Source organism: Mytilus trossulus, chromosome 14, assembly GCF_036588685.1.
Source record: "Mytilus trossulus isolate FHL-02 chromosome 14, PNRI_Mtr1.1.1.hap1, whole genome shotgun sequence".
In the NCBI taxonomy this organism is placed as follows: Eukaryota; Metazoa; Mollusca; class Bivalvia; order Mytilida; family Mytilidae; genus Mytilus; species Mytilus trossulus.
Genome location: NC_086386.1, coordinates 7557381 through 7619652, shown reverse-complemented (window position 1 = coordinate 7619652; position 62272 = coordinate 7557381). Strand labels below are relative to the sequence as shown.

General features: G+C 32.3%; 1 protein-coding gene across 1 annotated transcript; it reads left to right on the top strand.

The window, feature by feature from the left end:
- Nucleotides 1-11797: 11797 nt before the first annotated feature.
- Nucleotides 11798-21867, top strand: LOC134696973 (sterile alpha motif domain-containing protein 9-like). The gene is made up of 3 exons (XM_063558941.1): nt 11798-11813; nt 12979-18890; nt 20680-21867. Exons 1-3 carry the CDS (start codon nt 11798-11800, stop codon nt 20752-20754), a joined length of 6003 nt encoding a protein of 2000 aa, XP_063415011.1. The 3' UTR covers nt 20755-21867.
- Nucleotides 21868-62272: the final 40405 nt, after the last annotated feature.

The window sequence follows — 62272 nt, the reverse complement described above, 5'->3', positions numbered from 1 at the left end:
ATATGTTGTCTGTATGTATTATATAGTTGATTGTGTATTACTAGAATGTCATAAATGCCTGACTAGGGTGTTACAAGGGCATGCCATGGATGTTAGATAGGACATTATACATGTAGGTGTGATAGATACAGTAGAACAATTATTACAAAGATATGTTGTCTGTATGTATTATAAAGTTGATTGTGTATGACTAGGATGTCACAAATGCCAGACTAGGGTGTTACAAGGGCATGACTAGGGTGTTAGATAAAGACATCATAAATGAAGGTGTGATAGATACAATAGAACAATTATTACAAAGATATGATGTGTTAGATGTAGACCTTATATATGTAGGTGTGATAGATACAATAGAACAATTATTACAAAGATATGATGTTTGTATGTATTATACAGTTGATTGTGTATGACTAGAATGTCATAAATGCCTGACTAGGGTGTTACAAGGGCATGACATGGGTGTTAGATAAACATTATATATAAAGGTGTGATAGATACAATAGAGCATTTATTATAAAGATATGATGTCTGTACGTATTATAAAGTTGATTGTGTATGACTAGGATGTCACAAATGCCAGACTAGGGTGTTACAAGGGCATGACTGAGGTGTTAGATGAAGACATTATAAATTAAGGTGTGATAGATACAATAGAACAATTATTACAAAGATATGATGTCTGTATGTATTATAAAGTTGATTGTGTATGGCTGGGATGTCAGAAATGCCAGACAAGGGGTTACAAGGGCATGAATGGGGTGTTAGATGAAGACATTATAAATGAAGGTGTGATAGATACAGAAGAACAATTATTACAAAGATATGATGTATGTATGTATTATATAGTTGATTGTGTATGACAAATAGGGTGCTATGAGGGCATGACTGGGGTGTTAGATGTAGACCTTATATATGTAGGTGTGATAGATACAATAGAACACTTATTACAAAGATATGATGTCTGTATGAATTATAAAGTTGATTGTGTATGACTAGGATGTCACAGATGCCAGACTAGGATGTTACAAGGGCATGACTGGGGTGTTAGATGAAGGTGTGATAGATACAATAGAACAATTATTACAAAGATATGTTGTCTCTATGCATGCTATGTATTGTATAGTTGATTGTGTATGACTAAGATGTCCAAACTGCCTGACTAGGGTGCTATGAGGGCATGAATGGGGTGTTAGATGTAGACCTTATACATGTAGGTGTGATAGATACAGTAGAACAATTATTACAAAGATATGTTGTCTGTTAGTATTATATAGTTGATGGTGTATGACTAGAATGTCATAAATGCCAGACTGGGGTGTTTCAAGGGCATGACATGGGTGTTAGATAGGACATTATAAATGAAGGTGTGATAGATACAATAAAACAATTATTACAAAGATATGATGTCTGTATGTATTATATAGTTGATAGTGTATGGCTAGGATGTCACAAATGCCAGACAAGGGGGTTACAAGGGCATGAATGGGGTGTTAGATGAAGACATTATAAATGAAGGTGTGATAGATAAAGAAGAACAATTATTACAAAGATATGTTGTCTGTATGTATTATATAGTTGATTGTGTATGACAAATAGGGTGCTATGAGGGCATGACTGGGGTGTTAGATGTAGACCTTATATATGTAGGTGTGATAGATACAATAGAACACTTATTACAAAGATATGATGTCTGTATGAATTATAAAGTTGATTGTGTATGACTAGGATGTCACAGATGCCAGACTAGGATGTTACAAGGGCATGACTGGGGTGTTAGATGAAGGTGTGATAGATACAATAGAACAATTATTACAAAGATATGTTGTCTCTATGCATGCTATGTATTGTATAGTTGATTGTGTATGACTAAGATGTCCAAACTGCCTGACTAGGGTGCTATGAGGGCATGACTGGGGTGTTAGATGTAGACCTTATACATGTAGGTGTGATAGATACAGTAGAACAATTATTACAAAGATATGTTGTCTGTTAGTATTATATAGTTGATGGTGTATGACTAGAATGTCATAAATGCCAGACTGGGGTGTTTCAAGGGCATGACATGGGTGTTAGATAGGACATTATAAATGAAGGTGTGATAGATACAATAAAACAATTATTACAAAGATATGATGTCTGTATGTATTATATAGTTGATAGTGTATGGCTAGGATGTCACAAATGCCAGACAAGGGGGTTACAAGGGCATGAATGGGGTGTTAGATGAAGACATTATAAATGAAGGTGTGATAGATAAAGAAGAACAATTATTACAAAGATATGTTGTCTGTTTGTGTTATATAGTTGATTGTGTATGACTAGAATGTCACAAATGCCTGACTAGGGTGTTACAAGGACATGACATGGGTGTTAGATATGACATTATATATAAAGGTGTGATAGATACAATAGAGCATTTATTATAAAGATATGATGTCTGTACGTATTATAAAGTTTATTGTGTATGACTAGGATGTCACAAATGCCAGACTAGGGTGTTACAAGGGCATGACTAGGATGTTAGATGAAGACATTATAAATGAAGGTGTGATAGATACAATAGAGCAATTATTACAAAGATATGATGTGTGTATGTATTATAAAGTTGATTGTGTACGACTAGGATGTCACAAATGCCAGACTAGGATGTTACAAGGGCATGACTGGGGTGTTAGATGAAGACATTATACATGAAGGTGTGATAGATACAATAGAACAATTATTACAAAGATATGATGTCTGTACGTATGGTATAGTTGACTGTGTATGACTAGGATGTCCCAACTGCTTGACTAGGGTGCTATGAGGGCATGACTGGGGTTTTAGATGTAGACCTTATACATGTAGGTGTGATAGATACAGTAGAACAATTATTACAAAGATATGATGTCTGCAGGAATTATAAAGTTGATTGTGTATGACTAGGATGTCACAAATGCCAGACTAGGGTGTTAATAGGGCATGACATGAGTGTTAGATAGGACATTATATATAAAGGTGTGATAGATACAATAGAGCATTTATTATAAAGATATGATGTCTGTACGTATTATAAAGTTGATTGTCTAGACTAGGATGTCACAAATGCCAGACTAGGGTGTTACAAGGGCATCACTGGGGTGTTAGATGAAGACATTAAAATGGAGGTGTGATAGATACAATAGAACAATTATTACAAAGATATGATGTCTGTATGTATTGTATAGTTCATTGTGTATGACTAGGATGTCCCAAATGCCTAACTAGGGTGCTATGAGGGCATGACTGGGGTGTTAGATGTAGACCTTATACATGTAGGTGTGATAGATACAGTAGAACAATTATTACAAAGATATGATGTCTGTATGTATTATAAAGTTGATTGTGTATGGCTAAGATGTCACAAATGCCAGACAAGGGTGTTACAAGGGCATGACTGGGGTGTTAGATGAAGACATTATAAATGAAGGTGTGATAGATACAATAGAACAATTATTACAAAGATATGTTGTCTGTACGTATGGCATAAATGATTGTGTATGACTAGGATGTCCCAACTGCCTGACTAGGGTGCTATGAGGGCATGACTGGGGTGTTAGATGTAGACCTTATACATGTAGGTGTGATAGATACAGTAGAACAATTATAACAAAGATATGTTGTCTGTATGTATTATATAGTTGATTGTGTATGACTAGAATGTCATAAATGCCTGACTAGGGTGTTACAAGGGCATGAGGTGTGTGTTAGATACTGTGACCTATAGACATGGTGTCAGAGTCAATATATCACAGTCAGATTATTTATCCCGTAACAATAATGATACTGTGATCTATAGACATGGTGTCAGAGTCAATCTATCACAGTCAGATGATTTATTCTTTAACAATAATGATACCTTGACCAATAGAAATGGCGTCACAGTAAATCTATCACAGTCAGATGATTTATCCTGTACCACTAGTGGTACTGTGGCCAACAGACATAGTATCAGAGTCAATCTATCGCAGTCAGATGATTTATCCTGTAACAATAATGATACTGTCACCTATAGACATGATGTCAGAGTCAATCTATCACAGTCAGATGATTTTTCCTGTAACTATAATGATACTGTGACCTATAGACATAGTGTCAGAATCAATCTATCACAGTCCGATGATTTATCCTGTAACAGATAATGATACTGTCACCTATAGACATGATGTCAGAGTCAATCTATCACAGTCATATGATTTATCCTGTAACAATAATGATACTTTGACCTATAGACATAGTGTCAGAGTCAATCTATCACAGTCAGATGATTTATCCCGTAACAATAATGATACTGTGACCTATAGACATGGTGTCATAATCAATCTATCACAGTCCGATGATTTATTTTGTAGCAATAATGGTACTCTGGCCTATAGACATGGTGTCAGAGTCAATTTATCACAGTCAGATGATTTATCCCGTAATAATAATGATACTGTGACCTATAGACATGGTGTAAGAGTCAATCTATCACAGTCAGATGATTTATCCCGTAACAATAATGATACTGTGACCTATAGACATGGTGTCAGGGTCAATCTATCACAGTCCGATGATTTATCCTGTAACAATAATGATATCTCGACCAAAACAAATGGCGTCAGAGTACACAAATCATAGTCAGATGATTTATCCTGTACCACCAGTGCTACTGTGGCCAATAGACATAGTGTCAGAGTCAATCTATCACAGTCAGATGATATATCCTGTAACAATAATGGTTCTGTGACCTATAGACATGATGTCAGAGTCAATCTATTACAGTCAGATGATATATCCTGTTACAATAATGATACTCTGACCTATAGACATGATGTCAGAGTTAATCTATCACAGACATATGATTTATCCCGTAACAATAATGATACCTTGACCAATAGAAATGGCGTCAGACTAAATCTATCACAGTCAGATGATTTATCCTGTACCACTAGTGGTACTGTGGCCAATAGACATTGTGTCAGAGTCAATCTATCACAGTCAGATGATTTATCCTGTAACAATAATGATACTGTCACATATAGACATGATGTCAGAGTCAATCTATCAAATTCATATGATTTATCCTGTAACAATAATGATACTGTGACCTATAGACATGGTGTCAGAGACAATCTATCACAGTCCAATGATTTATCCTATAACAATAATGATACTGTGACCTATAGACATGGTGTTAGAGTCAATCTATCACAGTCAGATGATTTATCCTGTAACAATAATGATACCTTGACCAAAAGAAATGGCGTCAGAGTAAATATATCACAGTCAGATGATTTATCCTGTACCACTAGTGGTACTGTGGCCAATAGACATAGTGTCAGAATCAATCTATCACCGTCCGATGATTTATCCTGTAACAGTAATGATACCTTGACCAGTAGAAATGGTGTCAGAGTCAATCTATCACAGTCAGATGATTTATCCCGTAATAATAATGATACTGTGACTTATAGACATGGTGTCAGAGTCAATCTATCACAGTCAGATTATTTATCCCGTAACAATAATGATACTGTGACCTATAGACATGGTGTCAGAGTCAATCTATCACAGTCAGATGATTTATCCTATAACAATAATGATACCTTGACCAATAGAAATGGCGTCAGAGTAAATCTGTTACAGTCAGATGATTTATCCTGTACTAGTGGTACTTTGGCCAATAGACATAGTGTCAGAGTCAATCTATCACAGTCAGATGATTTATCCTGTAACAATAATTACATAATAATTAATTATGTAATAATTATGTCATAATGAAATTATCACAATTTGAAAGACTAATCTTTCTTCTTTCTTTTGGTACCTCATTGTTTCATTGCATACACCATCTAACATCATAGTACTATCTTTCTACACAATAAAAACCAATTATACCAAGCATGTTTCATTAGATAGACCATCTAACATCATAGTACTATCTTTCTACACAATAAAAACCAATTATACCAAGCATGTTTCATTAGATAGACCATCTAACATCATAGTACTATCTTTCTACACAATAAAAACCAATTATACCATGCATGTTTCATTAGATAGACCATCTAACATCATAGTACTATCTTTCTACACAATAAAAACCAATTATACCAAGCATGTTTCATTAGATAGACCATCTAACATCATAGTACTATCTTTCTACACAATAAAAACCAATTATACCAAGCATCTTTCATTAGTTAGACCATCTAACATCATAGTACTATCTTTCTACACAATAAAAACCAATTATACCATGCATGTTTCATTAGATAGACCATCTAACATCATAGTACTATCCTTCTACACAATGAAAACCAATTATACCAAGCATGTTTCATTAGATAGACCATCTAACATCATAGTACTATCTTTCTACACAATAAAAACCAATTATACCAATCATGTTTCATTAGATAGATCATCTAACATCATAGTACTATTTTTCTACACAATAAAAACCAATTATACCAAGCATGTTTTTAATTAGATAGACAATCTAACATCATAGTACTATCTTTTGTCGCAATAAAAACCAATTATACCAAGCATGTTTCATTAGATAGACCATCTAACATCATAGTACTATCTTTCTACACAATAAAAACCAATTATACCAAGCATGTTTCATTAGATAGACCATCTAACATCATAGTACTATCTTTCTACACAATAAAAACCAATTATACCAAGCACAATAAAAACCAATTATACCAAGCATGTTTCATTAGATAGACCATCTAACATCATAGTACTATCTTTCTACACAATAAAAACCAATTATACCAAGCATGTTTCATTAGATAGACATTTATCTATTGAGAACTTACCTTACTATCCTTATATATCTATCTATAATCAGCTTGCATGTTAAATAGTCTAGAGCTGTTCCATTGAATTCGTCTTCTTTTTCTGTTTCTTGAGGAAGTTAAATCAACCTGTTCAGTCACTATAAAGTGTTACAATTCATATTTAGACGCAACACATAAATAGTGACCAAAAAGGTACCGCAATCTCAGGATGAACGCTTAAATAAAAAAAAAAATATGAACACACCTCTTATGTCACACCCCGCAACATTCTGTATGTTCCTGTCCCTAGTCCGGAGTCGGTCATTCAGTGGTTGTCCTTTGTTTATGTGTTACATATTTGTTTTTGATAGATTGGACTGTTAGATCTCTCGTTTGAATTGTTTTACAATGTCATTTCGGGGCCTTTTATAGCTGACTATACGGTATGGGCTTTGCTAATTGTTGATGGCCATACTGTGCCCTATAGTTGTTAACTTCTGTGTCATTTGATCTCTTGTGGAGAGTAGTCTCATTGGCAATCATACCACATCTTCTCTTTGACATAAAATATTTTAACCTTCGTTTTAAAAAACACATGTCCAAAACTGGAATATGATTTGATTGCGTTAAAGATCTGAACACAGACAGAACAACTAACATGACTAAATCCATATATTTTTGTTCAAGCATAATTGATTTGAAGTCATACTCTCCTCGTACATACTTGAATTTAACACGAGATGGATTGTATGAATAAATGATATCATTATTTTGAAACTTTCGGATGCACAATTAAATTTCCTAATGGTGCACATGCGCAGAAGCGTAACCAATTTGATTAAGATTAATCCGAATAATCCAGTTGTTTCATTAGGATTATTCCAATTATTAATGTATCAAAGGCAATTATAACAACAATCAGTGAGAATTATTATTATGACCTATTAATGCTCCAAAATAAGCCATTAACTTTTAATTATTTTCATGTGTTTTCGTGAATTTCGAGAATTTATACCATTTAAATATCTGAAAAGGTTTATTTAACTTAAATACCCATAATATTAATATTTTAGTATTATGCGTCCTTGATAAAAGTAAGGAGAACGAACCCAGGGCCTTACTGCTGATTAATGTTGATGTTTGAGTTTTTTTATATACGTTATAATATGAATATACCCAATAATCTAGAAAACTTGAAATAAAAACATAATCAACCTAGTTGTTTTATACTCATCTGAAATAGATATTTTTCAAAGGTCTTTTTTTATTTTTTTACCGTACACCTTTTACATTTATTGACATTATAATAAAAATCATAAACATTTATGAATTACAATTAATATATATCTTTATTTTTATTTCTTATAAACATGATAAATATATTTTTTATTGGGGCCGGACCGATTTTACATATGGAATGGATCGACGTTGGGCCGGATCGACTTGGACCGGATCTACGTGGGGCCAGATCGACCCAAAAGCTTATTCTTGCTGTGACACTTTCCTGTCGCAGAAAGGGATCAAGGCAAGAAATAAAATAGCCTTTCAGGACTTCACAAAAATAACATATTTTATATTTTTCCAGCACCAGCAATAATTTTATCCCTCTATACAGGTATAAACACCATATATAGGGTTTGTTCCCAACCGGATAAATAAAACTTAGATATGATGTCTTCTCCTTGTACATTTTTTGTACTTAGCTACAAAAGGACAGCAGGAGTCTACATGTCAGTTTGTAGAATTTGAAGCGTTTTACGTTTTTGTGGTTTTATCATAGAGTATTGACCCTTTGACTGCCATGGCATTGGAAAACGTTTTACCTTTGACTGCTAAGAATCGGCCCGGCTTCGAACTTTATCAAACAGCGCCATGGCAACCCTGACAACAATTGATAACGTCACGCTATTCTGCATGGTACCTGTATATGATTGCTCGTTTGATGACACCACAGTATGTCTGCTTCGTTCATTTATCACTCTCAAGTGTCGAATGTTTTTACTGTATTTGTGTTTTTTTTTTATATTTTGATCAGTCTTTTAATTGGTGTTAATTGCAATTTATTAGTATTTGTAAAAAAACTGATAGCCTCATTGACTTTAATGGTATTCAGAAGATCTGTGCCACATGGCCAATATTTTGGCCTTAATGTTATTTCTCAAAAATGCCACGGCCCATTTTAAATCGTTTGTGTTGTATGAAATAAACCATAATTAGTTATGGTGACAACACCAGTGCTTAGTTTAAAATATTTAACGGTTTTACTTCGATTGACATCAGAAGAAGTGTGACGTCTTTTGCATCCCTTTTAAATTCACGACAGGCTCCCGTTCTAGAACAAACTCTATGTGTAATATGCTTTATTAAACTCAAATGTTCGGATTTGTGTATCAAATTCCATTGTCAAACTTTTGAAGAAGAAAAATAAAAGCAATAAAAAAACTTCGGGCTTTTCTGATTTTGTTCTAGATGCCTTTAGTTTGTATAATATCAAACATCGTCACAGCAAATAGGTATTTCGTCGATTTCGGTAAATGATAGAGCGAGAATATAAATTTATTTGTGAAAATTGCCACTGTGTGAAATTAAGTTCCTACAATTACAGACAGGCAAATTTTCTTTGTCTTGTTTTACTTTTTAGTTGATGATAAAATTGAAAATGGAAATGGGGAATATGTCAAAGAGACAAGAACCCGACCAAATATGTTAAAGGATATTTCTTAAAGTCAAGTGGCTGCATATTTAAGGACGTGAACATGTCACTTCTTCATGTATCAAGACCTAATTCTGATTTTTTGAAAAGAACATTTAAATATTCTGGTCTTATTACCTGGAATAATTTACCAAATAATATTAAAGAAATAGATAATTTAGATACATTTAAGACCAACTGTTCAAACTATTTTCTAACTGAACAGAATAAAGATGCATGAAACTAATGTATTTCTTTTTCTTCTTCTACTGAATGCATATGTGCTTACTTAACTGTATTATGTATTTTATATTGTATGTATTTTTGTACGTTTTTTATTTGTATTGATAGTTTTTGAAGATTAACATGTAATTGTTAAATGTGTTACCTTCGTTAAATAAAGAATTTTATTATTATTATGTAAACAATCGCCATATTGCTTTGTGACGTATTGGAATTTCCACAATAATATATATATTTTCGAATAACAGCCACTTTAACTCGCTTTGTAACTACGATGTACACCTTATCTACTAATATATATAAATAACGTCACATAATCTGTATATCTGTGTGGACCTAATCTACCATGTACCTATCTGATCACGTGACATGAATATTAATACACAAATTCTTGTTCAAATGTATAATTCCATAATATTTAAATAAACACAATTTCTTTTATGGTTGTGAAAATATTGAAATTTTAAATATTAAATTCATGCAACACACATTATTTACATTTACCACAATTGATATTCTTTATAAAACAAAATCGAATTATACTGAATTCTTTTATACTGAATAAAATATCTGATATATAGATTCACTTACGTTTGCATGCATTTTATTCACATTCGAGAGATATTTTCCTTTTCGTGTTTCAACACATCATCTCATTGTCAACTCATTGTCAACAATGATGTAAACAATCGCCATATTGCTTTGTGACGTATTGGAATTTCCACAATAATATATATATATATATTTCGATTCACAGCCACTTTAACTCGCTTTGTAACTACGATGTACACCTTATCTACCAATATATTTAAATGACGTCACATAATCTGTATATCTGTGTGCATCTTATCTACTATCGTGCCTATCTTATCACGTGACATGAATATTAATACACAAATTCTTGTTCAGATGTTAGATTCCACAATATTTAAATAAACACAATTTCTTTTATGGTTGTGAAAATATTGAAATTTCAAATATTAAATTCATGCAACACACATTATTTATATTTACCACAATTGATATTCTTTATAAAACAAAATCGAATAATACTGCATTCTTTTATATCAAATAAAATATCTGATATATAGATTCACTTACGTTTGCATGCATTTTATTCACATTCGAGAGATATTTTCCTTTTCGTGTTTCAACACATCATCTCATTGTCAACTCATTGTCAACATTGATGTAAACAATCGCCATATTGCTTTGTGACGTATTGGAATTTCCACAATAATATATATATATATTTCGATTCACAGCCACTTTAACTCGCTTTGTAACTACGATGTACACCTTATCTACCAATATATTTAAATGACGTCACATAATCTGTATATCTGTGTGCATCTTATCTACTATCGTGCCTATCTTATCACGTGACATGAATATTAATACACAAATTCTTGTTCAGATGTTAGATTCCACAATATATAAATAAACACACTTTCTTTTATGGTTGTGAAAATATTGAAATTTTAAATATTAAATTCATGCAACACACATTATTTATATTTACCACAATTGATATTCTTTATAAAACAAAATCGAATAATACTGCATTCTTTTATACTAAATAAAATATCTGATATATAGATTCACTTACGTTTGCATGCAGTTTATTCACTATCGAGAGCTATTTTCCTTTTCGTCAACTCATTGTCAACATTGATGTAAACAATCGCCATATTGCTTTGTGACGTATTGGGATTTCCACAATAATATATATATTTCGAATAACAGCCACTTTAACTCGCTTTGTAACTACGATGTACACCTTATCTACCAATATTTTTTAATGACGTCACATAATCTGTATATCTGTGTGCACCTTATCTACTATCGTACCTATCTGATCACGTGACAACAATCCACTTTATGTGCCAGTTGTAGGTTCGCTAAAGCATTCTAGTAAAGTGGCTTTCTAAATTCAGGTCAAAGTTAAAGTGGCTTTTTGATAATACCAAATAAGGATTCAGAAACCTATCTCTCCCAAAAAAAAATTATTTAGAAAAATTTTTCTAACATTCGATTCTTACAATGAATTTACCGAAAAATACTTAATATGGATTGCCTATCTGGTCCACACACCCAAAAAATTTAGTTTTCAAAAAGTCCACTTAATCTAGGTTTGTACCACCGTACAGCTAATGTCCCAATTGGGGGTATATATATATATATATATATATATATATACAACTCGTCTAAACATCAACCCAACAATGTTAGATCTGTAAATTTGCTTTCGCAAATTTTTGGTTCTTCCCTCGCCGGGATTCGAACCCATGCTACTGTGATATCGTGACACCAAATCGCCTGCACTGCAGCCGTCCCGCTAGACCACACGACATATATATTCTAATTGATGCGACTATTACGGTGTCTATACTTGATTTCATCCATTTTATTTGAACTGTGTTGAACGTTAGAGACAACAATAAAGAAGATACATAAGGAATGGATCATTCCTAACTGTAGGCTGACGAAAAATAAATATACAAAAATTATGATAGAGCAACAAGAGTCCTCCTAAAACGAGGTGAATTCAGAAGTACAAGAAGAATACTTGTGTCATGCTATCGTGTTCGTGAATATCATAACTGTCTTGCTAAGTTGTCTCGGGCGTCTTCCTCCATCTTGGATTTTGAAGAAGCAGATAACTTTGGCCTAAATATTTGATGAAATGTGCAAATTTTGAGAGTTGTATGTAATTTATGTTAAAGCCTTTTGATATAAATATAGAAAGTTGTGTGCTTTCTAATAAATACAGCTGTAATTTCTCAAAAACACCGTGTTTGTGTTTGATTAGATTTTTGACTTAAAGTTCTGATAGAACGTTTTCTTTTTGTCACACAAAATATGTTTTTCCATGCATAATCTATACAAAATCTGACAATTTTGCAATGTGCAATTTTGCACAATCTGTAGCGTTAAAAAAAGTCTAGTGACCCATATCTTTTAATATATTTTTAATATATTTTTGAAAAAAGCATGATCAAAATTTCATTTTGACAAGTTATCGACTCCCTAGCCACCTTAAGCATTTATTCATTTTTTTTTATTGTATGCAGGTGTTATAAGATCTATGCTGCATGTTTTTGTATTGTCACTCGGAATCGACATAATTTAAGTAGACCGAATACTATTTTTGTGTGTGTATGTGTGTGTGTATGTAAAAATGGTAAAGTAACTTTGACACTTTTAAACATCAGCACAATACATGTATAGCTAAACTTTTTTTTTTAGCTGCGCCATTTTATGTACAAAATGATAGCTCATTTGAAGAAATACAAGATTGGCTGATTAACACAGTAAACATTACAGAACAAGATATAGAGAAAAGTCCAGGAATAGGACTTCTCGATGGAGAAACATTATATAATTATTCTATTGAAGATGTTGTTTCTTTCAAGGAGTTTCTCAATGTGCCTGTAGGTCTTGCTAGAAGAATTTTATTATTCAAAGATAAAAAACAGTATGTAGATATCATAAGTTTAGAGGCATCTTCATGGACACCAGAAATTGTTTCAAAATTTTTAGAAAACAACTTTCCAGCACAGAATGTCATTAAAGAAATTTGTAAATTTATTGAAGAACACAAAATTGATGGCTTTTGTTTCATGTCATACAAAAGTCCAGAAGAAATGAAGGAAGAATTTCCGGTCGAACTTAAAAAGATAGGAATTCTTTTTCATCAAATAATAAAAAAACGCAACGAGAAAATAACTAAAAACGAGTGCATCAAGGAAAATTTTAATATTAAAGTTGAAACATTCTCAGCGGAAGAAAGTGAAATTATTAGTTTTTTAGAAACGAAAACTTGTTTACAACATTCTTACATGAAGGTTTCAAAACAATGCCAACTGCAAATAATTCATAGCAACTGGGGAAAAGGAAATGAACTAGATAAACGAATGTTATTTCTTATTCTTTGCAATGAAAATGACTATGAAGATAAAAAGTCACATAATGGTTTTTGGGATAAAATTCGGAATAATGTGCATAATTGGAGAACAGCTTGTACACAAGCCTTTCAGGAAACCTTCTCAGAGTCACCGAAGGATACAACTTTGTATTGTAAAAATTCAAAACAGCCGGTTTCACTCACTCAAAGACCAGTGAAAATGCGATACGTTATGGAGAAGAAAATAGGTGAGCTGAACAGTTTTGAAAATGTTTTTTTACTTATTAGCAATGACCTTTTAGATTTTGAAAAACAAGTTTATGGTTTCAAATTCCAAAAACCAGTAGAAAATAAAGTTAAAAGAACATTTTTTTCGTTTTCAATTAACAACAGTAAACAAATTTGGATATTTCATCCTGATGATTATTCTAAAGGATTTATTTGTAGTAAATATGACGCGAAAGACAAATCAAAAACGGACGAAGAAACAAATGCTCATGACATTGATAACACAATGATCGTGAAATCAACAGGGTTGCATTCAGACAAAATTCAAAAGCATGCAGATGTTGAATCTTTTAACAAACAATCAACAATGGATGATACAAAATTGATATCAAAACCATCAAGTACAATTCAATCTGAAGTAAAAGAAAACGCAGATACATTCACAGAAATGCAATTGCCTGACAAAAATGACACTGTAGTAAACACTACCGATTCGGATACCACGAAACTAAATATTGATACAAACATAGTCCAAGAAAGTTTAGTAGAACAAAGTGATAAACAAAGTTTAAATATTGCATCGGACATCCAGAAGCCCAGACCTTTTCGTGAATCTGAGTCTGCATTCCTATATCACAAACATCTTGTTATGGAGACTGGTGAGCATGATGGTGCAGTAGGATATCGGTGTTTTGAATTTAAATATTTTGCGTCAAAAGAATTACAAAGAGAAGCTAGTGCAATTAATAAATTTTTGTTAGAAACCTTACGATTTGCATGTGGTTGTCTCAATGCAAGAAAGAATGGTACAATTATGTTTGGTATTGCTGACAGTGTCGACCAGGAACTTCAGTTCCGACACGGAGAGGTTATCGGTTTTAACTTACCAACTAAAACATTTAAACAAAATGCAACAGACTTATTGATAAAATTTCAGAAATTATGTTTCGATGAACGGACAGAAATGATTGTCAAGTACTGTATTGGAAATCCAGTATTTATTCCAGTTCTTTGTAAAAATACCGATGTATCGCTTTACGTAATGGAGGTTGACGTCGAACCGGCTTCTTATCGTTGTTCCAATAACTTCTTTCTTTTAAATAGAAGCAAAATACAAGGTATAAATGCGAAGAAGGTTGAAAAAGAATTTACACTTTTTGTCAGAGAGGGATCCTCCACCGTATCCAAACATAAATTGGAAAAGACTCTTTTTATTGAAACAATTTTAAAACAGAACATAACAGAAAGAGAAAAATATGAGTCGTTGGAACTCAGTTATCATATTAAGTCAGTTGAATTACCGATGGCGAAATTACGACTTCTGCTATGCAAAGGAACTGACAGGCTGAATAAATCTATGTGGCCACTACTGGTACTTAATAAACCAACTCAAAATCAAAAACAAGATCCTCATTTTACCAAAAATTTAAGGTTTTTGCGTCACATACATTTTCATGCTGTCTTTGATTTTGACGACAGAACTGATGAAAATGGAATATCAAAACTATATAGAAACGTTGAAAAATCTGCACTGTACACTGATGAAGTATTCAAGGATAATGCAGGAAAACAGGCTGATCTGGAAAAAATACTAGGAATACCTATCGCAATGAAAACTATCTGGATTTTTGCAAATGGAAGGCATGACATGCATGAACCAATGCCTCATTTAAATCGAATTGACTGGTCTGAAACATATAGCACTGGAATAAAGGATGCTGTTACTTTTTTCGGAAATTTAATTTCAAATGGACGGTTATTAGTCGTTTTCATGGTGTTCTCGAATGACTTCAGTGGGATTATAGAAACCTTTTACGAGTGTACAACTCGGTTTGGTTGGAAACAATTAGTTGTTATATCAGCCGATGAGGAAATTATTAATAACTTCAGGCAACTTATTGTGACTGAACAGAAGGGAACTGAAGACAATATAAACATGTGCAGTGTTGCGGGAGAGGGAACAACATGGGAACACGTGTGTTGTACATTTCTAGAGGTTACGAACAATGATGATGTAGCTAATATCTCCTTGCCAACAAGGAGTGGTGCATACGTTGAAGTGGATCCCTTCATTATTCAGAATATGTCCGATTTAAAAATATTAAGCGCAAAGCAGTGTGAAAGTAAATCTCACTCTAAACTGGTTTTACAGCAGATGAGAATAAAGTATGAAGAGGATTTTTATAAAGGCAATAGAGTTCATTGGTACAACTTTTACTTTGAAAATCAAGTATTGAAAAGACATTGCTTGGAAAATGTGCTTGACATAATCAATGAACTACTAACCTCAACGGACAAAGGTGGCAAAAAAGTTGCCGTTGTTACTATAAAACATGAGCCAGGTTCCGGAGGTACAACTTTAGCGCATAACATATTATGGCTAAATCGAAAAAAGTATCGCTGTGCAACTATTGTACAAATTACGGAAAGGACCACCCAAAATATAATGACTCTTTTGAAATATGAGGAAAAGGATAAACCGAAACCACTATTATTACTAATAGACGACATAGCTCAATCTGATTGTATTTATGAAGATTTAATTTGGAATATAAATAAAGAGTTTCGCACAACTCCGAGTAAAGATGGCATTGTGTGCTGTCTCTTGGTATGCCAAAGAGAGACTGGAATTACCAAAACCGATCAGCATCCAGCAAACTCATTTAAGGAGATTAATGAATACGGGTTTCAACTGTGTCAACAACTGACAAAGGAAGAACAGCTATGGATGGAGAGTAAATACAAAGACATTGAACAAAGGGATCCTAATGGACATCCAGAACATTTGATATCATTTATGATCTTACGAAATGGTTTCAATGAAAACTATATTACAGAAACAATAACTCAGTTTCTTAAATTGATCGATAGCAAGTCAAATGAATTTGAATTACTTGAATATGCATCACTTATATCAGCCTATGCACCAACATCACTTAGGGGACCAACGGTATTTATTCCAGTTGAATGCTGCGACCAACTTTTAGGTAAATCATTTAAAAAGACGAACTTATGGTATATATGGGAAAAATTATTATCTCATTACCTGAAGATTTTCCTCGTGATTAGTGAGAGGGAAGAAACTTCTGGCATGGAAATTCGTATGTCTCATCCTTTGCTAGCCGTACCAGTTTTATCTAAAATTTTGGAAGTCAGAGGAGAAAAACTGAGCAAGCTTATAATACGATTTTTAAAATCCTCTTTATTCACATGTCCTGCTTACGGCAAGAATATATTAATCCAACTGTCGAAAGAAATGTTAACGAGACGTCTCAAGGAAGAATATAACGATAATAAAAATACGTATTTTTCTCCCTTAATCGTACGAGTAGAAGAAGACGAAGGATGGCGAGCAGCTGCAAATGTTTTGGAAATCGGAATACAAATATTTCAAGATTGTTACATGTGTCAAACTTTAGCACGTTTATTTTCTAAAAAAATTGAACATGACAAGGCCGAGGAGTGGTCAAGGTATGCTGAACAATTCATATCCAATGCGATGGAAAAAGGATCTTGGCATCATAATTTGGGCTCTATTTTACGTGACAAATTTCTTTCTGTATTAAGTTCTACAATTCCTCATGATTCAGATACAGATACAATGATAAGCATGATACTCGAAGCTATTCAACATTTTGTATTTGCTAGAGAGATGCTTGGTAAAAGCAGTGAGATTCGACTGTTGTATACAAGCCAGGACGTGATACAAACAATAAACCTTTGTGCAAAGTTTGTTACCGAAAATACCATTTTTTCCTCCTCAATTGACATTAAGAAACTTCTTACGGACAAAGATTACATACCGGAAGAACTAAGTGACAGATGGAGGATAGATTTTAAACCTCTATTTACACAGTTCATTAAGTACGCAGATGAATCTTTTGAATGCATAGAATCATATTTATGCTACAATTCGATATTCTATGCACATAATCCAAGCAAACTGCATCGTTTTCACTCTCAGCTGCACTACTTTTTTCCTAGTGTTCGAAATGAATTTGCTCGGTACCTTGGAGAAGAAAACGATATTGAACCAGAGTCGCACAGACCATCAGACTTGGACATTTTTCACAGAAGACGTTTGATACATTTACAAGGTAACACGTATATGAACATGTATGACATACTACTTCAAGTAAAGAAAAGAGAGTTAATTCCTGCTGAAGCAACTGAGAAGTGTTTAAAGATTAAACACCATTTAAATGGTTTATGTTTTTGCCAACCTAGAGATAAGATCAACCTTGTTGCTGTAAATTTTTTAATAGGGTTGTTAAATGGTAGAAATCGGGATTCCTGGAGTGTTGTTTTAGAATACTGCAAAGACGTTATAAGCAATTCTAGTGGTTATCTTTCCCAAGCGTACTTATTCATCAGTATGCTTCTCTGGCCTACTGAGAGAATGGATGTAGAATATGACGATGTATTGTTTTATTCTGCTCTGCATTACCTTAACAAGTACAAACAAAAACGACACAGAGCTCGAGGTGTTACAAACACCAATTTGGTGTTAAAAGAAGAGCGAAATATAACCAAACCAACAGCTCAATTCTTTTTAGCAAAAACTGGTCAGAAACAGAAAGTGTGTCATCGTTTTGATATATTCAACCGGAGTAAACCAGATGCAGATGAAGACTTTGACAAAAAAGGAATGTGGAAAAGATCGCAAATTAGAAATACGTTAAAACGTTTAAATGGAAGAATTAGAAATAAAGATAACCGAACATGTGTTGTTATGCGAAATGAAAAATCAAAAACAGAAATCGAAATTAATAAAATTCGAGGTGGCAATATATCTTCAGAGGAAGATGTTTATTTTTATTTAGGCTTTAGTATAGCAGGCTTAATGGCATATAATGTCCAAGCAAAACGACAGGATGACTCTGATGCAAGCGATTATGGGTTTGATTCGGATGATAAATTAGACAGTTTTTTGAAAGAATCAGTAAAGAGCCTGCAAGATAAGTTAAACAGCATACCAAGTATTCAGGGTAAACTTCGAGCAGGAAGAGAACTTAAAGAAAGAGAGGTATGTTTTCTTTTAAATTCATTATTTAATGCATGCACTTATTCTTTTGGTTAATTGAATTTTGAACATCATTGTGAGTTTTTTTTCTGATTTTTTTTATATTTGGTTTTATGTTGTGTCACATGTTCATTAGCAGTCATCTCAGTGTCTATAGTAGTAGTAGTTATCCGTTGTCTTATCCCATTATACGCATGGTACTCCTCTGCTCCACCTCAATACCATGCTCTGTTTTATTTACTTTCGTGAAGAGTGTTTGTTAACTCTGTAAATATTTAAGTTTGTTATAAATCAAATTAAAGAATTAGGATTTTATAAACAATGACATTTGCAACAGATGCTCCTTTAAGCAGACCTGACCCGAAAGGTCTAGGTCGCTTTATCGGTTGTCCCACTGTCTATATCACTCTGTTCAGCTCTTAATATTATTCCGTATCATGTCTTTGTATCAGCGACGTCATAATGTTTGAACCGACGTTAATTACTTTGAACGAAATTATCAAGTCATATTTTTTGTGCTGATGAAACAAAGAAAACACTTCTGAAACACGCAAATGTAGCCCGATAAATCGATTATCAGATTATCTGCATATTGATATTATAAAATATCAGCTGCTTGACAATATCTGAAGGCTTTTTGGTCTCGTTCGCTACGCTCACTCGACAAAAGCCTTCCTATTATGTCTCGCAGCTGATATTTTATGATATCAACATGTAGATAAGCTGCTCATCGGTACTTACTCATCACATGGCGTTCGTCGCCCGTCGTCGTCGTTGTCTGTCGTCGTTAATTTTAAACAAATCGCTTCTCCTAAAATACTGGGTCAAATTTAAACCACGCTTAGCCTCAATAATCATTGGAGTATCTTGTTTAAAAAAAATATGTCAGATTACCCTGTCTGCCAACGACGATGTCCGAGATGGCTATATATTTATTGGGTATAATGCAAGTGTTGTATATTGTTTTGATAACCGTTACAAATAGAGAAAATCTGACGTGTGCAAAAATGTTTTGAATGATGAGCTCTTCCCCTTGTCGATATATGTTAAATTTGTCAGACGAATTATCCGAATTATTGCCTTTTTATGACATTTTTTTACATTTTTTTTTATTTTTCATTTTTTCATTTTTGTCTATTTACTTGAAAACTATGACTGAAAAAGAAAAACTTTAAATTGCAAAAATAACCAGCAATACAAGTTCTAAAAATACATCCCAAGGTCAAAATTGTCCGACGATCCCTTGTAAGATTTTTTGCCCCATAATAAGGAGTTTTACTTTTTTTGCGTTTTGTCTTATTAATGTCAAAATCATAAACTGATCAGAAAGACAATTTCTACTAGCAAGTCAAATGCTTAAATGAGGATTGGTTTTACTCTTTTTTGTGTTTTAAGCAAAAAACTAAAGAAAATACAGATAAACTAAACAGACTAAATGATCAGCGTTACAAGATCAACAAAAACAGTGCTTTTTCTCATGTAGTCTTTTCTCGTCTGCAATACGGCAGAGTGTCCATGTTTTCAAATGCACGTAGACCAAGTTGAGAGACAAAGACTCTTAAGGGCCGTTACTTAATAATATTGTTATAATGATACGACTTGTCTAATGTGAGTTAAAAGAAATCAGTCATATTAAGAGTATATTTTGACAAACAAATATTTGATAATTGACATTTTTATTGTTTTATATTATGTTTTAAGTCATGATATTGTATTTGAATAACTATACACATGTCAAACTGAAGTAAAATTTGTTATTTCGCTTACTTAGTGTATTTTACATTTATTTCAGAAAGCCTTGCTTAAAGATGAAAGCATTATAAGACAAGCTCTTGAAATCAAAAGCGACGATTCTCCATGTTACTGACTATAACGATTACCGTTCTTTGATTTATATATCTCAATATGATTTTTTTTGTATTGAAAACGAGTAAGTACCTGCAATAACAACAATTAACAGACGACAATATAGAACCTATTTTGTGTCATCAATAACCACAAGTGGACCACTGAAATAGTAACCACTAACTGTTCCGGATTACCACTTTCACGTATGCTTGATTCTTTCGTGATGTGCTCAGTGGTTTTGCTTATGAGAACTTAAATATATTATGAAATGCTTCAAATTGAGCAAGTATTTTTCAAACACTTACAGCTATTTTTGAAATGAACACAGTTGTAAAGGAAAGACAAAAATTGTAAAGATGTAGATTGTTCTAGAACAACTATTTTATGTGGTTTTTTTCAAATGATAAATTAAATTTGACTTTTCCATAGCACATCTAATTTTATGCAACACACGCTGCTTGGGGTTGATTTTTTTTGGCTGAACATTTTTTACAGCGTTCTAGTTTTTAAGATATCAAATGTGTTAAAAAAAGACCCAAAGTCCAAGGTAAATTCAAACGGGGATCTCCATAAAATATGACAAAACCAAACACTAGACGTCAGGAAATTAAAACTTTTACCATTTTACTCGTTAAATAACTAGATGAGCCTTCCATCTGAAATATCCGGGACAAAGTATAGTGAAGTATATGCATATTATAAAACTATAGCTATGTAAATGATTTACAGAGAGTAGAACAAGTTATTAAATCATCGACTAACAAATGTTTACGTACAGTTTATCATGGAATTACTTTAATGACAAAATGCCGAACTGCATAAGTGCAGATTGATTTCAAAGTTGATATCACACAATTTAATAAATATATTGATAATGCACCACAAGACTTCATTGAATACCACATTTTGCAGTAATGGCATGTTTAATTTAATATCTTTGTTTTTGTGTTTTGTATTTTTTGTTTTATGTTTCTTAAGTGTACGAACTATGATTTCTCTCTATTAGACTCAGTGCTATTAACTACATGCAACTTCTGCATATCATAATTTGTAGACACTTTATGTGTATGGACCAAAGTTTATCAGAATAAATAAAGCGCTTTATTCTGATAAACCTTGGTTAATACAATTATATGCATGAAGCTAAAAGCACCGATATAAATTTAAAAAAAACCAAGGTGTGTACACTTTTTACTAAATAAATATAAATGATTTGATTCAGACTCTGAAAACACTTACAAGAATTTTTTTGCCTTAAAAATGTATTTAGCTTTTTTCTCAAATTTAACGATTTTCTGTCATACTCATTTACTCATAAAATGTATTCGTATTTTATGTTATAATTAATACACCTTTTAAATAGATATTTATGTTCTTTCTATAGACATGCATTTTACATAATAAAATTCACCTCAAAGATCTTTCAAATGTCATTAAAAATTAACATTGGTAATCCGTGTGTCATATATCTCCAAGGTTTTATTAAATTTTAGGTCAAAATTAAACAAAAGATACATTAGCTGATTATCAATTTCTGTGTGTGCATCCGAAAACCGTTAAGAAGTCTGGCTTTATTATAATGTTTAGTTTATTCACACCATGCTCACGTAGATTTATATATCATTATTAAACCCCCAAAATGTATCGTACCATAATTATTAGAGTTGTCTCTCCTTTGACATTAGACGATGGTAAAATGTTTTACTAAAAATGGTTTACTAAAAATGGCTATCAGGAAAATTTCAAAATGGGTAACAGTTTTCTAAGTTTTTCAGGGCGGGTAGTTTTTGGTATATTTCGACAAATCAAAGTACTTTTTTCAAAAGCTAAAATACTTTTATACAAAGACATGTACAATTTCAAAAACAAATAATAAATTACTTAGAACTTGTATTTTGTAGATAATAAGCATATGAGAAAATTTTAAGAACATACAGTATATTGAAAACAGATTTTTGTTTTCTTCTAACGTGCTCTCTTCTATTAATAGAATTGGGATCAGAAAATAAACATTGTTTAATTATCAAGAAATATATCTGAATGACATTGTGTCTACCTATTAAAAGAATTAGAACAAAATAATCACTGGTGTGTTTACTATTTTGCATGGATTCCGTGATATGTTTATTTTGAAGTATATATTTTACGAAAACCTGTATGATTGGAAAAATTTACATGATCCTGATATGATCAAGGTAAAAGAAGTACAGTTACTGTACTCACCATCAAAACCTTTTTTATTTACTGTAAATTCAGAAATTATTGCAATTTTTGAAATACGTTCCGAAAAAAGAGATTAACTATTATGTTCTTAGCATTATTAACATTAATGAAATATATTGATATAAATTCTGAAATTACAGTATACCATACCATACTTTTTTTGTTCTAACTTTATTTGTTATTGATATTTTCTACTCACCTTAAGTAGCTAACACTTTAACCGAGGCCATACTGTGTATATATTGGTTGTTTATTATGAATAAAGTTTTTGATAATTTGGTGATTTTTTTCAGTATTTTTTGTCTAACAATATTGATTGCAATTTCATGTTTGATTCAGTATCTATAAAATAATTCGTAGTTCTTATTTCAAAGACCAATTTTGAGATATCTCACCGATATCAAAAAGATAATCCGTGGATAATTATACATCATAATACAGAAAACTGATCTAGTCTGAAAATGGAGTCAAAATAATAATCAAAACAGGTTTTTTTTCTCAAATATGTCAAACATGGTTTGTATTTTTTTTAAATGATGCATTATCAGCACTTTATTTGAATCAACAAAAATGCGGACTGCAGTACAATAAACCACCCATTCCATCATCATTCGCTTTTTCATCGAAAATAAAGAATACAAGCAAAGACCAACAGCCACGAACAATACATACACGACGGTGGTTTAACCTGATGTTCAGTTCTCGTAACAACAAAAAACAAACCAAAGCAACAAACGACAACTGAGGGAATCGTATGAAATACGTAAAACTTTATGCGTGGACAGGGCTAAGGTGCCCACTAAAAATTATGCATGCGTCAATCACCATTCGAATCCACACTTAACTCGAAGTGTCAAAATCGGAAAGAGAACGCACTTGATAAAATAAGAAATCAGACGACTATTCCGATATCTAAAGGATAGACACGCAAACAAACACAAAGCTTACGATTACGGAAAACAAAATCAATGTGCGATTTTTAAGAATTTTATTGGCGACATAAGTTATATATCTCGTTCTTATACAAAGTTTGATCCTCTACCTTACATTACAAAATAACAGCGCAACATCTTCAGCCTTCAAAATATACACAGAAAAAATGTTCGGTTGGAAAACGTATCACAGAAACGATACATGTTTGCTTCGCATCACTGTGCAAATCTATCAATTTGGTACGGTATTTACATAATCTTGAAATTATTATTAAACAACAATCGGCTCAGAAGTGTTGCCTTATGATATGTCCACAGTTGCTATAACCCGATATAAAATTGGTATATGTCCCGGAAGTGGAACCTCTAACATCTTGCAGATCGACATAAAATTGGTATATGTCCCGGAAGTCGAACCTCTAACATCTTGCAGATCGACATAAAATTGGTATATGTCCTTGAAGTGGAACCTCTAACATCTTGCAGATCTGTTTCTGTTCATGTTTGAAACAAGTCTCACGTAATCTCACGTATAAACTCACCAAGCAAAGGCTGTACAGTGTTATAAGTCAAACAATGTTTTCTAAACATTAATGTTAAGCAAACTTTGAACCTTTGAAATATGAAGGCTTTTCAACATCAAGAACAGATTACCTTATCGGTATTTGGCAAAACTTTTAGGAATTTGTGGTCCTCAGTGACCTGCAACTTCATACATTATTTAGATTTTTAAACATTGTTTGATGCTACTTATTTTCATGATGGTTAATTTACAGGTAACACGGCATATTTTTTCGTTTTTCAAGTAAGCAATATACTGGTTGATGTTATAATAATGTTGGTTGGTTGTCCTATTAATCTATAATATTATCTTTTCATTCATAGATATGCATTTTTACTAATAAAACTATCCACAAAAGTCAGAATGAAGGAGATTTAAAAAAAAATATAGGTCATCATATGACCTTCAACAAGATCGTTACCATGGCATTAAGTGAATATATGCATTAGCTTAAGGGTCACCAAATGGCCTTCAACAACGATCTTAACAAATACTATTAAGTGCATACATGTATAATGAATGTGAAAAGTATATGTATATGGTTATTATTTTGTTGTTCACCTATCAAATGCAAATATAGACTGTAAATGAAAAAAGGTGACAAAATAATATTGAAACGGTATAAAATATAAAGAAAATAATTGCTAAGTAACTGTTGTAATTATATATTGAGAAAATCAATCTTTACCACGCCTAATTCCCACGGTTATATGATAGTATACTGATGTACAGAATTCAGTCAAGATGTACAGAAAACAATATGGAGGAAGAAATTAGCATTTTAAATACGATAACACTCATAATGATGTCCCAAATACAATTACATCTAAAGTATATAAACTGAGAACTTTATTGATATAACTGTAACTTGTTTACGTAACAAACACTTGTTATAGTCACCTTAATGCTCAATTGTTCCTCTCGTGTTAATTGGTCGGTTTTTATTAATGGGTTTTATCACGTCTTTGGTGTCCTGTCTATAAACGCTTATTAAGCGTCGTAATACATGACTTGCAAATCCAGAAGTAACATACAATGCAGAACCAGGGAACTCTCGTCTTCAGTTAAAGGATCTAGCAATCTATATCATATTATACATTAATGTACATAATAAAAGATATATGGCAAAGTTTATCAATTTGACATTACAGTGGGATTCTTGCAAATCTACTGTCCCAAGTCAAAAGCCCGAAATTCAGTGGTTGTCGTTTTTTTATTTGTTACATTTTTGTATTTCGGAACTTGCTTGTACATTATTAAGACCGTTAGTTTTCTTTATTGAATTATTTTACATTTGTGAATTTTGGGCCTGTTAAAGCTGACTATGCGGTAAAGGTTTTGCTCATTATTATTGACGGCCGTACGGTGAACTATCATGGCTATTATTTTCTGTATCATTTGGTCTCTTGTAGAGAGTTGTCTCAATGGCAAGCATACCACAATCATACCACATCTTTCTTTTTTTTATATTAATCGAAACTAACATTTGTATGAATTTTAGATAATTTCATGACTTACCTAACATGTATTGTTATCTAGTTATTAACCTGAGTGGTCAGACATCCTATCAATACCTGTATGTTTGCATTGTACAATTTCGTGGTTATCTGTTTGCGTTGACCTGATGCAGGTGTATTCGTAAGTTGAAATTTGGAAATAATCAAGCTTTCGTCAATGACAAGTACTTTTAGATATGAACTTTTTGTTCATGTTTTTATCAGATTATTTTCTCTCCAAATCACTTTTTCAATTTGTTTTTGTTTTTTTTAATTTTCTTGTGTTGCATGGTTGGCAAACGCTACTGCTAATGACATGATGTATTGATAACATACATTTCTGTTTTTCGTTGATATAAGAAAATATTAAACCTCGGTCACACCTTACCGGATAGCACGAACGGACGCCTAACGGATGAAAATAAAATTATTCCGTTCACAAAATTGTTATCCGTTGGGAGTCCGTTGATGTACACGTAACGGACATAACGGATGTCGAACGTTTTATCCGTTTTTCGTCCGTTAGAAGTCCGTTTCTCATCTGTTTAAAATCCGATTTATCCGAATTAAACTTCAGCCTCGGTCACACCTTACCGGATACGACGCCTAACGGATGAAAATAAAAGTTGTCCGTTGACAAAAGTGTTATCCGTTTGGAGTCCGTTGATGTACTGACCAACTTAAACGGACGCCTAACGAATGCATAACGGACATGCAACGGATATGCAACGGACGAGAAACGGAGACGTACCGGACAGAAAAAAAAATTTGCTTCTAGTTTTTGGAGAAAAAAAATTAATTTGTTTTTGACCCTGAGAAATAAAAATTGTCTGTTTCACCCTCAGCTGCCACTGTATGTAATGCTAAAATTAGAAGAAAAACATTTTTTTCGACTTGTCGCCCAAAACATAGATAGTGTGTGGCCGAAGGCGAAAAAAAAGTTTGTCCGGAAAAAAAAAATAAATAGCAAGAGAAAATCAAATGGTTGCTGCCCAAAAAGAATTCTCGAACTTTAAAAAATCTAATTGGCATTTCTGATGAGAAATTTTCAATTGGCATTTATCCGTTTCAGATCCATTCATCATCCGTTTTATCCGTTATGCGTCCGGTAGCAGTCAGTTTCACATTCGTTCAACATCCGTTAAACGTCCGTTAGAAGTTCGTTGGTAAATTTATCTGCCAGACCTCTAACGGATGTGTAACTGACACGTAACGGATACAAAACGGAAACGAAACGGACGAGTACCGTACAAAATGGACGCCTAACGGATATCCAACTGACATTTCATCCGTAAGACGTCCGTTCAAAGTTTTGAACATGCTCAAAATTTTCCACCAGACAGAACGGACGTCGACGGATAAAACGTACGCTTAACGGACATGCAACGGATATGGACGGACGCCTAACGGATAAGAACGGACGTTCAACGGACATGAACGGATTCATAAAAAGTTATCCGTTAGGCGTCCGTTCGAGCTATCCGGTAAGGTGTGACCGAGGCTTTTCAGACCTCCAACGAATGTATAGCGGACACGTAACGGATACAAAACGAAAACGAAACGGACGAGTACCGTACAAAACGGACGCCTAACGGACGTTCAATGGACATTTTATCCGTTGGACGTCCGTTCAAAGTTTTGAACATGCTCAACATTTTCCACCGGACAGAACGGACGTCGACGGATAAAACGTACGCTTAAAGGACATGCAACGGATATTGACGGACGTCTTTCGGATAAAAACGGAAGCATTACGGACATGAACGGATTGAAAAAAAAGTTAATCTTTAGGGTAGCAATACACAGTTAGGAGTTTAGTTTCGCATTTTGACCCCGGTTGATTTTTCAAATAGGAAAGTTATTGTGTAATAAAATTCATTTTTAGACAGATGAGTGCTAATTTAGCCTTCAAAGATGGTTTATGAGTGCATCAAGATTATTTTTTACATTTTTTATGGGCTGTTTTCTTTTTGACAATCCGTATTTTCATAGCTAGACCGTCCATCGGTTCAGAAATTAAACTGTTTGCAAACACTCTTTTTCTACACGAAGTTTTTGACGCAATTTTACATAAAAATGAGATGAAAGACATGTATATGCATTTCATTGGATTTGTTGAATGATATATGTACACAGTTTCAGAAAAGGTATTACTTCAAACGATTGAAATTCTACTATTAGCCAAATTTTGGGGAAATATGTGACATCTTTCCCCCCTTTTTTGCAATATTTTATAACAAATAAATGCAGATTCTTGCCATGGATACACCAAAAAGAAATTATATTTAACCATTTTATATACTAGATATAAAATCTATAGAAGATTCTGATTACATACATATGCCCATATATGACACAAACAGTAAGCCTGATATTGCAAAAAAGCAATGAAAAGGGGATGGTAAAACTCATAAGGGCAAATTTTAGTATTTTTTCCTAACTGTTTATTACTACCTAGGTGTCCGTTCGAGCTATCCGGTAAGGTGTGACCGAGGTTTTAAAAAACTCTGTTTTGAAGTCCCTCGCGCAAATATGACTTTAAATGGTTTTGTACTTTTCTATTCATTTCCGTTTTGGACAAATAACTGTTCGAGTATTCATTGCCCACTAGCTTTCAATATACACGTATTTCCTTTTCTGCGGCATTCCTGATTATGGTAAATACAGAAAAGCGTTTCTGTAAGCACCAATAGTATAAAGTGTTCATGTTGTGCTGTTATATTACTCTATGAGGAGATTCGGAGTGTAAAACGCTCACAAAAAGGTTTAAACTCGGAAAATTTAGTATATGTCTAAATCACTTTTGAAATCAAGTGGATGATGTTAGTTACTGTCTGCTATATCATATATGTTTGTTAACAACTTTAGTATAAATGAAGCTCTTCTGTTTCTGTTTCGATTCCAGCCATGTTTCAGGAGGGCAGGTTTTGATGGTTATTGTAAAACGGTGACATTTTGTTTTCACATGCTTGTCCGTTAATATGTAGTGGTGACTTTCTTACCTTTGTCTTTATATATTCAAATATATTCAAATATCATGATTATGTCTATACAGTCGAAATTAGATGGTCTTAATGAAAAAATTGCAATGAATTGAATGGTTGAAAAAGAATTATAGTGTTTGTGTTTGCCTTCATTAAATTACTACCTTATTTTCTAAAATTAAAATTAAAAGCTTTAGTCACGTTTGATAGAAAGTGATAAATTCGCCAGTAAAATGTGAACAAGAAACAAAACACAGTGTGACATGACACCATATTTATATTAGTATACATGATAAAGAGGAAATAGTAGACGATATCTGACATTTTATAACGTTTTCTCTATAGTTGTTCTCATTTTATCACGAAAATAGTCTTATGTTTTGGTAATTAGATATTTATGTGTATTCTTACTGCCATTAACCCCTATCCGGGTAGATTAAATATGACACATAGTTTTATTTTCAAAAGAATATTTTGGTACTACGAAATGGGTGAATTTGAAAACGGTTGAAGGTTGTAGCCATACGGTTATTAATGTATCGCATACGAGTATCCATTCAAAGTACATGTTATACAGCGGTTACTCATTGTACCGGACAGAGGTGATCTTTTATATGCTACATGCTGGTGACTATAAAGACATCGATGTTGTTTTCTTTTAAAGTTGACGCAACAATATTGATTACAGAAACATAATTAAGTTCTTTACAGAGCTTTTAATTGACATAATATGTATAAATCATTTTTTTATATGAATAAGGCCGTTAGTTTTCTCGTTTGAATTGTTTTACATTGTCATTTAGGGGCCTTGTATAGCTGACTATGCTGTATGGGCTTTGTTCATTGTTGAAGTAGTTATCAAAGGTACCAGGATTATAATTTAGTACACCAGACGCGCGTTTCGTCTTCATAAGACTCATCAGTGACGCTCATATCAAAATATTTATAAAGCCAAACTAGTAAAAAGTTGTAGAGCATTGATGATCCAAAATTCCAAAAAGTTGTGCCAAATACGGCCAACTAAAGGTAATCTATGCCTGGGATAAGAAAATACGTAGTTTTTCGAAAAAATCAAAGTTTTGTAAACAGGAAATTTATAAAAATGACCACATTATTGATATTTATGTCAACCCAGAAGGCCGTACGATGACTTTAGTTGATAATGCCTGTTTTGTTTTGGTCTCTTGTAAACAGTTGTCTCATTTGCAATCATACCACATTTTTTTTTATAAGACGTTAGTATAACCGCCAAATGTGATTGGAAAAAACTGGTACAGAGTTTGATCTAACATAAAAATCAAATGTCTTATATAGAAATAAGAATAATGATGTAGTGTGATTAAACATGGTACATACGTCACCTTGACACCAAAAGCAAAGAAGATATTAACTATAGATGATCGTTTGGTCAGAACTTTACATGACCAAGCATCGAAGCCATAAACGCAGTCTTTAAATATGTAAAATATACCAAACAAGAAATCTAACTACTTAGTTCATGAAAAAACAAAATAATGCGTAAAACAGAAATTGAACAGATTTCTAACTTGTGACAACGAGGTTAAACATTCAATTATGTGTGTATCCTAGCCCACCATAAACTTGGGACAGGGGTGTAACAACCAAATTTTAAATCCGTTAGAGATTTATTAAAGATTACACACTGAAAAAGACATCTTATAAGAAAAGAATAACACTTTATTTTATTGCATGAAAGTTATTTGGATTGATACGATAATAAAATCCTATCTTTTACATCAGAGAATCTTTAGTTGTGTTAGTCCTGTAATGAAGTACTTTTATATCCCTTATCAATTTACAAATCTTTAATATAACGATTAAAAGAATCTTCATTATCTTCAAACTAGCGGTCTTATCTAAAATGTCAAGACATAAAATGCTCGACTGTAGTTTTTGCCGATTTGGTTAAAGTAAATCATTACAATAAAATATTTAAAATATAAAACATCGCAATTTATGTTTAATTTATGTGAAAAAAAATCATGCAAACAATATAATGCAAATTTACCAGGCTGAGTATAATATATTATATGTTTCCTATTAAGAATTTTAAAACAACCAACAGTAAGTTATTCTGGTTAATAAATATGGTAAAAGCTTCAAGTTTGTAAGCAGCCACAATGTTTGATGAAATAACCACCAGTAGGTTTAACTGCTTTATAAATATGGCTTAATCGTCCAGATTCCAGTCCCTATTATTGTTAAAACTACTAACTGTAGGTTCTCCTGGTTTAAAGATATGAGGAAAGCTTCCAGATTCCAACCACAATGATTGATGAAACAACCAAGAGTAGGTTCTACTTATTTATAGATATGAGGAAAGCTACAAGATTCCAGCCATAATGATTGATGAAACAACCAAGAGTAGGTATACTGTTTTATAGATATGAAGAAAGCTACAAGATTCCAGCCATAATGATTGATGAAACAACCAAGAGTATGTATACTGATTTATAGATATGAGGACAGCTACACGATTCCAACCACAATAATTGATGAAACAACCGAGAGTAGATTCTATTGGTTTATAGATATGAGGAAAGCTATAAGAGTCCAGCCACAATAATTGATGAAACAACCAAGGGTAAGTATACTGATTTATAGATATGAGGAAAGCTACAAGATTCCAGCTTCAATAATTGATGAAACAACCAAGAGTAGGTTCTACTGATTTATAGATATGAGGAAAGCTACAAGATTCCAGCTTCAATAATTGATGAAACAACCAAGAGTAGGTTCTACTGGTTTATAGATATGAGGAAAGCTACAAGATTCCAGCTTCAATAATTGATGAAACAACCAAGAGTAAGTAAACTTATTTATAAATATTGATTATGAATATAGATTATGGCAATTAAATTCATATTTATCACACTTTCGCTATTTGTGGTATAATACTTCAGGTGTATTAACATTAATTTTGTTTTTCTTTTATTCGCGAAATAGTCGTGTAAACATAAGAAGTTATAGTTTGACGGTTGAACGAGAAACCACCCTATTTATAGTGCTTCAATTACCTGGATTAACATGATCAAGGCATCTATTGACCACCGTATGGACTTCAACAATGAAAAAACCGTATACTGGGATATAAAAAGGCATGACATGATTAAATGCGAAAATATTTTAGCAAATGAACGCTACTAACTAGTCACTATTATGTATATTCCCCATTTCCATCCTTAATTTTATTTTTAAGTCAGAAAAAAATATTATACACTTCGGCTTCATCTATTAAAGCTTTTACATAGTACATATGATGTCCGGGCATTAAGTATGTACATGTATATTAAGTACCAAAAAGATGAGCTGATCAAATCTATTGTTAAGGGTTATATTGACTATGCAGTAAATATGTTTTTTTATTTGTCTTAAAATTTGACAACTCTTTAATCTTACACTCCCCATCTGATAACAGGAGTTAAAATGATTCCATAACAAAAGCTTTGCACGGCATTGAAGAAAGGCATTTTTATCCTAATTGTTGCATATTTGAATATGACATATTTGTGACAGCTGTGTTCCCTTTGTTTAAGTCGATCTTTTGGCGTATGGCGTATCACATGATAATCATTGTACCTTTGATAACTATTTACACCACTGGGTCCATGCTTCAGTGTTGACATTAATATCAATTATATGGACATTTTTAATAACTTTCCTGCTGACAAAACTTTGATTTTTTTTTTTAAATCTAAGGATTTTCATATCCCAAGAAAAAAGATTACCTTAGCCGTATATGAAACAACTTTTTGGAACTAAGGGTCCTCAATGCTCTTCAAATTTGTATGTGTTTGGCTTTATAACTATTTTGATCTTCTGGCGTATGTTTCCACTCAACAAACCAATTTTAAGATTTACTTTTTACATTGAGAAGGGGTGTTATTATATGTACTACAAATACCTGATGACATGTTGTTGAATTATTTGGCATGTTAGTTGGCGGTGCACATATTTTATCTGTCTTAACCTTTTGCTGTTTCAAGCTTTTATCATAATTTTGTTTTTCTTAATTTACCATAGATCTTATGACGGAAAGTGTATTATTTTGTATGGGAGCACCACTTGTATACTTTTGATACAGCCGTTTCTATTTGTACTTTACTTCCCTGGTGATTGAATCAAGTAGCTGTAGCACATCATTTATAAGATGCATAACTAGTATTCAAGACCAGAACAGAAGACTCAAAAAACGAATAACTAGTAAATTTGCAATTACTATATTTCGCAGGTAGAATACATGTATTTTTAAACTATTATGCAAAAGAATATGTGATTGTGATATATTTTAATAAAAAGTTACACTATATGATTTTATGTTTGCTTATTCCGTGAACTACAATAGTAAAAACTAGTCAGTATGCTCTATGTCCATTGTTGATTGAGGTGGAAAGTTGCATTGAAGATTTATTATCTTTTGGATGTTTAAAAAAAATGAGGAAAATAATGAGGAGAGTTTATTCACATGTCCTACAGATGGATGTATGAAAAGTTTTTCAATATACTAAGATCTGGAATTGCATCTTCACGTTAATAACTGCCTTTTGGTTCCAGAAAAGCAATGCAGGATAGATTTAACCAAAACACTCTATGTTGATAAATTAAAAACCAGTGAGACCCGACCTGTTGTTAAATTTTCTGACACAGTTCAGAGCTCTGGTGAAGCAGACTTAGATCAAGGATGGGCTTTGCGGAAACAACGAAAAACCACTCGCTTCAACGATACGCAAAAGAATGAGAAGTTTAAACAGAGAACCATAACAGAAAACAAAGCTGATCCTACTGAAGTCGTTAATGAAATGAGACATAAAAAACTAGCAAATGGAGACAGAATGTTTGAAATTGGTGAATTCCTTTCTTCGCAACAAATACATAGCTATTTTTCTAGGACATTCAGGAACTTAATCAGTCTTGGCTAAGCTGTCTGCAACCAATTAAGGGCATATAAAACAGATATAAATTTTGTAGATTTATTTTTTCATAATTTTGACACAACTTTTCCTTAAGATTTGAAATCTAAATATGCGTATAAAAATATACCTTCATGACTAACTTTCTTAAGATATTACCATTTGATTTTGAATGTTTGAGGTTAAAGGGTAAAGAAAAGCATACTTCAAATCTTTGATGAAAAAAAATTCAAATATTTAAAAAAAAAAAAAGAAAAAAAGTTCATTCAGTATTTGGTAAATAAGAGTTGATTATGCTTTAAATAGGCTGTAAAGAAAGTTTCAAAGTTAAAAGATACCCTTTAGTAACATAAAATTGTTTTGAATTTTGCAATGTGTAATAATTACTCTTGCTGCTGTATTATTTGCCCATACATTAGGTGCAAATATATGAACAAGTTATTACTTCCCAAATTATATGTAAATTTGTATATATACATCTGACACCATTTATTGTCTCCTATGTTGTCATTTGCCACGACTTTCATCTGTCATATGTCCGCTTATTACCTTTTATATTTTGATATCTTTTTATGAAACCTTTATGTACACAGGATGAAATCCACAAGGCTACATCAATTTCTTTTTTAACATTTTTATTTTTTCTTGAAAAGGGGGTGGGGATACTATCAATAACCAAGTAATCTTACATTTCCACCAATTATTGATGCTATCAGTCTTTTTTTTTTAACTGTTGCTGAGGTTAAATATTTTAATTTCTAAATGGCTGATTTTCTTATTTGTTTCTAGTAAATAGTTATCAAAGGTACCAGCATTATAATTTAGTACGCCAGACGCGCGTTTCGTCTACATAAGACTCATCAGTGACGCTCATATAAAAATATTTATAAAGCCAAACAATTTTACAAAGTTGAAGAGCATTGAGGATCCAAAATTCCAAAAAGTTGTGCCAAATATGGCTAAGGTAATCTATGCCTGGGATAAGAAAATCCTTAGTTTTTAGAAAAAATCAAAGTTTTGTAACAGGTAATTTATTAAAATTACCACATTGTTGATATTCATGTCAACACCGAAGTGTTGACTACTGGGCTGGTGATACCCTCGAGGATGACACGTCCACCAGCAGTGGTATTGACCCAGTGGTGTAAATAGCTATCAAAGGTACCAGGATTATAATTTAGTACGCCAGACGCGCGTTTCGTCTATATAAGACTCATCAGTGACGCTCATATCAAAATATTTATAAAGCCACACGATTTATACAAAGTTGAAGAGCATTGGGGATCCAAAATTCCAAAAAGTTGTGCCAAATACATCTAAGGTAATCTATGCCTGGGATGAGAAAATCCTTAGTTTTTAGAACAATTCAAAGTTTTGTAACAGGAAATTTATTAAAATGACCACATTATTGATATTCATGTCGTAAATTACTGCATTATACCAAACAGATTATCTTGCTCATTTACTTCAGCTTATCATATCATTATTACTTGATTTCATTAAATACTCATACTTTCGGAATATGACCAACATCAAAAGGCATTTATATAGTGAGTAAAGATTACTTTAAGACACTTATAAATGTACTAAGACTTACATCTGAAACAGTCATTTACAACATTAACCGCCCTAGTGAATTAAATTTGTTAAAGCAACTTTTTATGTGGAATTGTGGGTTGATAAAATATTTAACCCAACATACCGATACATTTTTGTTCATGTAATTGAACACAACGAGAATGGCTATTTTTTTCTTTGGCCTAACCAGGCATTTTGATTTACAACTGCACAATTCTTTAAATGAAGATTTCTGACAGAGCTGTTATAACATATATTGCATAATATAACACAACTGAAACGGGGTCCTATTTCAGACAAAATGACACAAGTCATTTTATTTCTTATAGAATAAAATGTTAACGGTTTAAATTCTTTAGAATGTTTTTATTTTTTTCATAAAAAGCAATTATTAACTTTTAATAACATTTTAAATAACATCTTCATATAATATTCAATTACATCTAGTATATCAGATGTCTTGAAAGGCTTTTTAATTTGACCATTTGGTTCGGCAAGCATATTTCATGTAAATCATACGAACAGGAAAGAGTAGAACCACGCATTCAGCTGACTAAAGGGGTTTATCTCGGCTAACGTCAACTTATAAACAGTAAAGTCATAAAACTACTGAACTTCAAGGAAAATTCAAAACTGAAAGTCTCTAATCAAATGGCAAAATTAAAAGCTCACACGCATCAAACGAATTGAAAACAACCGTCATATTCCTGACTTGGTAAAAGCATTATTCTTATGAAGAAAATGGTGGATTGAATCTGGTGTTATAGCTAGCTAAACCTCTAATTTGTATGAGAGCCGCAACAAATTCCATGATATTGACAACGATGCGTGAACAAAACAAATAAACAGATATAGGCAAAAATTACAAAAATACAGCGGTCAACATATGTTATAATCTTAATCACGTAAAAACAAATTACAAATATTTAACAAAATTATACTGTAGAAGTTGTAATATAATCATAATTTATGAAGATGTGGTTAGTTTGCCAATGAGACAACAATCAACCAAAGCGCAAATGAATTGAATGTGAGAAACTATAGGCAATTGCACGGCCTTTAACAATGAAAAAAAAACGTATAGTCGGCTATAAAATAATATGACAGATTAACAATTTGATAGTGAAAACTAACGGCCTACATGTTATTTTGACAAAATAATTTACGAAAAATAAATATGAATCCAGAACAACCATTGAACTACACACTCATTACTAAAGACAAGCACATAACAAATGTGGCGGTGTTAACATGTTTGTAAGCTCTCAATTCTCCCCTAGCCAATCGGGTCTTTTGATGGAGCATTGATTTTAATAATTGTCGTAGGATAGTTTATTGGTTCATATTGGTATTACTATACTGAAATCAGCACTTGAAAACTAAATTTTAAGATCCTGATTTGATTTTGCAGAGAGTAAATAATGTAGATTACACAGATAATGTCCAAGCAATCGGAGTTCTTGAGTAAAATTGGTTTCATTTTGTTTTATCATGTGGTTTCATATATACGGAGGCCGTTAAATTCAGGACGAAGTCTTATTTTTGAAATCGTTATACAGACTTAGCTAATTTGATATCACGAATTCAAGTTACATTATCTAACTCGTTGGTGTATTTGTTGATTTTTTTTTTTACATTTTGTCATGTCGTGTTGATTATATTAACACTTATCTCCACCCTATGCGCAACAAAAATGTGACGGTTTTTGTTTGAGTCAGTTCAACCCGGAACATATATAAACAGTATAGTATTTCTTTTGATGCGGTAATAAATAAGCAATTGACACCTATCAGGATAAATCGTAGTAATAAACTGTTAATAAATTCTTTTTACTTTTATGGTATTAAAAATGTCTTCACACATAACAAATTTGAAAACAAACAAAGAATTTACAAGGTAAAAATACTGTACATTTTCTAGTAGGAATGTACGGATATATACTGTTTTAACACCCTCTAATGTTGTCGTTCATCTTACTGGAACGGTTCCAAAACAACATTAACCCTGTTTGACTTATCTATGTCATTTTCTTTTTTTCTCATAAAATTATATTTTTTTACACATCCTATCAAAAGAATGAAGTGGCTGCAGATTTAAAGTCAATTGGGGCCCGTATGTTCTTCTGTTCGGCCATTTGTAATAAGTTGTGTTAACTGAGTGAGTAATAGCTATAATTAATGGGCTTTGAATGGAAATTGAAATTGAGGATGGACACGGGAAATGTGTCAAAGGGACAACAACCCGACGAAAAAGTAGAAAACAGCCCATGGCATCCAATGGTTCTTCAACACAGCGGGAAATCCCGCACCCAGAGGCATCACATGTTCAGTCGGTCAATAATTTAACTAATGTCGTATGCATTTTAAGATTAATCAACATTATACTATTAATTTTGTTTGACGTAAGACGTTTCTTTGAGATGTTTCAACAAATTGTACCTCGATATAGAATAGTCAATATATGAAACAGTGTCGTTTTGGAGATATACGATCTACCCAATCTGATGAATAAGTACAATTACAAAGATAAACAGAACGCCATCAAATGGCAAAATCAAAAGCTCAAGCATATCAAAGAAAAAAAAGATGTATTTGTTTGGCTGCGTTTTGTATATTATTAATACAGACTCAGCAATGTCTGCTACGAAAACGTTAAACCCCAAAAATGCTGAATTCCGAGGAATATTCAAAACGGAAAGTCCTCAATCAAAAAGTTAAACACACCAAAAGAATGGATAACAACTATCATATTCCTGACTTGGTACGGGCATTTTCGTATGTAGAAAATGGTGGATTGAACCTGGTTTTATATTTAGTGAAACTTCTCACTTGTAGGATAGTGGAATGGGGATCCAAAGACAAATCAACATTCTCCTGTAATCAGAGTTTCACAACCTTACGACAATGTATAGGGTTTATTGGTGGCCTGATAAAAAGACAAATTGTTCGTCTTTTCCAACATTTCATCAACTTTTTGGGGCTCGTCTTGTTTCATAGAAATCGACCAATTATGAAAAACCAACCTTAATCAATTAATCGCAATTAATGTAATTGAGGTTCGTGTGAGTCATATACATGTAACATAAAATTGTTATCGATGTATGGTATTTACAACCAATAGGGCCTTCCAATTTTTACCAAATATACAGAACAACTTCAAAATCATTAATAAATAATAGTGCTTTCCCTTTTAGTATGTACTATGTACATGCAGCCGACATTAATGACATATTGCAGTGCATATGCATCATTTCTATGGAAATATTTTGAATTCTTCCTCGATTTATCTAATTTTCAGTTTCCGGAGCTAAGTTTAAACTCTGTATCGATTGTAACATAAATCTCACACCGCACAACTGTTTCGCCTTTTTCTGAAAGATATAATTCGTGCTAGTATCGTCCTTAGAAATTCAAGCAATAAATTACACATGTGAAATAACTTTTCTACTTTCGTGTATAACCTTGATTCTTTAGCATACGACAAGGAACATCTCAGATGTACATTACGGGCAAATGTGAATTGGAAAAAGTGACTATAAATATCATGTTTCTAGTTTAAAAACATATATTCGTGATATATTGTGATTTTTTAGATAATAAGGAACGTTATAAAATGTCAAAATATCAGCTTTTATTACCTTTACAAAAAGTGTAAAAGGTTTGGTGGGCTACATACTCAGGTGTTCAGGAGATATAGTATTGTATTCCTTCTTTATATCACAAAATAAAATTATAATATGATCTTTGTCAGCTTTGTGACTGGTCGATGTCTTGACCTACAAATATTAAAATATAAAAGAATTTAAAAAAAATAAGATGTTTTTAATAACCATCGAAATAATTATATTGATTGATTGATTGTTGGTATTTAACGCACATTAAAGCATTCTCAGTTTGAATTTTTCGAAAAAACCGGAGTACTCTGAGAGAATCAATGACAATCGACAGGGACACTAGGAATCATATAGTCAATTGCAATAAGAATCGAACACACAATATGTGCTGTAGTCGTTACAATGTTTTTAATATACCTCAGCTGGACAAACAGCGAAATGATTAAAGCTATTTTTTTTTTTTTAACTTTTTTAAAAATGATGTGAAAGATACCAAAGGGACATTCAAAATTTATAGAAAAATTAAATGACAACGGAATAGCAATAAAAAAGGAAAAAGATCAACAGTCAACAACGGTTATCAAAACACAAAATTGAAAAGACTGAGCAACACGGACTGGACTCCTTACACATACCAGGGGAGATCTCATGTGCTCTGGTAATTAGTTATGTATCTTTTAGGTGATACCATATAACATCAGAATAGGACATTTGATACTTTCTTGTGTGTTAAAATCTTTTGCATTAAATCATATTAAATGACTAAAACTCATTAAAACCAAACGATACACCACTTTATAGATATAATCATCAGTTCCCTGTCATAAATATATCTTTCAAGGTTCACAACTTAAATCTCCCCCTTTTCTACCTCAACAGTCTCTTCCATAAACATATGTTAATCATGACATGTTATTTTTGGCCCTTATTATTCGAAATTTTCTGAAACTCAAAATTTATACTTAATAGTCTCATCTTTATGTGAGGATGTACACAATTGTTATATCATACTTGGAAAGTTTCATGCAAATAATATCAAATGTTATAAATGTATGTTTTTAGTTTATTTATTGCATTCCGTTTAATAACTTTATATCTATATCTTATATAAAAGCAAAATTTATCATGTTTATATCCTGTACATATACATGTTTAAGCATTGATCATATTGCGTTTATTGAAATTTGAAACGTTACTGCAACCAAGTAAATATCGAACCAACTGTGACCGATGGTTTGAAACAAGAACCACATGCATGTCGGACCTTTCTTTCTTGAATCACTGTTGCTGAAGCTCATGTTCTTGATTCTTTCTGTGGTTTTTTTCTGACATTTATATAGCTGGGTAAAAGCTTTTGTAAAAGTGCAGCTGCCAGCATTACAGAACAGGATGCATGGTTTGGATCCTCAATGCTCTTCAACTTTGTACTTGATTGTCTTTATAACTATTTTGATATGAACGTCACTGATGAGTCTTATGTAGACGAAACGGCGCGTTTTGCGTACTTAATTATAATCCTGGTTCTTTTGATAACTATTGACATACAAAATTTCGAAGTATGTTTAAAATTCTTTAGTAATTTTATTTAAATCTTTTTATATACTTTAAAATTAAAAGAATTGTCAGCTAGTTTAAAATGCAGGCTGAACACAAATAAATTATCGCAATTTAACCTCTTTTTTTTCAAATTTAGACATGAAATAGACGAAATATGCTAGATAAAAACTTCATATTTCATCAGACTTATTCTCGTAAAATACACACACATTATAAGAAGCACACATGCTAAACTCAGTCATAAATGATAATAAATTATGGAAGATAATTAACCTGCTACTTTGTCACTTGACAAAAATGCGTATGCTTATACGAGAGAGAAAAATCAGATTGATAGTTTTTTGCTTTATGTTCGTTGGCAAATAGCTCATGGAATGTCATGACTATAATAAATTGACATAATGATCGATGCTGCCAATATACTTATATTGAAGATGTTTGTACATCAATCATTATTGATTAGGGACACAAAGCACTTTCGGTAATCTTGTTCTCCAAACCAAACCTGCTCACATATAAAAGTTTTATCACCTTTATTTAGTTTTTTTTTTCATAAAACCTGAAGGTTGTTGCCTATAATATCTTAACTAGTGCAGTCCCTTATCATAGCCGGACCAACAGGACATAAAGTGTGCATGTCGAAAAAAAATTATAAGATTTTAAAGCATGGTCTAGGTAATAAATACTATGACCGGTCCAAGACATGTTACATTTATAATAACCAATCTAGTGCATTTTCTGATAAAAAATGAGAAGAACGTAGAATTGTCAGTTTAGCCGAATTAACTTTGGATAGTGGTATGCTTTTATTTTAACAATATACATATGAAAGTAAAAATGTGCTTTAATTACTATTAACAAACCTATTAGTTACACTACTGTTAGAGATTAAAACAAGTTGCACTTGAAGTGAATATTGTGTTGCATTCGCTTAGGTATGTTGTTAATACTATGGCGGCAAATCAAAGTGTTAGCGGAAGGTGCTTGAAGCGCCATTGTAGGTGGAAGAGTGATTCAAGCAACAACGGCTACGTAGCCGACTCCGTAGAAAGTAGATTAGCCATATCAAAGACTGTTGCTTGTAGTTTATTTATTTTTAATATTTTTCTATCTTTGTTGCTCTATGCAGTATTCGAGCTAGTCAACATCAAAAATTTGTGCGTGTTTTTCTTTAAATAGTTGAGTTAAGTATTAAGCAGAAAGAAGACACATAAGTATAACGAGAATTGATGTTCTTCTTGCGCATGTGTATATGTAACAAATGTGAGTGTAGCCGTAGGAATTCTTGGTTGTTAAGTGGCGGATTAACACAGTTAATTCTAGGCTGTACTTCATGCTGTGAACATCGTATTTTTTACTGGTTTTTAAGGAAAAAAGATTTGCATACTTTTGTATTTTGATAAATATATTGATTTCAATCTAGGTGGTTTGGCATTATAAACGTAGTCGTATTGCGACTTGTGTACCAAATAATGTATAGCCGGTGAGTCCCAATGACTCGATTTATTTTCTATACCAACATTAACAAACAAGAATTATGTTTCTTTTTGACTAGAATGGTCCAACACGTCGATGTTCGTTGACATTGACAAAAGGACACAGTTTTTTATCTGATCAGCAACGAAACATTCAGTTATTCTAATACGCACGGTTAACACGAGTTTATTTTCATTGAACAATGTTGTTATTGTATTCACATTGTATAGTGTATAAATGTTAATATTGATAATTTGTCTTATTAAATCGACAGCTTACAATAAATATGCAGTACTCGAGCTAGTCTACAACCCAACTTTGTGTTGTGTTTTTCTTTAAATAGTTGTGTTTTTCTTTAAATAGTTGTGTTTTCTTTAAATAGTTGAGTTTAAATGTATGAAGCGGAATGAAGACTTTAAAAAAAAAGTTTGCTATATTCCCATTTGAATAACCAACGGAGTATAACATCAAGTGATTAAATACACACACAAAAAAAAACAAGGAAGGGACTTTACATTTTATATTTTGTGGTTTGATTTGGTAAGTCAATCAATCATTTATTTATTCTATTTATTCAATTGTATAATGTATTATTAATTAGATAAGCGTGATATTCATTTATCTATTCATTTATTTTACAAGTATTATCGTTTATTGAGTTATACAATGTTGGTTTAAATTCAGGCGGAAACCCGGTTAAGATGGAACAAAAGAATCGAGGCTCTATATTAGAGAAGGCGATAAATGCTTACTGTAATGTTAACTATGGTACCACAAATTTTAAAAATTAACAAAAACAAATAAATGACAATTTTCTGCTCAATTGAAAGTACTTAACTAAGCACAGGATTTTATTTTAACAATTACACCTTGGTTTTGATTGGTTGATAGCCAGTGTATTTTTCACTAATTTACTGTTATCAATGAATATTGTTAATTTTTAACGCCGCCGAGGTACATGCAAATAGGATATGCTTTTTTACCCTGTCTGCTGTGGTATTCGCCCCGAAATACTCTATCCGATCTGACGCTTGTAACGTCAAGATCATCAATGCGTTTTTGAACATTAACATTCGATGTAATGAAACAGATATATCATGTTAAGGAGTGGTATTTGCGAAGAAAATAATCGTGTATTTGCTTTAAATTTATAATTTTTATCTCACAGTTTATCAAGTAGTTTCTATAAAATGTTATTGAAATGCAATGTCGTCATCAGTATTGTTTTATTATTGATTTGCTCGACTATCATAACAAGACTGCGGTAAATCATGTTCTTTTCTCTAAATGTTATCACTGTTCCAATTTGCAATATATGTACATGTATTTTGATATTCTTTCCTTAGAATTAAGGAATGATTGATAAATTTGTTTTCTTCTGTCTATGAAGAAATAACATTAAAAATGCGTGGCACACTGAATAACCCACGTAGCAGGTTATCTAAAAGTGGGCACCACATTTAAAAGGTTTGCCAAAAAAAATAAATTATTTTAGTCATTCCTTATAATTTAATCCTTAATTCTATTTTTCAAGAGTAAACCAAGAAAATATGTTGATACGTCACGGTCACATGACGAAAATATGTCCATGAGCTGATAAACAAAAAAAAAAAAAAAATTAAATGAATATGGTGTACTCTTTGAAATGTTTTATTCGTGTTTAGTCGACGACTTTTTATTGTAAGAGTTATTTTCCCAAACACTGTTTTCTTTGTAATGAGATGTTCTAACATAACATAACAGTAAAAAAAGATAAATTTACTTTACCAAATTGCTCTCTAGATCCTAAGGATTGTTTAAAGATATTTATAAAAGTACTTGTGCAACATGTTTGCTTAATTGAGATTAATATATGGTGAATTTGATCTGCTATATCCAATAACATCTTATAATTATATTGATTGCATCAGTATTTCCGCGTTATAATATTATAATATTTGAGGAGTGTGCAACACAATATAAAGGTCAAATTATCTATTTATATTCAACAGACCAATTGTTTTTAGATGCACTGTGACGCTAAATAAAAAAGAAATACAACTGATTTGATAAATCCTCAAACAAATAGCGTCTTTCAGTAAACGAAGATAACTATTACCTGTACTTATACACATGCACTTAATGCTTAAGAGGCTGATTCAAAGTTTAACATCTGATGTTTTGATAAATATTGAGTGAACTACAATACAGTGACGTAGGGTAAGGAATTTCTAGCTTACAATTAAAAGAGGTATTTTTGACTTGCATTCTACACTTTCGAAAATGAGATTTTAACGTCAGATATCATTCTCCTATAATAAATGTTCTCGATTACAAATGCTGTGTTCATACAGGGCTAAAGCACATATTCCTTATAATGTGACTTTAGGTTTCAGTGGCTGGAGACGGAATTTGGTCAGGGTAGATTGTTTTACACTAAGGTAAAGTTATCAGATGGTTTAGTCATAAAGGTAAGACTAAGCGTAAGGATACTCGAAGGTCTTTCTAGTTACTTGTTTTTCATGTTCTATATGTATTGTAGACTGCCGAAATATGTCATGAAATATTTCAATAAATTTATTGGCTGTCTTCAACTGAAACTAGTCATTTTTATATACATTTCATCACTTTTCATTTTGCTATGAAATTCTTTTTAAATAAGAGTTTGCATGATGGTTTTGGTGTAATGGTAATAAGTAAAAGTACAACATCCTTTAAGGAGTCAACACTGTCTGAAAAATAAATCGGAAAAGCGAACTAGGTTATTATTCATAATTTATCGTTTACTACTATTGACGTCACTTCTTTTATTTTCTTCAGCAGAATGTATGAGTTCAAGTTTCCAATGACACATGTGTAAAACGATCACAATGGAACAAGCAATAAAAGTTAATGATCTAAAGTCATTGGATAATTATATTGCAAGTGGAGGAGACGTGAACGTAAAAAATGAAAATGGTAACACCTTACTTCATATCGCCATCGCAGCCTCTGCTGATATTACTATTATTGAAACTCTTCTTGAAAATAATGCTGATCCAAAACTGTCAAATAACAATGGAGAGTATCCTCTGCAATGCATACGACAAGATGATATTCAAATGATAGAAAACATTTTAAAACTAGAGAAATTTTTCGATCTTAGAGATGAAGAGGGGAATACCTGTTTGCTCACAATACTGAAATTTAAAAGAAGATATGTCGTAGATATTGACCAATTTTGGACAATGATAATAAAAAATAGTAAATCTCTGAACATTGATTTCAACATCAGAAATAAATATGGCGACACCTGCTTAATAGAAGCTGCACGTGCTGTATTTATGCCGGGTGTTAGTCTACATATCGAATTTATCTTGAACAAGTTAGAAAATGTAGATGTTCTTATTAAAAATCGAGATGGTGATACATTTTTGCATTCATTTTGCCGTTCAGTAGCTACAGAGGTGGAATCTGAGCTAATACAGAAAATATTTCTAGGACAATTGAGAAACTGCCCAAAAGCTTTATTAAAGCAACTTCTGGCATGCAAAAATAACACAGGTGATACCCCTTTCCTCCAGTTTACACAGAACACAAATACGATCATTAATGTGGACTTGCTCAAATTATTTATTGATGCGGGTACGGACATAAATGGAAAAAATATAAGAGGCGAAAGTGCTATTCATAGAATGGTCATTCGTAGTGAAGGAGAATTTAGTGGCGAAGACGAGGACTGCACTGCAAATATAATGTATTTAGTGCGTGAAGGAGCTGATGTCAATGCACAAGACATTACTTCGTCGTCTCCAGTTATGCTTGCAAATGAGTCAAGAACTATAAAGGCTCTATTGAACGTAAATGCGAGCGTGAACATACCAAATAAATTTGGTCAGACTCCTTTAATTCTGAAGTTGACCAGCAACGAAATAAATATTTCAATAATACAGATGCTACTTGAACATGGTGCTAATGTAAATGCGTTAGATAACTTCCACAACAATGCTTTACATTACCTTGCCTGGGAAAGAGCTGGAACAGAAACACTAAATATTTTGAAACAATTCGGGGCTCTAAGTGTTCCTGACAAGTTAGGTCAATTGCCATGCCAGGTTGCTTATTTTAACCGTTACAAAGAAGCATTTGATAACTTGTGTTTGTGCAAAAGTAACGCTCACGGTGATGTAAGGGCTAACTTTTGTATTATAAGTGAAACAAGACAATTACAAACGTTCATAGACTTACAGTTTGAAGATTTAATAGAACGGTTTAGCGGATTTCATGGTAAACTGAGATCTTCACTTCTCAATTTACCAGACCTTGGTCATGTGTCATTTCAAGAGGAAGCACACGTGATTTATGCTTTTGTCAATGACCTAGTTAGTAATCTTTGCAGGCAATTTGCAGAAAGAGATAAACTGTTAGCTAATACTGTCGTCGAATCAGGCAGCGTGGGTGAAGGAACAAAAGTTGGAAGACCAGATGAATTTGATTTTGTATGTATTTTTCAAGAATTTAGTAGACTTTGCGAGGTAGATGAAACTCTCTCATCTGAAAATCCTGGATTTGCATATTTGAGATTGAATTCAGAAAATGTTAACGGTATCAATCAGGATTATTTTAATGCCGATGGGTATTTCCAGACGCATTCTGTTTGGCATAAGTGTCAAACATTACTAACAGAACTATTGCAAACAGGTAATTTTTTCAGTCATCCGAATGTAGTTTACTGTACAGAGCAAAGGACTACAAACTTTACAATTATGAGACCTACATGTCATTTCTCATTTTATTGGTCAGGACCATTTTTCAAAAACATGAAAATAAACGTTGATTTGGTTCTGGCATGTCAAATAGGAGGGTGGTGGCCACAATCAACGAAACAGAAAAATCTGCCCAGTCAACTTCAACGTAATGCTCTACAAGAAGGGTGTATACTTATACTTCAAACCGAAATGAATGAACATAAACATCAACTTCGAGCTTCCGCTTTGAATGCCGAGACAGCCTTGGTGAAATGGTTACCTAAAGTAGCTCGTGATGCATATGTTGTTTGCAAAATACTCTGTGATGAAAGAATATGTCCAAGTGTATGCGAGGAAGGAAAAGTAGATGACTGTCATGACTGCAAAGAATATATTACCAGTTATCAACTGAAGACGTGCATGTTTGAGGTCTTTAACAATTTTTATAATGAAAGTATATCTCATGGAGAGGCATATTCTGAGGCTGAACTTCATGACTTTATAATTCAAATTCTCAAAACATATAAGAAGTATTTAACACTAGAAAACTTACCGTCGCATTTATTTCCCTGGCAAAATGTGTTTACATTTTTAACATCGTGCTATTATAACGACGAACATCTGCGGGCTTTATGTTCAATGAGAAATTTGTTCACGACAATTATACTGGTGTTTTTAGGGGAACCACAAGACTTCAACGACGTTGATGTTACAAGTATAAAGAACCACTGGAATGAATCCGAAGATGACGACATGATATCGGCAACAGAATATTGGGATAGATCGGAAAAAATGATAAGGGAATTAGAGGAGAAGTAAGATTAGGTACGTTCTTTTCTGACAAATATTTGAAAAAAGTGAAATTAAAAAACAGAAACGAATAAAAAGTATGGAAATATAGTTCTGTTATAATAGAACCTTTGGTATTTCAAATTGGCACATGTATGATCATCGTGGCTACGATTTAAGGAAATTTCCCCCATCGTAAATGAATAGTTATCACCCTTGGTTACATCGACAGCGAGAGAAAAAAGCCTTAAGACATCTAGCTTTATTATAATGTTTAGATTATTCAAACTATGATAACGTAGATTTATAATTATCAGAGTTGTCTCTCCTTTGACATTAGACGATGATAAAATGTTTACTGATCTTGACGAACAATGGCTATGAGGATAATTCCAAATGGGTAACACTTTTCGAAGATCTTTAGGTTGGGTAGGTGTTGCTTTATTTTGACAAATCAAAGTACTTTTTCCAAAAGCTCAAATACTTTTATACAAAAATAAGTTCAATAACAAATAATAAATTACTTCAGAAATTGTATCTTTCAAGAACATACTGTAGACTGACAACATATTCATTTCTCCTAAAATGTTTTATCATCTTTGAATGGAACAAGGATGAGAAAATAAACATTGTTTAAGATGTTGATTACAATTTCATGTGTGATTCATTATGTATATAATAATATGTAGTTCTTATTTCTTGGACCAATTGTTGGATATCTCACCGATATCAAAAAGCAAAATCCGTGAACAATTATTATACATTGTATACCGACAACTTATCTAGATATTGGAAGACGTGGTATGATTGTTAATGAGGCAACTCTCCATCCAGGTAACAATTTATAAAGGTATAGGTCAAGGTACGGCCTTCAACACGGAATTGTTACTCACACCGAACAGCAAGCTATAAAGGCCCCAAAATTTACTATTGTAAAACCATTCAAGCAAAAAACAATGGTCTACTCTATACAAAACGAAAAACAAAAAACACTTATGAACCACATACAAACAGACGACATCCACTGAAAAAGAGATTCCTGACTAAAGTAAGGTGCAAACGATTGCAACGTGATTAAACGTTTTAATGGTACCAAACTATCACCCTTTTCTGTATCAATAGTATAACATCACAACATATATAGAACGATCGATACACTATAAAATATCGATTGGAATGACTTAACTTAATTAAAAAAACATGGTAACACGATTAACAAACAATAAACGAATAAATTTGTTCTGTGATACAATGAAAGTACATAGTTAATAAAAAAAGGAAAGATTAAGGTAGAAGTATAAAACCGCTAAGAAATGTTAAACAATTCTAGAAAAGCATCAGCTTGGAATCAATGTACGTTATACAATGTATTATACACAGGAAAATAAAAATGATTTTGTGGTTATGTATACTTCTTCTTATCAAATTTTCCCTATAGAAAAACCAATCAAATAAACTCATCATAGATACCAGGACTAAATTTTGTATTTACTCCAGACGCGCGTTTCGTGTACTAAAAACTCATCACTGACGCTCGAATCCAAAAAAGTGGCAGAGCATTGAGTACCAAAATTCCTAAAAGTGTTGCCAAATACAGCTAAGTTAATCCATGCCTGAGGTAGAAAGGCCTTAGATTTAAAACAAATTAAAAAAATTGAAACAGTCAATTAATAAATATAACCATATCAATGACAATTTATGTCAGCACATAAAGTGCTGACTACTGGGCTTGTGATACCCTCGGGGAAATAAATCTCCACCAGCCAAGGCATCGACCCAGTGAATGTAAATAAACTCATCATAGATACCAGGACTAAATTTAGTATATATGCCAGACGCGCGTTTCGTGTACTAAAGATTCATCAATGATGCTCGAATCCAAAAACATTTAAAATGCCAAATAGAGTATGAAGTTGAAGAGCATTCAGAACCATAATTCCTAAAAGTGTACTCGCTGTTATCTAGAATTGATTAAAAACTGTATCATAATCACAACAGCTTTTTCCGATTATGTCAAATATGGTTTTTAAATTTATACGATGCATTATCAGCACTTTTTTTGAATCACTCAAAAAGTGGACTGCAGCAAGCCTGGTTGTATAGCGTGTTTAACCTATTGCCTGTATACCTTTTTAATAGTTCCATTATACTGACAAAACTTGTTGAGCAACTGAAACTTAAATTGTTCATGCTACAATAATTAGGACCCAGCAAACAAACTTGTAAACATACATCAATCAAACATTAAAAAAATACAATACTATGAACGACTAACGACACAATTATTTTACTCGCGTATTGCATTAACCATATTTAAATTCTTAAATTTTCTTGAGGAACTTTAGGATAATTTTATATGTAAGACTGTTTTTGAAATAAATTCTAACATAACCTTTGATTTTGTAACCATGTATACAACCATACCCAATGTGAATTTCTAATTATTTTGAAAATTCTTTGAACGACAAAATTTTGTGACGTTTACCTTTTCAATCATCAAAACTCGAAGCAATGCATGTGGTTTTTAAATATAATTAGATGTTTTTTGTTAAATATTTGTTTGTTTTTAGATTGTGACACAACAATGACTACTGTACCCATATTTTGACTATTTTTCCTATTATGTCTGTTTTGGTTACACAGCGTTGTAGAGACAACGGAATTTAATGCAACTGCCATACAAGTGAGAGGTTTAGCGCTATAAAACCCGATTCAATCCACCATTTTCTACAGTTGAAAATTCCTGTACCAAGTCAGGAATACACTAGTTGTTGTCCATTTGTTTGATTTGTATTTTTATTTGATTTTGTCATTTGAGATGGGACTTTACGTTTTGAATTTGCCTTGGAGTTCATTTTTTGTGGTTTTACTTTATACATTACAGACATGCAACACAACTGACTTAAAATAACATCAATCAATAATTATAGATCAACGAGATTGATTATCTCAACGAGATTGATTTTCTTGCTTGAGCTGGTACAGCGAAAGTTAGAAAAGCAATCGAGTTGAGATGACCAATGATAATCTTTTTATCGCTATTTTACCTATGACGACGTTGTCAATTTCAATGTCCATTTCGTTAGCAACGCCACGTGGCCTCCTTAGTTTCTAGCGATAATCTTTCCATATCAAGCGAGAAGCATGATATGAAAATTATCACAAAAAAAGATCAAAGGAAAAATGCACAAAATAGCGATAATACAAACATAATTCAAACAAGAAATAAAAACAAAAACATAAGAAAGAATATTCAAAATGTCCTTAATACAACAGGTAAATTCTACGGTAGTCAAGGTTATTTTCAAATAGTTTCAACTAAGAAAAAACTCTATCACGCTAGGTTCACTCCTTTATTTTTTCTACATAACGAGATGCCGACACCAAATCATGACAGTTTTCAGTAAGATGATGTGTTTGGGGTTTTGGCTTGCTGTTTTAAATTTGCCTTAGAGTTCGTTGCTTTTGCTATTTTACCTTTTTCTAACATGTTACATGCATGAAACTTTCCGGGTTTAAAAATACTTTTGGTCCTTTTTGATTACATCAGTTCCACAACGTTTTTATTTGTTACAGGTGTTTGGTGTTCAAAGATTTTCCGCATATCACTGAATAAAGACACGAAGAGAAATTTAGTCCAATTATATTTGTTTAAACTAAAATATTATCTTAACAGATGATAAATTTACCGGACTCGGACTTTTTTGAACTGGGTTCCACAGTGCGTATTGTTGTGCGGTTTTTTCTTTATTCGCTAGAGGTATATGGAGAGGGTTGAGATATCAAAAATCAGGTTTAACCTCGCCGCATTGTTGCGTCTGTCCCAAGTCAGGAGCCTCTGGTATTTGTTAGTCTTTTATAACTTTAAATGTTAGTTCTTTTATATATTTCGGAGTTAAGTATGACGTCTATTGTCACGGAACAAGTATACTTTTTTGTTTAGGGGTTAGCTGAAGTACGCTTCCGGGTGCGGGAGTTTCTCGCTGTATTTGAGACACATTGTTTGCCTTCGTTTGTTGCTTGTCCCCTTGACACATTCCCCATTTCCAATCTCAATTTTATAATGACGACTGTAAATACTAAATAGATTCAGCAGTTCTCGTAAATCGATTATAGAAACAATTCAAAGCAATAAACGACAACTGAGGGAACTGCATGAAGGACATTAGAACGGATGCGTGGATAGGGCTAAGTTGTCCACTATTAAACATGCGTTTACCACCATTAATATTCGAATCCACACTCAAATCAAAATGTAAAAAATCGGAAAGAGGACAACTATCCCGGTATCTAAAGGTTAGACACACCATTTTCTGTTAAACAAAAACAAAGAGTATGCCATAGAAAAACAAAATAAAAGAATATTGTTGGTGACATTTGATAAACATCCTATATAAAGGATGTGTCTGTTATATATCTCGTTCTTATACAAAGTTTGACTCTCTACCTTACATTACAAAAAAACAGCGCAACAACTTTAGCTTTCAAAATATACTGAGAAAATTTAACCAATACCATGTGTGCATACATGTTTAATGAATGTGATAAGTATGTGTTTATTGTTTTGTTGTTCACCTATCAAATGCAAATATTGTCTGTAATTGAACAAAAGAGACAAAATAATATTGAAACGGTATGAAATATAAAGAAAATAATTGCTAAGTAACTGTTGTAACTATATAATGAGAAAATCAATCTTTACAACGCCTTATTCCCACGGTTATATGATAGTATACTGATGTACAGAATTCAGTCAAGATGTACAGAAAACAATATACAGGAAGAAATTAGCATTTTAAATACGATAACACTCATAAAAATGTCCCCAATACAATTACATCTAAAGTATATAAACTGAGAACTTTATTGATATAACTGTAACTTGTTTACGTAACAAACACTTGTTATAGTCACCTTAATGCTCAGTTGTTCCTCTCGTGTTAATTGGTCGGTTTTAGTTTAAGGGGTTTATCACGTCTTTGGTGTCCCGTCTATAGACTCACATTAAGCGTCGTAATACATGACTTGCAAACCTAGAAGTAACATAGAACTAGGGAACTCTCGTCTAGGATTAAAGGATTTGACATTATATAATTATATTGTACATACAGCCCGTAACAGAGAAGTGATCGAATTGATGTTTCTTTACCGTCAAAATTAGCTACGTTATCGACAAACTTAATTGAGTAGTGCCCGAGCTATTGGTACTTTAACGTTAAAAAGATTGACAATGCTGACAAACTTTCATATGTCGATAATCAAGTTTAATACCGATAATATTGAAAATAATTCTAATGATATGAAACAAAATATGTCCATGCACCATTTCGATTGGGCGAAAAGTAGTCATTTCTTCAAAGTCAGAACAGAAAAAAAAGATTTATAGAAGGACGTCTTGATAGTATTATTTCCTTGACAATTTTACCCAAAACTAAAAGAAATATACTGGTAAACAATTAAAAAGGAGTCCTTTATTTTTTCGGACTACAATGTGTACCGTATGTGTGATATATTTGAAATTCAATCAATAACTTTGAAATGTTTTCTCATATGTATACACAAAAGGGAGAACTGGTATGTGTACTTCTGTTAGAATATGTCTTCGTCCGTTTCACATGCCAAACTTTTTTTCTAGTAGTTTAAACGGGAAAATTTTGTTGAGAATTTTTTTTAATATTACAAAATAACGGGCAAAACTATTTCTTGCAATGGCACACACAGGGAATATTTTTTTTTTAGTAAAAATCAGTAAAAAAAATATACCATGGCCAGGACCTGACAGTTTTTAGCAGTGATAAATGAAAATCGTCCGGAAAACTGCGCTTGCTGTCATTTTGAGGGATCATGCAACATTTCACCTATTACCCATAAACAACATTGGTTCTCAATTACTAAAAAAAGTTCTAAAAGATAACTGCCTTATATACAGTCGAATTTGTTTAAAGGTTACACAAAGCTGGTTCTTAAAACGTTCGTATCAGGGAAAACATTTTTCTTTGACTTTTAAAACATGTAGGTGAAACGGATTTCCTAACCATTCACATATAATATTCCGTATTTCTGATTTTTTGTTCGATAACGTAAATTATACGACTTTTTTATGACTACGTGAACTTGTGCCATTTATTTTTGCTGGTCTTTAGGGAGACAATTTACAATTGTGCAGTGAACGGAGACACTTATACATAACCTTATCATTCTGTTTGGAAACTAAAATAAATTTCCAATATATAAATATACATGTATGAAAATACATGTATTATATGTCGAGTACAAGTTTGGATTTTGTAGATATAACTTCCGCACAGAAATAGTATCATGAATTTCGAGGCTTTCATATTCATGGTGTTGAATTCTACCCTTGTTGAAAACCTGTGGAGACAGTTCCTTAAAACATCAAATATTGTAAAATGTAAATTGAGTGCCGTCTCCCTGAACATGCTAACACTTAAGTCATATCTTTTCATTTTCATATTTTTTCCCCTGTTTGTCTCTGTTGTCGATTGTTGAAACGATTAGTGGTATCTAAGAATATTTACGAAAACTTTCTGAGAATTATGAATATTTCTTCTCTGTCAGATATGGATCATTACCAATAATAAAATGAAATGCTGTACATCACATGATCTTATAGAGGTTTAAATTTCAAATATTCGTCAATAAGTTAAGATATAGAGCAATTTTGTCTTCAACATTTCAAATGTTAAAGGGTACATTTGTATTTTTTACTTCGATTTGAAGGAAATTTATTTCAGTTTTTTTTTTCTGTGACTAAGTACAAGCATATCGGTATTGCAACAATGTATGATAGACATAATCCCGGGACATAATAAACAGATAGGTATGAAAAAGAAAAGTATTCACAGTGCAAGCAGTATATAATATCTACATTGAGCAAATGATAGAAATTTTGGAGATCCCGTATTTGATCCGTTACCGTTAAAATGAAAATGCCAATGACAGAGGTTGATTATAAACAAACAATTTACTGTGTTAAAAAAAACTTCGACTTAAACAATGAAAACTTACACGTTGGACATGACATATTTTGTCGATGAAGAAAATTAAATTATGTCACTTCTGAAATAAGTTTGTCGATAACGTAAGTTATTCTGACGGTAAAGAAACGCGAATTCGAGCACTACTCTGTTACGGGCTGCATATTTTTTTTCTGTTTAAGTGAAACCCGTTCCAAATGACTTTTTCAATTTGTTTGTGTTTATATTATTTTCGAATTTTGCCTGATTAAATAAAGCTTCTGTTGGAAAGTTGTTCCTCAAGGGTAATAATCAGCAAAATTTACTATTGACATGATTTATAGATAACATAAATTTCTGTTTTTTTTTTTTATCTCGGGTTCCAAGTCCCTGGAGGCAAATAAGATTTGATATGGGTTTTTTTACTTTTCAATTTATTTCTCCTTTGAACCAATAACTGCTAAAGTATTCATTGACCTATATCATTTAATATACATGTATTTCCTTTTCTGGGGCATTCCTGAAAATGGTTAATCCAGAAAAGCGTTTTCGTGAGCACCAGTAGTATATAGTGTTGTGCTGTTTTACCACTCTATAAGGACCTGCAGTGTTAAACGCTCACAAAAAGATTTAACCTCGGAACATTCAGTATATGTCGAAATCACTCTCGAAATCAAGGAGATGTAATTGGTTGCCGTCTGCTATATACGATATGTTTGTTATCCGCCTTGTCATAAAAGAAGCTCTTGCATTTCTGTTTTGACTTTAGCCATGTTCCGTCAATACCTGTTTGCAAGTTTCGCTGGTCATTTTAAAACAGTGGAATAGTGTTTTCACATGCTTGTCCGTTTATATTTGGTGGTTACTTTCTTACCTTTGTTTTTATATTTTCAAATTCATTCATATATTTCTATACATGCAAAATTATATGGACTGAAATTTAAAGGAAAAAATGCACCGAAATGAACAGTTGAAAACAAAATTGTAGTGTTTGAGTTTGCCTTCATTGAACTAATATGTTATTTTCTAAAATTGAAATAAAAAGCATTAGTCACGTTTGATAGAAAGTGATAAATTCGCCAGTAAAATGTGAACAAGAAACAAAACACAGTGTGACATGACACCATATTTATATTAGTATACATGATAAAGAGGAAATAGTAGACGATACATGACATTTTATAACGTTTTCTCTATAGTTGTTCTCATTTTATCACGAAAATAGTCTTATGTTTTGGTAATTAGATATTTATGTGTATTCTTACTGGCATTAACCCCTATCCGGGTAGATTAAATATGACACATAGGTTTATTTTCAAAAGAATATTTTGGTACTACGAAATGGGTGAATTTGAAAACGGTTGAAGGTTGTAGCCATACGGTTATTAATGTGTCGCATTCGAGTATCCATTCAAAGTAAATGTTATGCAGCGGTTACTCATTATACCGGACAGAAGTGATCTTTTATATGCTACATGCTGGTGACAATAAAGACATCGATGTTTTATTTGAAGTTGACACAACAATATTGATTACAGAAACATAATTAAGCTCTGTATAGAGCTTTTAATTGACATTATATGTATAAATCATTTTTTATATGAATAAGGCCGTTAGTTTTCTCGTTTGAATTGTTTTACATTCTCATTTAGGGGCCTTTTATAGCTGACTATGCTGTATGGCATATCCAGAAATCAACGCCACTTTGCTTATTTGAATATTATACTAAAGAAATCGGATACGGGTCACGGAAATTACTAAAAATGATAGGAAATTTTGAAAAAATCGTCTGTTTTAATTTTAATTTAAGTGATAGACAGGTTGCCGGGGCAGAAAATGAATATACACAACAATATACACCATTTAAACGAAATATAAAGACTGTTGTTGAAAAAATACAGGTTCCTGAGCTATTTTAAATATCGAAGCGAGAGGCCTTTAATATTGCAGTGTAAAATACAGGCTAAAATGGCTGAAACGTCAAATTTGCCAACTTCGTGTTAAAAATTGGCTTACAAGTTCATTACAAAAACAGGTTGCCGGGGTGAAATTTGAAACTTGAATTTCCAAAGAATAAGCAAGTCCAAACCTTGTATGTGTAGTCGTTGAACTCTAGGTTCCCATGTAAAATTAAAATGTCACTATTTCAATAAGAATAAACTCACGGAAGCACGAAAAATTCACTAAATTCGCGTTCATTGTTTTGATTTTGACCGCCTGACAACTTTACGGAAATACCAAAGTGATTGTAAATAAGGACTCTGTGACGGGCAACTTATAATATTCGTGTTTTAAAGATTTTAATGATAGCAAGCCTATCAAGCCAGACCAGTTCAAACTACTATCACGTGGTACAATTCTCATTTACATATTATGAATATTAATTAACAAAACCACTACTAATTTCTGGCTATGGGGTTTTGTTCATTGTTGAAGGCCGTACGGTGACCTTGAGTTGGTAATGCCTTTTTCTTTGGTCTCTTGTGGACAGTTGTCTCATTTGCAATCATACCACATCTTCTTTTTTATAAGACGTTAGTATAACCGCCAAATGTGATTGGAACAAACTGGTACATAGTTTGTTATAACATAAAAATCAAATGTCTTATATAGAAATAAGAATAATGATGTAGTGTGATTCAAAATGGTACATATGTCCACTTGACAACAAAATTAAAGAAGATAGTAACTATAGATCATCGTTTGGTCAGAACCTTACATGACCAAGCATCGAAGCCATAAACGCAGTCTTGAAAAATGTAAAATATACCAAACAAGAAATCTAACTACTTAGTTCATGAAAAACAAAATCCAGCGTAAAACAGAAATTGAACAGATTTCTAACTTGTGACAACGAGGTAAACATACAATTATGTGTGCATCCTAGCCTACCATAGACTTGGGACAGGGGTGTAACAACCTAATTTTAAATCCGTTAGAGATTTATTAAAGATTACAAACTGAAAAAGACATCTTATAAGAACAGAATAGCACTTTATTTTATTGCATGAAAGTTATTTGGATTGATACTATAATAAAATACTATCTTTTACATCAGATAATCTTAAGTTGTGTTAGTCCTGTAATGAAGTACTTTTATATCCCTTATCAATTTACAAATCTTGAATATAACGATTAAACGAATCCTCATTATCTTCAAAATAGTGGTCTTATCTAAAATGTCAAGCAATAAATAAAAAGCTTGACTGTAGTTTTTGCCGATTTGGTTAAAGTGAATCATTACAATAAAATATTTAAAATATAAAACATCGCAATGTATGTTTAATTTATGTAAAAAAAATCATGCCAACACTATAATTCAAATTTTTCAGGCTAAGTATGATAAATTATATGTTTCCTACAATGATTGAGAAATCAACCAAGGTTCTTCTTGGTAATAAATATGGTAAAAGCTTCAAGGTTGCAAGCAGCCACAAAGATTGATGAAATAACCACCAGTAAGTTTAACTGTTTTATAGATATGGTGAAAGATTCAAAATGGCCACAATGATTGACGAAAAAAAAACAAGAGTAGGTATATTGATTTGTAGATATGGGGAAAGCTATAAGACTCCAGCCACAATGATTGATGAAACAACCAAGGGTAAGTATACTGGTTTATATATATATATATATATATGAGGAAAGCTACAAGATTGCAGCCACAATGATTGATCAAACAACCAAGAGTAGGTATATTAATTTATGGATATGAGGAAAGCTATAAGACTCCAGCCACAATGATTGAGGAAAAAACTTAGAGTATGTATACTAGTTTAAAGATATGAGGAAAGCTATAAAATTCCAGCCGCAATAATTGATGAAACAACCAACAATATGTATACTGGTTTATAGATATGAGGAAAGCTATACGATTTCAGCCACAATGATTGATGAAACAACCAAGAGTAGGTATACTGGTTTATAAATATAACGAAAGCCACAAGCTTCCAGCCACAATGATTGTTAAAACAACCAACAATAGGTTCTCCTGGTTTATAGATACGATGAAAGCTATAAGATTCCCGCCACAATGATTGATGAAACAACCAAGAGTAGGTATACTGATTTATAGATATGAGGAAAACTACAAGATTCCAGTCAGAAATATTGTTAATACTACTTACTGTAGGTTCTCCTGGTTTATAGATAAGAGGAATGCTTCCAGATGTCAGCCACAATGATTGAGGAAACAACCAAATGTAGGTTCTACTGGTTTATAGATATGAGGAAAGCTACAAGCTGCCAGCCACAATGATTGATGAAACAACCAAGGGTAGGTTCTACTGGTTTATAGATATGAGAAAAGCTACAAGGTTCCATACACAATAATTGATTAAACAACCAAAAGTATGTATACTAATTTATAGATATGAGAAAAGCTATAAGATTCCAGCTAAAATGATTGATGAAACAACCAAGAGTAGGTTCTACTGGTTTATAGATATGACGAAAGCGATAGGATTCCCGCCACAATGATTGATGAAACAACCAAGAGTAGGTAAACTGATTTATAGATATGAGGAAAGCTATAAGATTCCAGCCATAATGATTGATGAAACAACCAAGAGTAGGTATATTTATTTATAAATATTGTGAACAATACAAGGTTGCAGCCACAAACCGAAGATGTGGACGCTATAATAGAGATTTCACAAGTTTCTTTGACTATATTCAATAGACAAGAACCTTCCACTCACGTCATATATTCTTCGACACATTCCTCTTATTATAACACAACTTAAACATCTATACACCTTCTGACAAATCATGATACAAAAAAAAAAACACGGCATCGCATCATTTTACAATTGAACTTAACCATACATTTAAAGAAATAAACAGCAACAAAAAACCTGGTATCGCATCATTTTACACTTGAACAAAACAATACATTTATAGAAATAAACAGCCACAAAAAACATGGTATCGCATCATTTTACACTTGAACAAAACAATACATTTATAGAAATAAACAGCCACAAAAAACATGGTATCGCATCATTTTACACTTGAACAAAACAATACATTTATAGAAATAAACAGCCACAAAAAAATCATGGTACTGCATCATTTTACACTTGAACAAAACCATACATGTATAGATATAAACATCCAAAAAAACCTTTCATGTCCTATATGCCGTTGCAAATTACAATTGTGTGATTAAATGTATAATATATGAATCAGATCTATCTTTGCCACTGAATTATGGGTAATATTTAACCAACAACCAACCAATAAACCAATCGGGTTCGAACAATGCCAAGCAAGCACAGGTTGTACATGTAAGGAACAGTTCATTTCGCAAACCCAATGAAATCACAAAAAAATCAGTTGTAATATATTGACACTAAAAACTAAAAAATAACTTTGATGGTATGAAAAAATTGCGAGGAATGCACACACATATTAACAAGGGTGATGATCATACACGTATTTTACAAATACTTGAGGGACTCAAACAACATACACTTAAAAACTTTACTTTAATAAATCAGGTTGTTAAAAATACATAAATCATAGATTAAACATACATTACTAAGTATGATATACTGATAAAGAAGCATAAAAGATTTTTTTTTTGCTTTTCATGCGCCTCGAACAAATAAACAATTAATATAATCCATATAACCGAGAGTTGTTGTGCTTCTTTAAAACTGTGTCCATTTTCCTCTATAGTTAAATTAAGGCAATTAAATTCATATTTATCACACTTCGCTATTTGTGGTATAATACTTTTATTACAGGTGTATTAACATTAATTTTGCTTTGCCGAATAGCCGTGTTAACATAAGAAGTTACAGATTTACTGTTGAACGAGCAACCATCCTGTTTATATTGCTTCAATAACGTGGATTAATGCATTTATTGACCACCGTGTGGACTTCAACAATGAAAAAACGTATAGTCGGGTAAAAAAAGGCTTGACATGATTAAATGCGAAAATATTTTAGCAAATGAACGCTACTAACTAGTCACTATTATGTATATTCCCCATTTCCATCCTTAATTTTATTTTTAAGTCAGAAAAAAATATTATACACTTCGGCTTCATCTATTAAAGCTTTTACATAGTACATATGATGTCCGGGCATTAAGTATGTACATGTATATTAAGTACCAAAAAGATGAGCTGATCAAATCTTTTGTTAAGGGTTATATTGACTATGCAGTAAATATGTTTTTTTATTTGTCTTAAAATTTGACAACTCTTTAATCTTACACTCCCAATCCGATAACAGGAGTTAAAATGATTCCATAACAAAAGCTTTGCACGGCATTGAAGAAAGGCATGTTTATCCTAATTGTTGCATATTTGAATATGACATATTTGTGACAGCTGTGTTCCCTTTGTTTAAGTCGATCTTTTGGCGTATGTTGTATCACATTATAATCATTGTACCTTTGATAACTATTTACACCACTGGGTCCATGCTTCAGTGTTGACATTAATATCAATTATATGGACATTTTTAATAACTTTCCTGCTGACAAAACTTTGATTTTTTTTTAAATCTAAGGATTTTCATATCCCAAGAAAAGATTACCTTAGCCGTATATGACACAACTTATTGGAACTAAGGGTCCTCAATGCTCTTCAAATTTGTATGTGTTTGGCTTTATAACTATTTTGATCTTCTGGCGTATGTTTCCACTCAACAAACCAATTTTAAGATTTACTTTTTACATTGAGAAGGGGTGTTATTATATGTACTACAAATACCTGATGACATGTTGTTGAATTATTTGGCATGTTAGTTGGCGGTGCACATATTTTATCTGTCTTAACCTTTTGCTGTTTCAAGCTTTTATCATAATTTTGTTTTTCTTAATTTACCATAGATCTTATGACGGAAAGTGTATTATTTTGTATGGGAGCACCACTTGTATACTTTTGATACAGCCGTTTCCATTTGTACTTTACTTCCCTGATGATTGAATCAAGTAGCTGTAACACATCATTTATAAGATGCATAACTAGTTTTCAAGACCAGAACAGAAGACTCAAAAAACGAATAACTAGTAAATTTGCAATTACTATATTTCGCAGGTAGAATACATGTATTTTTAAACTATTATGCAAAAGAATATGTGATTGTGATATGTTTTAATAAAAAGTTACACTATATGATTTTATGTTTGCTTATTCCGTGAACTACAATAGTAAAAACTAGTCAGTATGCTTTATGTCCATTGTTGATTGAGGTGGAAAGTTGCATTGAAGATTTATTATCTTTTGGATGTTTAAAAAAAATGAGGAAAATAATGAGGAGAGTTTATTCACATGTCCTACAGATGGATGTATGAAAAGTTTTTCAATATACTAAGATCTGGAATTGCATCTTCACGTTAATAACTGCCTTTTGGTTCCAGAAAAGCAAGGCAGGATAGATTTAACCAAAACACTCTATGTTGAAAAATTAAAAACCAGTGAGACCCGACCTGTTGTTAAATTTTCTGACACAGTTCAGAGCTCTGGTGAAGCAGACTTAGATCAAGGATGGGCTTTGCGGAAACAACGAAAAACCACTCGCTTCAACGATACGCAAAAGAAATTTCTAAATGAGAAGTTTAAACAGAGAACCATAACAGAAAACAAAGCTAATCCTACTGAAGTCGTTAATGAAATGAGACATAAAAAACTAGCAAATGGAGACAGAATGTTTGAAATTGGTGAATTCCTTTCTTCGCAACAAATCCATAGCTACT

Bases quoted from the DNA above. Each gene is read 5' to 3' on its own strand.
- LOC134696973 (XM_063558941.1), top strand. The intron at 18,891-20,679 runs GTATGTTTTCTT...CATTTATTTCAG, and splicing joins GAGAACTTAAAGAAAGAGAG to AAAGCCTTGCTTAAAGATGA.